Genomic DNA, 62269 nt, shown 5'->3' with positions numbered 1-62269 from the left:
TGGAAGTGCCACCCCAGCCCACTGCAAATTTCCCTCCTGGTAGGTGACTCAGGCCTTCCCCTCCAGTAGCATTCTCAACTTTTCCTGGACTCAGTTCCCCTCTACCCCCTACTAGGGGGTAGGCGGTGGCTGAGTGGTTAGCGTGCAACAACGCATTCACCACGCCATGGACAACGTCGGTTTGAATCCCCATGCAACCACCTGGGATTTTTCAGTCACAGCCGAGTGGCCTTAGACTACCCACATGCTGTCCGGAAGACCACCCATCAACCCAGACTCTAGATGAAACCGTCCAGTGAATCAAGAATGAGTTCCAGAGGGCAGCATGAGCCAAGCATAACTGGCATCACTATAAAAAATTGCCTGCGCCATGACGGGCTTGGGCTGACCACCAGGCCCCTGAAAAAAGTCTACCGGCACTACAGGCAGAGATAAAAAAAAAAAATAAAAAAAAAGACCCAGCACCCAGCATATAAACCCCTTGCTGCATACAGCCCAGCAGTCCTTTGGTCAAGCTTTATTTTCTCAACACACATTATAACTTCTTTACAACTGCAACATTTGCTATAACACTGTAAAACTGGTATAACATTTTTTATTGATTTTAATAACTAACTAACTAATGGGGAACATAAGCCCAGGGATGCGTCACTTCACTCACTCACCGTCCATACCCCCGGCAGTCCTCCTCAGCAAGCTAACACGCAGCTACCCTGTCCATCCCTCTTCCCTCCTGGCAGGATCGGCTGAACAGAAACAACCCTGTGAGCATGATCGACATCCAGAAGGCACGCCGCGTGCCCGTATAGCCGGAGTTGACGTTCACGGACTAAGTTGGTAACAGGCCTCAATTTAGTTTCAAGTTGTCGCTGGTTAGACATGAAGTCATTCCAACAATACCCCATGATCCTGCGAAGGCACTTGGTACCAAAGGCATCAACACGCCTCTCCAAGTCACTATTCAGTGTCTATGTCTCACAGCCATATAGTAAGACAGGGAGCACAAGCAACTTAAAGATTCAAATCTTTGTCTGCCTGCATAGATGGCTACGAGTTATGTTGGTCCCTATGCCTCTGGCACCAGAAACATGAACAGCTCTCTCCTTCTGAACTTTGCAGTCCAGAGGGCTGAGGTTTGCTGGTTCCTGGTTCTTGAGATGTGACCCTCGCTGGCAGTGGGGTAAAGGAGATCGATCACATTCTTGTGGGGCGCCTTCAAAGCATCAAAACTATTCCAAGGGTGTCAGTCCTATCAAAATGTCAAAAAGTCTATCTTTTCAAAGCATCCAAAAATCTGGATCTTATCAAGTTATAAAAAAGCTGAAACTGCCTGGATGTTATCAAATCATCAAAAACACTTGATGGCTTCAAAGCATCAAAATTGGATGAAATCCAATCAATGCATCCAAAACTTCATATATTTGCAAAATGTCAAAAACATCTTCAAATCTTAGCAAAACATCTAAACACATTATGTACAGGTACAGCAGATGAACCATGAGGCGGCACAATAAGAACACAAGATACATATCAATATCAATCTTTATTTCAAGTGACTTACTTGAACAATAAATAACCTAAGAACCATAAAATTGAAAGAAAAGTGTCATTCCTCCCTCTGAAAACAGGAGGTTGTAATTAATCGGCAGCATTCAAAACTAGAAATGAAGCTGCAGTATTTCATATCTTACTGAATTAATATTTCGTATCACTCCTTCACCTGGCACCTGCAGATAGGACATGGATATCTCATGGCTTCCATGATGCTGTTGCAGCCTACACAGACCTGTGCATGATTGCAAGGCCTGAATCAGATCGTTCTCTCTCAGGGTGCCAGACACACAGTGCAGGGACAATGATTCTGTTGTTGGGAAGGTTGATTTTCTGTCACCAGCAGCTTCATCTGAATCGTATCCTTCCCAAGTGTGGCCCGTCTCTAGAAACAAAAGGTGCTTGTCCATCGTGTGGCCCACAGCTGAGATAAACTGCATGTGATTATACTGCCCGTTTCTATGGTGGATGTTACCCTGGATAATGGAGTAGTTGGCCGGCATCTTATTATTGATAGATGGCACTTTATGTTGCTATTAATTCCTCGGGCTGAAGTGTTCCTGGTGCTACAAGGTACAAACCCTGTTCTGATTTGTCAAGGGTATGACAGAGGCTTTCATCGATATTGCCTCGTGACCCCGAACAGAGTATCACTTGTTATTTCGAGAATTTTGTTCCCAAGCCAGTCTCGAGCTTAACCCTCTCGTGCACCGTAAGTTTCCAATAAGTTTCTGTTCTGCTCATCATACATTTCTCAGGCTCGACCGGCCTTTTTTTGCCACCGCGATACTCTACATTCCCGGACGTATTTTACCCTCACAGATATATTGTACCCCAATAAATTTGGTATCAATGGCTTCATAAAGACTTGTACTAGAACATGCGCAAATAAAAATAGAGTAAAATATATATATAAACAATACCAACTTGTTTAAAGTCTCCCTATAGAGTATTGTAGACATTAAATCCGAAGCACCAACTCTTCCCCACTCGCTAGCTTGAAATTTTTTTAGCCGAATATATGTTTCGAGGCAGAATTTAGTAAGGATTCTTGTGGTATCCTCAAATTTCTCATACACCTATTAGTTCCCGAGTCACACCGAGAAAACTGTATTTTTTTCCTCCCGTCAGAGTAGGCTAACAAATAAAAATCGCTTAAAGCTCCTCATCTACGCTCCTTAGAAAGGTTGCCATATGTTACCATTAAGAAACTTATCCCAACAAATGACGCTCCCAAATTTGACGCACTTTCACTGAAAACTTAATTTTTAATCAATTTTTTTATCTTTTATGATGCGTTTCGCGTCATCGTGCGCCAGGACCTTTTACCCTTTGATGACGCGAAACGCGTCATCGTGCGCGAGAGGGTTAATGTGTCACACCGCTTCACTCGTTGATGTAGTAGCATTTGCATTAATGGTAGTTGTGATGGTGTACCATCGTCAAAGTCGTAAAACCTCATAGTATCATCATGGACTGCACTTTTGATGCTTTGATAACTTCTGAATTTTTTTATGCTTTGATGACTTTTTGCAATTTAATGCTTTGATAACATCTGGATTTATTGATGTATTGATGACTTCTCACTTTTGATGCACTGAAATGATATGGAACTGTTGACACCCTGATGGGATAAGGGTAAAAAGCTGTTTTTGATAAAATGAAAACGTGGAAAATTTGATGAATTGATAGTTTTTTGCTGATTTGATGAAATGATAGGACCAGTTTTTGACACTTTGATGCTCCCCCATCCTTGTTAATGTTCGTTGGAGGATCCTCCAGAACTGCAGAGTTTTCTGGAATGCTGAATTCTTTGCTACCGACCACAGACTTGTTGCAAAACCGAGGATACGCAGCTAGTCCAAAAAATTCTGAAGATGCAATCCCCCAGGGTTCCATCTTGAGAAACTAAGGGACCAGGTGTGATCTCAGGAGTAGTCTCAATTTGGTTTGAAGTGCTTGGTACTTTGGAGGATCCTGGAGAGTTGTGGGATACCTTTAACCCTTTCATTGCTAAATGCTTGCAGCGGGCATAAGGTGTATTTGCTGGTGGCGCTAAACGCTCGCTGTGAGCTCCAGCCGCACTCAAATCTCCCGTGTATGAGAGTTTTCCAACACTAACTCTCACAACACAGGATTGCCAATTGAGTGGGTTCTTCATTAAATTTGGTGGAAAATCATATCAGCCCAGCGCGGCTAATCTACAGACGAGTAACTGGTGGATGTTCTTGCCCAATATAGCGTCATTTTTGCATAGCTTCACCTATCACCTGACTGATTCTTTGACCAAATAGTTGTAAATATTGCAGTTGGCAATACTCCCTTGCCAGAGTCTGAAAAAGAGATGTCCGTAGTTACCTCAATATGGCTGATCATCCCGCACGCACCGACATAAGTGTTAACATTCAACACTCCCTGAACGTGCATTTATGTTCGCAAGAGAGGCATACATAACCGACTCCTATAGATCTGGACCTCCTCTTTCCAGTGGTGTTTTTGGTTTTTAGCTGTGATGAATAGTTTTCGAGATACAGAGGTTAAAAGAAGCCCCCCATTGGGCTCCCTGACTGCACCTGAGGGGATAGTCGCGTCCAGACTGTGCACAAGGAAAGGGTTAAACGTGAAGCTCTCAAAGCTGCCAAGGAGTGTATTAGAGAGCGCCCCAGGTCTAGGAGTAGTGTTGCCTCAAGGGAGATCCTGGAAAATATAGAGTAGACTTAGTGCTGCCAGGCTGGTTGGGAACTCAGAGTGATACAGGACTGTCACGAAGGACTAGAACCCTTCTGAGGAGGGATAAGGAGAGGTATGTCGGAGATCTCGCTGAGGATGTCGAGGGTTGTTTAAATGCAAACAAACTTAGACCTGCCTTTCGAGCTCTGAAGAAGCTTTGCTCCAAATTCACATCTCAGTAAATGCTATCCAAATGGGCAGATAGTATCAGATGTGGATGGGTTCCAGTCTCATTGGGCCAGGTACTTTGGGCAGTTGTACACAGCATAGCGGACAGTTCCCTCTGGCTGGGTCACAGATGGCGGCTGCTGATCCACCAAGAGACAAAACCACCCTCTCTTATGGAAGTGAGAGAGGCTGTGAGGAAGTTGAAGGGTGGATAGGCAGCTGGGATCTGTAATATCAGTGCAGAGATGTTGAAAGCTGGGGGTGAAGTCATGATATGTGAGTTGTATGCGGTGCTGTCTGACGTGTGGCAGTCCAGTGCCATTCCTCTTGACTGGAAAAAGGGGTTGGTTGTGCCTACCTGGAAAGGAAAAGGGGGGAAGGTGCTCGCTCATCTGCTGCTGATGCAAATTCGATCCCATTTTGCTAAGTTTTCAGAGACCTGAGCAATCTGGGTTCACACCCGGCAAGTCAACAATTGACTGGATCCTGGAACTTTGCATTCTCGTGGAACAGCGAAGTGAGTTTTGACAGGGGATGCTTGCAGCCTATGTCGATCTCAAGAAGGCTTTTGACTGGGATAATCCACAGATCCGTGGGATTCCTGCAAGGATTACTGACCTGATGACTGGCCTTTACTCTGGGACTGAGTGCTGTGAAGTGTAGGGGAGGCATTTCCAGCTTTGTCCCTGTTAATCCAGGAGTGAGGTAGGGGTGCATCCTTGCTCCTTCACTTTTCAACATTTGCAGGGACTGGGTATCAGGCAAAGTTGCTGATCAAAGTGGTTGCAGAGCATCTGTTGGGAATATCAAGGTCACTGATCTTGTTTTTGCTGGTGATGCTGTACTCCTTGTAGAAATGCTGGAGGTCCTGGTGATGGCTCTCAAAGTGCTGCATGAGGAGAAGCCTCTGGGACTGAAGGTTTCCTGTGCCAAAACCAAGGTCCAGTCATTTGGAGGCTTTCTAGATGACACAGTTCAGTCTGTCCATGCATGTGGTGAAGATGTTGAAGTCACCAAAAGCTTCACTTACCTTGGTAGTGTAGTGCATAACAAAGGTGGGTCTCACTAGGAAGTCACTCGATGGATTGGGCTGGCCCTTGGTGTTATGGAATCGCTCAGTAGGAGTATATGGCGTCGTTAATATCTATGCAGACGGACAAAGATTGTGTCTTTTAAGTTGCTTATGCTCCCTGTCTTTCTGTATGGACACTGAATAGTGACTTGGAGAGGCATGTTGATGCCTTTGGTACCAAGTGCCTTTGCAGGATCATGCGGCATCGCTGGGATGACTTTGTGTCAGACCAGCGACTACTTTGTGAAACTGAATCAAGGCCTGTTACCAGCTTAGTCTGTGAAAGTCAAGTCTGGCTACATGGGCACATGGCGCACCTCCTGGACGTCAATCCTGCTCACAGGGTTGTCTCTGTACAAAACAACCCTGAGTGGAGGAGACCAAGGGGATGCCCACATTACTCATGGCGGGGGGGGCAAGTCAGCCAATCTGGCCGGGAGGGACTTGGGATAGACGTGTCAGTTGCATGGGAGCTTGCTCTGAAAGACTGCCGAAAGCATGGACAGCGAGTGAGTGAAGCGATGCGCCACCGGGCGTATGCTCCCCCACGAGTTAGTTAAGGATCAAAGTTATTGCACCACCTGAAATTTATCTTATAGATAGGCTTGCACTTCTCTTTTTTTTTATTTTTTTTATTTATTTATTTATTTATTTATTTTTTACAGCAAAGGAGACAGTTCAAGGGCACACAAAAAGCAAACATTAATGAAAAAAAAAAGCCCGCTACTCACTGCTCCTAAAAAGAATCCAAAGAGGTGGCCGAAAGATAGGTCAGTTTTGGGAGGAGAGGTGTCCTGATACCCTCCTCTTGAAAGAGTTAAGTCGTAGGCAGGAGGAAATACAGATGAAGGAAGATTGTTCCAGAGTTTACCAGCGTGAGGGATGAAAGAGTGAAGATGCTGGTTAACTCTTGCATAAGGGGTTTGGACAGTATAGGGATGAGCATGAGTAGAAAGTCGAGTGCAGCAGGGCCGCGTGAGAAGGGAGGCATGCAGTTAGCAAGTTCAGAAGAGCAGTCAGCGTGGAAATATCGATAGACGATAGAAAGAGAGGAGGAGAGCTGATGAGACGAAGAGCCTTAGCCTCCACTCTGTCCAGAAGAGCTGTGAGAGTGGAGCCCCCCCACACATGAAATGCATACTCCATACGAAGGCGGACAAGGCCCCTGTATATGGACAGCAACTGTGCAGGGGAGAAAAACTGGCGGAGACGTACAAAGCCCAGCCTCGAGGAAGCTGATTTAGTAAGAGATGAGATATGAAGTTTCCAGTTGAGATTTTGAGTTAAGGATAGACCGAAGATGTTTAGTGTTGAGGAAGGTGATAGCTGGGTGTTGTCAAAGAATAGGGTATAGTTGTTGTGAAGATTGTGTCGAGTGGATAGGTGGGGAAATTGTGTTTTTGAGGCGTTGAAGGACACCAGGTTCCTTTTGCCCCAATCGGAAATAACAGTAAGGTCTGAGGCTAAGCGTTCTGCAGCCTCCAGCCTTGAGTCGTTAAGTTCCTGTAGGGTGGGTCTTCTATTAAAAGAAGTTGAGTAATGCAGAGTGGAATCATCGGCGTAGGAATGGATAGGACAGTTCGTTTTGGAAGAAGATCATCAATGAACAACAGAAAAGAGTGGGAGATAGGACAGAACCCTGTGGGACACCACTGTTAATAGATTTAGGAGAAGAACAGTGACCGTAAATATAAGGATACAAATAGAACCGTAGGATAGTTAAAGCATGTATCAAAAATGAATATGTATATTATGAATACATACATAAATGAATATTGTTGAACCTAACTAACTATCTATCAGGGAGATTGGGGAACATTTGAATGCTTATCTGTGTTGAAGACCCTTGAAGTGATGACTGGTGCAGGATGGAGGAAGGCACTGGGGCGAGTGAGGCGCCGGCGGGGAGGTGTAGGTTGCCAGGGCCGGTAACTGTAGCACCGTTGTTGACAAGGCCGGGGTTGTGTTGTTTAAGAGCTGAGGCGTGATTGAAGAGGCCGTGGAGGTGGTTATGAGCTGAGCGTGATTGAAAAGGCCGAGGATGTGGTTATGGGCTGAGTGTGATTGCAGAGGCCAAGGATGTGGTTATGGGCTGAGGCGTGTTGTGGTGCTGCTCCTCTCCTTGTTTCGCCTTGCCAAATCGTGCTTTTCTCCGCCTTGCCTTGCTGTGCTCTGCTGTGCCTTGCCTCGCCTTTGCCGTGCTTGTGGTGGTGTTCACAGGGGTGTGATGAACGGTCTGGCCAACCTCTCACACGTGTGTCCTCACGGCTCGTCGGTCCCGCTCTCTGTCTCTCTCTCTGCCTGTATCTCAGGGTTTCTGTCTCTTCCCTGGCTGCCCTCCTTGCTTCCTGCTGCTCGTCTCCTCACTGCCTGCCTTGCTTGCCTCGCCTTGCCTTCTCATCTCTCTCCTCGCTAACCTCCTCCCCCTTCTTCACGTGACTCCCTCTCTGCATTACAACTAGATAATCTATCGCTAGCTAACTAATAATCATTCTAGGGCTCGAGACTGGAGAAGAGGGATTTCAGAACCATCTTTCATCCATTCACGCCAATAATCTCTACTTATCACACACACTCGTTCACCCGTCCACACATCCGCTCACTTGCTCGTCTGTTGCAATATATAGTCATTCACTCACTTGCATTCCATACTCATTCACTCATTACACATTTGGACCGTTACAATATGAGGAAATGATAGTGATGAAGATGATAAAAGAAAACAATGGTGATGATTGTGATGATATGAGAAGAATACACATTTGGACCATTACAATTAGATAAAAGTAACCTATGGGAAAAGGCAGAAAAGTAGCCAGCCCACTGCAATCCTCTTTACGCTGTCATGGGCAGCACCATATAAGTCTCCCTGAACAGACTTTGCATGCATATTGTAACAGAAGTAGCTGGTGTGATGAATAACACTCACAGGTAGTCAACTAACGTATATTTTTTATTAAGACATGGCAATCTGTTGTCATTGTAACAAATATGTAGATGAATGATGATGCACTTTGACATAGAGTGGGGAGTCTCTGCTCTTATGCATCTTTAGACAACTAGCCATCAGCTTGTCCTGCCAGAGTGTGCCCCTCCCCCAACTCTACTGCTTCCTTCCACGCTGGCAACAATTGGAGACTCAGTTTGGGAAAGGGGCCCCCACATGCACTGATAACCTCTAGTAATTCTGTTGTCTTCATTTACTTCATTGTGTGTGTCCTGCTCAATGTGCCCCTCCCTCAATTCATCTGCGTTCCTCTACATTGGCAGCAGCTTGAGACTGGCAGTGTGAGAGAGGCACATGCACTGATGTCCTGTCCCTCGTGTAATTATGATGTCTTGAGGGTAGTTAGACGGGATTCTTCTTTCATTGTAGATGAAGCTTGTTGTCATCTGTCTCTTCTTTGTGCCTGCAAGAAAAGCTTCATGTCAATTCAAGGCTCTTTTGTGTGTGTGTGTGGTGTGCAAGCCAAAGATTGTTTTGCTGTAGTATATATTGTGATAACCTCTTAATGAATTATTGGTCCATGTCCTCATAACAAATGTAAACTGCCCCAATAAATTATGATTTATGCCAAGAAAAATTTACTACTGCCCTCCCAGCAAAACTCTAATTTTAATTTAATTTTCTCTTTACAGAAAACACCTTATATAAAACTTGATAGTTAAAACTTTAAATATTATTTTAACATTCCTTATTTTGTAGCAAATCAGTTTCTAGCACTACCCAAAGAATACAGCACATTTCTTTCCTTTTCCTGAGAAGTCTAGTGAGTGGTATAGCAGTAGTAGTGGTAGTTAAAACTGTGGCAGTTCTGATAGAAAGGTGTAAAGGAGCGGTGCAGTTTACTGGACAATCTGTACAAGGAGACGGTGTGGACGTGCTGGTGGTGAGGCGGATTCTGCTCCAACCCACGGAGCTTGTCAGGGGGTAACCTGCGTGCACGTGCATGGAGCAGCGGTGGTGGTGATATGATGCATCACCCCATGCTTCAGTGTGGCTGACTGGAACTGGGGCGTGATGATGTCCAGGAAGTCAGTTAATAACCTGGCATACTCGTTACTGGATATGATTACTGAGCCGAGGTGGGGCATGGACCCCTCGGCGTGGTGCAAATTAGACTCGAACGTCTTGGAATTGACGAGATGTCGTCCTTTCACGTCGACAAGTAGAGATTGTGCCTGGAGGAAGTTGGTTCCAAGCAGACGTCGGTGATGGTAAAGTTCCATGTGAAGCGGCGGGCATTGAAGTTGAGGGGTACCGTGTGGGTGGCAAATGTTCTAATGTCGCTGCCGTTTGCGGCCGTCAGGGGAGGATTTTTCTTCCCAGAGCGAGTGTCGAGGCGGGAGGGGGGCAAAACACTGACTTCTGCTCCTGTATCAACCAGGAAATGCTTCCCCGAATGACGATCAGAAAGGTAAAGCAAGCAGTGTTTGTGGCCAGCGGCTGTAGCCACTACCGACGGCCAGCCAATGCGTTTCCCGAGTGTGTGCAAGGCAGGTGACATTGGCGGACCACTGAGCCCCACCTTCGATGATAGAAGCACCACTTATCCTTGTTGGTGGCCTTCATGGATGATGTCGTTGTTGTTTCATCGGTGTAGGCGCTGGTTGGGCGTGTAGCTTTGCGGGCCCTAGGTGCCACGGTGTTGATGACTGCCTCACCCTGTTGTTTGGCGTGCCAGTACGTCTGCTCATGCTGCCAGCTGTCATGGGTCGGTGAAGTCATCATCCGCGAAGAGGAGGCTGATGTCATCGGGCATCTGTTCGAGAAAACTTGTTCGAAGAGGAGACAGGGCTTGTGTCCATCCATTAAAGCAAGCATCTCGTTCATGAGTACAGATGGTTTGCGGTCGCCAAGTCCATCCATGTGCAAGAGCTTTTCTGCCCTGGCGTGTCTACTGAGACCAAAGGTGTTGTGAAGAGACTCTTGATCCCCTTGTACTTGTTGTCAATGGATGGCTGATGGAGGTAATTGATGATGTGCCCAGCTGCTTCCTGGTCCAGTGCGTCGACCATGAAGTAGTACTTGGTGGTGTCGACAGTGATCTGGAGTATGTGGAATTGTGCTTCGGCTTGTTAAAACTACATGTGGGGCTGTGCAGTCCAAAAGGTGGGCAGCTTGAGTGAAACTACGTTCTGTTGCTCCTTGCTGTCGTTTTCAGGCATGTTGAAATCCAAAAAGGGCCATTTCTGCATTCTCCAGGGTCACCACTGTAGCGGTTCTGATAGAAAGGCGTACAGGAGCGGTGCAGTTTACTGGACAATCTGTACAAGGAGACGGTGTGGACGTGCTGGATGTGAGGCGGATTCTCCTCCAGCCCATGGAGGTGCTCAGCAGGTCTCCTTGCGTGGGCTGACTCGTGTGCTCGAGCTCCGTGGCGGTGTACCGAGACCTCGGTGGTGAGAGAGCTCGAGCTTGGTGAGTGACGGTTTGGAACCTCTGTGATGTGAGTCGCCACAAAACTATCGTTAAGTTGTGCTGAAGAGCAAGGATGAATGTTGTGTCAAGGGGTTTGCACAGTCATACGAGTGTGACCTAATGGCTGCCTGAGGATGTCATTAGTACCATTATATTGTGGAATGCATCAGATGAAGTAGATCATGTTAGTTTAGACAAAGAAATAGCAGAGCACATCTGCCAACAAGAATACTGATCCATTTAATCTAAACTCATTCAGACTTCGTGGCACCTCTTTGTAAGACAAGTCACATAGGGACAGAGGAGAATATGGAGGGGCATGTATAGTGAATTAACAAGGGAGGAGCCTGCTGCAGTCCTGGGGGTACCAAGTCAAGTTTAGAATATAGTGAATATATTTTTGGCAACTACTGTTTGCAGAGGCAAAAAAAAAATTTCACAATAAGGAAGGCAATAAGAAAGCCCCTTTAGTGCTGCTCCCACTGAGAAGATAGTAGGAATAGCCAAAAACAAGGGTCAGATTCAGTTGAATCATGATTAATCAATCAATGGGGATATATTCTGAGGGGCGGGTCACCTTGCCCACCCTGCGCTGCTAAACCCCATGGGGGCGGGCTCCAGGCAAGATTTTGTTTATTATTTTTTCACATTTGGCCTTTGGCGTTGGTAGGCTTTCTTGTTGGGGCCTGGTGGTCGGCACCAGCCTGTTGTGGTGCAGGCAAGTGTTTGTGGTGGCACCATCTTGCTTGGCTCATGCTGCCCCCTTAGCTCATCTCTGATCCTATTTTCAAGAGAATCAAGAGTCCGAGTTGATAGATGAGTAGTCTTAGGCTACTACAAACATGAACAGACTGTACAGTTTCATCTGGCAAGCTTCCAGACACCTGCACCTTGGTCTTAATCCTGCAGCATTGCTGTAAGTCCAGTAGTGCAGCTCCAGTCTCTGGTACCAAGAACCCGCAATTCTCAACCTCCCTAATCTTGCAAAGTTCACAAGAAGAGAGCTGACAGTGTTCCTGCCACCAGAACCATGAGACAAACACAGAAGTCACTGCCAACCCTGTCAGTGGCATGCAAAGTTTCATGTAAAACATTTTCTTTTCACTTTCACATATCTCAGTAGGAGCATACACTGCAACAAGAGACGTGAGTGTGTACTTCAGCCTCACTCGCACTATACAACATCAACCAGAATAACTTCAACCACAAATGGCTGCAGTCAGCTGGAGATGGCTATAGCTACCAAAAGATCGGTCTCCACCTCCCCTAAATAATCGAGCCACTTACCACCACCCACTATCCCAATCTACAAGCGACCAGGATAGCAGGGTAGGCCTGGACCTCACCTATCATGGGGAATTGTTCATCCTAGCATAAAGGGTATCCCACAAAGCTTTCATGCGGTACAATGCACCGGGTGGGTGATGTCCTGCGTCCAAAAGGCACGGACGTCAAGCCACCCGGCTTTAACGCACTGAATGCCGTGTAATGGCTCATCCACGAGCATCACATGAACCCATCACCTGTAGGGGCAGGCACGGCTGGTGGCGCCGTACAGTTACCAGGTGTCACACCAAGCAGGATCTATTATATGTTTTCAGTTATGATCTGCCAAGCTGGCAACAGCATGGTACTAATTAGTGTTTCTGTCCATACATTTATATGATGTGCCCCATGGCTGTATCGCAGTCTGGCTGCACCATGGAGTGATAACAGACTGAGTCTATGCTGACGATTAGCGTACTCCAGTCATGTGGAAAGGGTTTGCCAAATGCGTTTGAATGGATAGCACTCATAGCATCTCTCTCTGGCCTATCGCAGTCCTGCTGCACCATGGAGGGGTTGGTATTAAGAACTGGACAATTTTTTGCAACAGCCTCAGGCTGCATCCCCAAACCCTTAGGCCCAAGTTGGACCGAGGATACCTGTCAAGCTTTAACCCCTTTCCACCCAGCGGGTGTGCTGGCAGCCAGTTATATCTTCTAATTTCACTGGGTCACATTATCTTCTCACCATTCCAGTTTGAGCCCAGAAAGTTATCAGGACTTGCTAGGGTTCGCACCAGACACATCAGGCAGCCCTGCATCAACCTGCCATTTACCATACTGCCTTGAATCTCATCACTTTGATAGGTTTTGTAGCAGAGGCCAGTACGTTTATGTGACAAGTATGTTCTGAGAGAAGTGACCGGCTTTATTGGAGACCTTTGCACCAAGATAACATGTTATAGGAGTGCCTAGCCCTTTTCCCAGGCAACAGGACCAATTGCACTGGTGGAGCTTGGTCCTAATCCGGAGTCTCCTGGGTAGTTGTCATGCCTTTCTAGCAGGAGATTCACTGACCTGAACAAGCAAGTATTATGTCGAGGAGGTCAAGACAGGCTGGCTTTCTAGCAGATTTCTGCACCAAGACAAAAGTTTTTACAGGACCATTTTACATAGCAAGGGGAGTAGACCCCTTCTGAGCTGTTTGAGGTGCTCGCCCGCGGCTTTATCACTGCGCAACTATGGCATCAGCTATAACCTTGATGGTCGCGAGCACTGTGGGCTGTACCACCCGGGGCATCCAGGCAACCTGCCAGAGCGTCATCCGTGACCTGGACAAGCCGTACTCGCGGGCACCATTGCTCGTGCCGGACCAATAATAGTAGGGCACCCCCCCCTACTGATCTTGCCACTGCCAGGCCGTCTCATCGCAGAGAGTCCTACCATAGCCACCTTCAGTTTTTTATATCATTCGATAGGTAGGGTAGTTGGCGATCCACCGAGAGGCTCAGGACGTTTCAGGAGCCCACACGTAGAGCCCTCCCTTCCAACTTTGAGATCCACAGGTCTCATAGGCTTTGCAACTGCACCTGTCACTGACAGCAGACTCATCCAATGCGGATGCATTGAGGAAGCTTGTGGCACAGTTAGGCTCCTCGGCAAATTTATTTTTATTTATTTATTTATTTTTTGTGGTGCTGCCCATAGCACCGGTAGGTTCTTTTGAGGGGTCTCTTCGACAACCCCCAGCCCATTAGCAACACAGGTGGATTTTATTTATAGTGGCTGCCGTGATGTGGGATTTGCTTGATAAGGGTCAAGGCTTGCGCTGCGACCCTGACCTTTACCTTTTGATATGTTTTTGGTGAAGTGAGGGCTTTCTTGTGGGTGAAGGAATGCAAACCCTTCCCCCGAACCAGCCTAAATCAAGGTTTTGTCTGAATGCTATCCCTTGGGCAGGGACGCAAGACCCCTGAGAGGATAAATCCTCCAGTGTCAAGACACTATTAAAAACCTTCATGCCATAGGAAGGAGGAAATACAGAAAAAGGAAGCTGTTCCAGAATATATCAGTGAAAACTAAGAATATTGGTGCCGGTAAACCCTTGCATAAGGGATTTGGACAGCATAGGGATGAGTCAGTAGAGAGTAGTGTGCAGTGGGGTTGAATGAGATGTGGAGGCACACAGTTGGCAAGTTCAGAACATTTACCATGAATATAGTAATAGAAAGAGAAGCAACACTGTGGCTGAATTCAAGAGTTAAGATGACTGTCAGGAAGGGGAGGGGAGCTGAGGAGACGAAAAATGTTTGACTACTGTCCTAAGAGCTGTGTGTGTGGAACCCTCCACACATTAAGATGCATACACCATACTGGGGCAGACAAGGCTCTTGTATATGGTCAGCATTTTTGAGGGGGAAAAGAACTGGTGGAGGCTACACCTTGAAGGTGACTTAGCAAGAGATGAGATATGAAGCTTCCTGTAGAGATTTTAAGATAGGGATAGGTCAAGAATGTTGTGTAGGAGGAGACATCCGAGTGAAAATTGAATGGGACAGGCAAGTGCAGGGCAGACCAGCAAGAATGATTGGGATGAGGTATATCAGAGATGGGTGAAAATTTTGGAAAAGCATTTTCAGACTATAAAAGTTAGGGAAAATGAAAGGAAAGAAAAGATCAACCTCATTTGAGCCCCTTTGAATTACAAAGCTGCAAGTGCTGTAGTAGGAAAACTACTTTAGGCCTCCTCAAGACAGAGCAGTTGTCATAATTTGGTTCACCACAGTTTCACCCTTATGATTCTAAAGGACTTTAATCCAGAGGATAAAAGCACCAAGACCTTCAGCACTGAAGAAATGATAATTGCCATGTAGATGAAGGAGAATAAAGATACATGAGGAAGAGGCAAATCCACACCACAAAAAGTCAAAATATAAACAAAGCCAGACCTTTTTACCTACACAAATAAATGGAATCTATTTCAGATAACCCCAAGAAAAATGGATTGCACTAGTGAGGCACGTGACATAGTTAGTGTAGAAGTAAGGAAAGGTTATGTTAGAGGCTTGTGCTAAGGTGCACCTGGTCTCTGCTCATCTTAGTCTTATTGGCCATTGGGCTTGTGGTGGGTAAGGTCCCATCACCCCAATGGGCACGTCACATGGAGTTCGGGTCTTTTCCACATGAAAACCCGTGTTTTCACATGGAAAAGACCCTAACTCCATGCTGTGCCCATTGGGACCCAGCAACACAAGGCAAGTGTGACATCTGGGTTACCACACTTTACTTTCCCGAAGTTACTTTTCTCTGGGTACCCAATTATCAGTCAGCCCAAAAGGGAGAATTAACAGCTGGGTAAGCTGGGCAGAGACTGACGCAGGCTGGGTTCGAACCCAGACCTGCAGATTCATAGTCTTTTTATAGGGATGCTAACCACTACTCTAGAGGTGCTATCGAATGAGAAACAAACTTAGTGGTGAACATTCCCCCATAAGTATTGAGAGCTAACCAAATAACTGCTGCTTATTAGACCTGATACATTTGCAAAAAGGAACAAATTAATTCTATAGCAGAGGAAACTACTGAAACGAGTGATGCTGGGGACTGTGGTTTGGTGGCAGTGGTGCTTGGGTGCCCTTACTGTGCCTCGTGCCTCAACTGTTACTTGGTAAAAAATGAATGAAATGACAAAGTTACTTCTTGTGAGAAGAAAGAAAAGAAGCTGACAAGAGTGAAAAATGGCTGTTACAAGGCTGTCTGTCCATCCAGAGCCAGGACCAGGTGGAGGGTCCATGAAGCTGCAGAGTGGACCAGACCAGGACATTGGAGAGTGAAGAAAACAGTGGTGCCTGTCCCCTTCACTACCATCACACCTGTGGGGGAGAGAGATGGGTAATGGTGGTGGTGAAGACTTTGGCAATTTTGTTTTTACAGTAAAGCAGCAATTCAGGGTAAAAAAAAAAAAAAAGCTAATCATGCTCTTTACATTACTGTCTGGAATTGTGCTAAGTCTATTCTTTGACTTCCTCAAAACTTTCTTTAATAGGAAATGCCAGAACCTTGCTTTCTCCAATTCTTCCAGGGACCTCTGGCATCTAGCTGAAACTATCCAACAATTTAATTTCAGCTTTCCCATCTCGCCTTAGTCCTGGTGGCTGCCAGCTATCACATCTGTCTCTTAACCTGGTAGCTGCGGGGATCATGTTTCTTAAAGGCCCCTCTAAGCGAATTAATGAGAAAAAATCATCACTCACGCAAACCATTACATAATAAATATCAATGCATTTGTGATCAGTTTATGCATCATCTATTTTTTTAGGTTTATATCATAACAAAAATTTGGCCCATCGCTGGTACATGGTAAAGCCACAAATTTGGCCCGTTGCTGCTACCGGGTTTAAGCTAAACTCTTCACTAACTCTATAAAATATCCACTCGGAATGATATGGAGCATTATCATCCTACTCATACCCCCTCTGATTCTACTATGCCTGTTATTAAAATTCTTTAGAACGAGGCTTTCCATGTCCTCTGTTCTGCATGCTCAGAATCTGACCCCGATGGACTGCCTTTTATTATCCTAAAAACTGGGCTCCAGTGTTGACACCCTGCCTGGTCAAAATGACTATCAATATCTATCCTTTCTGTTCGATGTAGCCAATGCCTACATACAACCTGTCCCTAGGAAGGGTGACTACTTTAATCCTTCAAACTACTGTCCTGTAGCTTAACTTTTGCTTATCTAAAGCTTTTGAAAATACGTAACAGGAAAGTTAACCATCTATCTATTCTGACTTCTGATCAGTAGTATGGATTCTGCGAGGGGTGTTCTGCTGATCAACTTGCTTTCCTGACTCCTGATCATCATCTTAACCATTTCAATGAAACTCACTGTTGCCTTAAGACATCTCAAAAGCTTTCAGAGTCTGGCACATTTTTGCTTTCTAAACTTGCTTTATTTGGAGTCTCTCTCCCTACTTTTATCTCCAGTTTCCTTTCAGGCTAATCTATCTCTGCTTTGGAAGACAGTCACTGTTGTACCACTAAATCAATAACTAGTGGTGTTCAAAGTTCTGTTCTATCTCCCACATTCTATTATTCATCAGTGATATTTGCAAAACAAACTGTCCTGTCCACTCCTACACTGATGACTACTGTGCATTGCTCAACACCTTTTAACAGAAGATCCTCCCAAAAGGAATTACAAGATTCAAGGCTGGACGTTACAGAACGCTTAACCTTTGACCTTGCTATAATTTCTGACAGGAACAGGAAGAACTTGTTTAAAAATCCACCTGTCAACTCGACACAATCTTCCAAACACATATCCCCTATTCTTCAATAACACTCGTCTGTCCCCTTATACATTTAACATTCTTGGTCCATCTTTAGCTCAAGCCTAACTAAAAAGTTGATATCTCATCTCTTGCTAAATCAGTTTCCTTGAGGCTAGGCGTTCTGTATAGACGACAATTTTTTCCATCCTAAATACTATTCATATACAATTGTCTTGTCTGCGTTTGTATGAAGTATACATTTAATGTATGTGAGGGTGTTCCATATACCCGGAAAGGTATATGGAAAAGTCATAATTGAGAGGGTGCAGAGACTTACAGAAGAGAAAATCAGTAAAGAAAAATGAGGCTTCAGGAAAGGAAGGGAATGTGTGGATCAGATATTTTCCTTCAGGATGGTAGTATAAAAAATTAGCAAAAGGAAAAAAAACTATACGCTGCCTTCATGGATCTAGAAAAAGCTTATGACAAAGTCGATTGCTGGCCTTGTGGGATGTTTTAAAGATATATGGTGTGGGAGGAAAACTGCTTAATGCAATAAAGTCTTTTTATGAGGATGCATCCGCATGTGTCAAAATTAGTGGAGAAACAAGTGAACATTTTGAGATAAAAGTGTTGAGGCAGGGGTGTGTCATGTCACCATGATTGTCCAATATTTATATGGATGGTGTTCTGAGAGAAATGAAGGGCAAAGTTGGATAAGTTGGAGTAAAAATGTACGCTGAGAGAAGGAAGTAGGTGCTGAATTCAATCTTATTTGCTGATGACACAGTGCTCATTGCAGAATATGAAGCGACTTACAAAACTTGGTCAGTGTTTTTGATAGTGTATGTAAAAGGGGAAAGCTGAAAGTAAATATCAACAAAAGTAAAGTGATGTTTTTTGAGTGGAGAAGTGAAGTGGATTTTGTATGCCCATATAGAGTGGAAATTTAATGTGAAAAAGAATGCAAAATAATTTTGAGTGGTGAAGAAATGGAGGTGGTTAATGAGTTTAAGTACTTTGGATCAGTTACGTGTAAGCATGGGCATTGCAAGGAAGAAGGGTGGTAGGGTCTTTGAGACGTATCATGAATGGCAGAAGTGTGAGCATGGAGGTAAAGAGGGATTTGAGAAATGCAGTAATAGTACCAACCCTCACATATGCAATTGAAACATGGGCCTGAAATGAAAGTCAGAGGTTTAGAGTGCAGGCAGTGGAAATTAGTTATTTGAGGAGTGCATGTGGTGTGAGTAGAATGGATGGAATGAGTAATGAAAGTGTGTATGAGTATGAGCGTTTTGGAATGTGTCACGTGGGTGAAGGAAAGAAGTGTGGAGTGGTGGAAGAAGTGAAGTGACAGACTTTAAAGTGGTTTGTCCACATGGAGCGAATAGAGGAGAGTAAGATGACCAGGAGGGTGTATGTGAGTGAGATAGAGGGAGGGAGTGTTAGAGGATGACCTCCAGTGAAATGGAGAGATAGGGTGCAGGAGTATGTCAGGGAGAGGGGTGAAAGATCCTTGAGAAACCTTGAGCAGGCAAGGAGGGAGTGTCTGGTTAGAAAGATGGAAACTCTTCCGCCGTGGCCATCCCCTGGTGGGAGCTCCTAGGAACATGCGTCAAAGATGAATGAATGAATGAATGAGGGTGTGGGTGTGGGTTCCACATACACAGCCCTTTTGAACAGTATTATCTAGGCTTTTTTTCTCAACAAATTTTTAAACACTAAACACTTTATTATGTTTCTTGGAATATAAATGTGTATATTATATACAATTATCAAAGAAATATGTTCAACAAACAGCCGCATGTGCAAAAAGGTAGAAGAAAAAATTAAAATAAATAAATAAACTTAGAAAGCAAGCAGCAATAGCGAAAAATGGCTGAATAACTTGCCATACAAACTAGCAATTACAATCAACAAAAAGAGAAGAAAGAAAAAAACATCTATTGTAGATTAGTTAAAGCATTGAAAAGATACATTGGAAAATTATAATATTAGTGATGATAATGGTGATAACAACAACAATAATAATCATAATAATCATAGTAGGAGTAGGTAGGAAGACACCTACCGAACGGGCGTGAGCTACTCCCGGTGAGGATATATGGAAAGCGTTGAGAGTGCTGAAGCCCTTCAAAGACCCTTCCGATATCCTCACTAACCGTTTCCCTATTGTCTCATCAACACCAGAGAGCAGTTCAGCATGCTCTCTAAAGACAGTTCCTCTCTCTTTCTACACCACACTACATTCACACAACACACACACCTTTTCCCAAAATTTAATTCAAAATGGCGATGAACAACAGAGCCTCGGAGTCCCCGCCTGGGGGTGGGACCATAAATTCCCCCAGGGAGGACTCCCCTTCTGGCTGCCAACTTGAGAGGTGTCCTGATAACTCCTCGAACCTCCTCCTTATCAATTTCTGCAACATTCGCGGTCTTCGTTCTAATTTTCATTCTGTGGAACACCATCTCTCCTCCTCTAAACCTCACCTTCTCTTCCTCACCGAAACACAGGTTTCTGAGGCTACTGACAGCAACTTCTACTCTGTTCCCTCCTGCTATCTCTATCCTAAATTTCAATCCAAAGCTGGACTTGCTCTCGTGCCCACGACGTTGACTTCTGAATTTTCCACCATCTGGCTAAGACTACATTGTCATTCTATTACTAAATACATCTGTGCTGTTTATCTTTCACCTAACTCTACTAACTATGTAAAATTCTTTGACTATTTGAACTCTAAAGTGGAGCACATCTTGACTCACTCTCCCTTTGCTGAAATCTCCATCTTGGGAGATTTCAATGTTCACCACCAGCTTTGGCTTTCCTCCTCTTTCACTGACCAGCCTGGTGAACAAGCCAACAACTTGCTCTCCTCAACGACCTAGAACAGTTGTTTCAGCACCCTACTCGTATTCCCGACTGTCTTGGAGACAGGCCCAACATTCTAGACCTCTTCCTTACCTTCTGCTTACTCTGTCAAACTGTTCTCTCCGTTGGGATCCTCTGATCATAACCTTATTTCTGTATCCTGTCCTTTACATCCTCTGGACCCACTGAAGAAGCGATGCTTCTGGCATTTTGCTTCAGCTCGGTGGGACGACCTGAGGATGTACTTTTCCGATTTCCTGTGGAATGATTACTGCTTCCAGGAGAGAGACCCCTCTGTGTGTGCCCAGCGCATCACAGAGGTGATTGTTTCTGGAATGGAAGCATACATCCCACGTTCTTTCTCTACTCCTCATGCTAAAAAGCCTTGGTTTAATCATGCTTGTTCTCGTGCTATTAAAGATAGAGAGGCAGCTCACAAAAGGTTCCAGAGCTTTCGAACTCCCGCTAACTTTGACCTTTACATTTCAGTCCGGAATCGTGCCAAATCTATTCTCCGACTTACCAAAACTTCTTTTATCAATAGAAAATGTCAACACCTTGCTGCTTCTAATTCTTCCCATGACTTCTGGCATCTAGCCAAATATATCTCCTCCAATTTCACTTCTTCCTCTTTCCCTCCTCTCCTTAACCCTGATGGCAACATTGCCGTCTCATCTGTCTCTAAGGATGAACTCTTCACTCAAACTTTCTGTAAGAACTCCACTCTGGACGATTCTGGGCATATTCCTCCTACTCATCCCCCCTCTGACTCCTTTATGCCTGTTATAAAGATTCTTCAAAATGATGTTTTCTATGCCCTCTCTGGCCTCAATCCTCAGAAGGCTTATGGACCTGATGGAGTGCCTCCTATTGTCCTTAAAAACTGTGCTTCCGTGCTAACACCCTGCCTGGTCAAACTCTTTCGTCTCTGCCTATCAACATCTACCTTTCCTTCCTGCTGGAAGTATGCCTTTGTACAGCCTGTGCCTAAGAAGGGTGACCGTTCCAATCCCTCAAACTACCGCCCAATAGCTTTACTTTCCTGTCTATCTAAAGCTTTTGAATCAATCCTTAACCGGAAGATTCAAAAGCACCTTTCCACTTCTAACCTTCTATCTGATCGCCAGTATGGATTTCGCAAGGGGCGTTCTACTGGCGATCTTCTTGCTCTCTTAACTGACTCTTGGTCATCCTCTCTTAGCCGTTTCGGTGAAACTTTCTCTGTTGCGCTAGACATATTGAAAGCCTTCGATAGAGTCTGGCACCAGTCTTTGCTTTCTAAACTGCCCTCTTTCGGATTCTATCCCTCTCTCTGTTCCTTTATCCAGTTTCCTTTCCGGCCGTTCTATCTTTGTGGTGGTAGATGGTCACTGTTCTTCCCCTAAACCTATCAACAGTGGCGTTCCAGAGGGCTCTGTCCTATCACCCACTCTCTTCCTGTTATTCATCAATGATCTTCTTTCCATAACAAACTGTTCTGTTCACTCATACACCGACGACTCCACTCTGCATTATTCAACTTCTTTCACTAGAAGGCCATCCCAACAGGAAGTACACGACTCCAGACTGGAGGCTGCAGAACACTTAACCTTAGACCTTGCTATCATTTCCGATTGGGACAGAAGGAACCTTATGTCCTTCAATGCCTCAAAAACTCAATTTCTCCACCTATCAACTCGACATAATCTTCCAAACACCTATCCCTTATTCTTCGACAACACTCAGCTGTCACCATCTTCAACACTAAACATCCTCGGTCTATCCTTAACTCAAAATCTCAACTGGAAAATTCACATCTCATCTCTCGCTAAATCAGCTTCCTCAAGGTTGGGCGTTCTGTATCTTCTCCGCCAGTTCTTCTCCCCCGCGCAGTTGCTATCCATATACAGGGGCCTTGTCCACCCTCGTATGGAGTATGCATCTCACGTGTGGGGGGGCTCCACTCACACAGCTCTTCTGGACAGAGTGGAGCCTAAGGCTCTTCGTCTCATCAGCTCTCCTCCTCCTACTGATAGTCTTCTACCTCTTAAATTCCGCCGCGTTGTTGCCTCTCTCTCTTCTATCGATATATCCATGCTGACTGCTCTTCTGAACTTGCTAACTGCATGCCTCCCCCCTTCCCGCAGCCCCGCTGCACACGACTTTCTACTCATGCTCATCCCTATACTGTCCAAACCCCTTATGCAAGAGTTAACCAGCATCTTCACTCTTTCATCCCTCACGCTGGTAAACTCTGGAACAATCTTCCTTCATCTGTATTTCCTCCTGCCTACGACTTGAACTTTTTCAAGAGGAGGGTATCAGGACGCCTCTCCTCCCAAAATTGACCTTTCGGCCACCTCTTTTGATTCTTTTTTGGAGCAGCGAGTACAGGCTTTTTTTTTATTATTGTTTCCTTTTTTTGTGTGTGCCCTTGAGTGGTCTCCTTTGTTGTAAAAAAAAAAAAAGTAATAAAAATGAGAAAAATGATAATAATAGCAGTAATAATAATAATAATAATAATAATAATAATAATAATAATAATAATAATAATAATAATAATAGTAACACTAAAAATAACAATGATATTGATAATGATAGTTAAATACATTGGAAAAATATAATGTCAATAATTATGATAATGCTGAGAACAATAATAATGGTAATAATAATAAATAATATAAATGGTAAAATTTATAATAATAATAATAATAATAATAATAATAATAATAATAATAATAATAATAATAATAATAATAATAATAATAGTAATAAAAATAATACAATCATGACAACAATAATAATACTGTACTAGTAATAATAATATAATAATAATAATAATAATAATAATATAATAATAATAACTAACAATAATAATAACTAACAATAATAATAATAATAATAATAATAATAATAATAATAATAATAATAATAATAATGATAAGAATAATAAGAATAAGAATAATAGGTAATAAAAACATTAGTAATAATGTAATGTAATTTGTATAAATGTGAAGAGTTGCATATAACATATAAGCTAGTACAAGGATAACAAATGCTTCTTTAGTTTCTCTTTGAACAATCTTATGTTTGCTGAGAGTTTGATTTGTCTCAGGACATTATTCCATGTTTTGGGACCAAATACATTAGGGAGTATTTGAACATGGTTAATTTATGGCTAGGAATACGCAATGAGCTTTGGTAACAAGTTGGATAACTATGTAGAGGCTGGGTATTGTAGTTATTTGATTTTATTTGTTTGTACATATAGGATGCAATATTTAATTTTGATAGATCAGTAAGGTTCAGAATATTTAGTGCTTTATATAAAGGGGGAGTGTGCTCGGAATAATCACTATTGGTCATTATTCTGATCGCTTTCTTGTGCTGTACGTTTAAATTATATAGACGACATTGATAAGTATTGAACCAAATGGGGTTACAGTAGTTTAGATGTGGGTAAAAATGGGCATATTATAAACATTTAAGGACATCATTTGGAGTGAATTGTTTTGCTTTAAGAAGGAGTGGAATAGTTTTTGATAGTTTTAAACATAGATTGGATATATGGTGTTTAAAGTTTAAGTTATCAAACAATATACCAAGTAATTTTATTGTCTACCTGAATATGATCGTTAAAAGAACTAAATTTGGTAATGGCCGGTAAATGGTAAATAGTGTTCGTAAACAGCATGTAACAAGCCTTGGCAGTGTTTACCGTAAGTCGGTTAGCTAAGCACCAGTTTGAAAATTTCAAAAGTTCAGCGTTTGCTCTATTGATTATGTCTGTTGGTTGATCTCCAATCATATAGAAAGTTGAATCATCCGCAAATAGTGAAGTGTTTAGGGAGTCGGATATGTTACAAATGTTGTTAATATATAGAAGGAACAGTGTGGGACCTATTGTACTACCTTGCAGTACTCCTATGTTTATTGGCTTGGTAGAGGAAGATTTATTGTTAAAAACTGTGAACTGTGTTCTATTTACTTAAGTAAGAGCTGAACCAATCATAGATACATCCTCGAATTCCATAGTAGTACATTTGACCCAGGAGAATATCAGGTTGAACTGTGTCAAAAGCTTTAATGAAGTCGATATAAATGGATAAGATATTTATTTTAATTGAGTGCTCTATAAAGGTCAGATGTATATGTATTAATTGGATCAAAAGTGCTCAAACCTGGTCTAAAGCCAAATTGCTTATCATTTCAGAATTTAATTTGGTTTAGAATCTGGATCTGGATTAATGATCCGCAGGGCACCCGTACAGGTGCATAACATGCATATTTGTTTACTGTTGGGGGGACGGGGGAGCCGAGTGTGCAGGGGAGGGAAGTGAATCAAGTGTAATTAAATGTGTTTTCATTATAGTTTCAAAAAGTTTTGAAAATATTGTTAGAATAGAAATCGGACGGTAATTGGATAAGTCTGTTTTGCTACCTATTTTATGAATTGGGATTATTTTACCAAGTTTGAATCTGTCGGGAAAGATGCCTGTCCTTATTGATTGGTTAAATAAGATTGTAAGAGGTTTTGCAAGTATTTCTTTTCTTTTCTTTACTATATTTGCTGATATCTTATCAATGTGACCTTGTTTTATTTTGAAAAGATGTTATTGCTTTTACCATATCGAAGTTCGTTATTAGTGGCATAACCATAGAGCCTGGGTAGTTTCCGCAGGGATAAGAGTTGTGAGAGGTTTGTGTGTGGGGCAGTTTGCTGGCAAGCTCAGGGGCAATCTCTGGAAAGTAGTCATTAAAATTGTCAGAAATCTCTTGTGGGGAATTCTTTACTTGGATGTTGTAAATTATAGTTGGTTGTGGCATAGGTTTTAGTAGCTAAAAACGTCATGCCAGTCATCACACCAATAGCGTGCTGACCTTCTCATGACCTGACCTGAGTGGGTGGTTGACAACACACACACACACACACACACAAAAAAAAAAAAAAAAATATATATATATATATCCGAGTCTGACTCTTGGTTTCGAAGAAACATAATTCAGCTGAAGGTTCTGGTTCGAATGAATGTAAACGATAGTTTCTTCAGAGCAATACTGTCTATAAAATCTTAATTCTTATCATGGCTGCATACCCTTGCGTTGTGTGCATCAGTGGAGTCAGGCCACGCCAGTAGGCATTACAGTGTGATGCCTGTCTTCAGTGGCAGCACCAAACTTGTTGTGACAGTGGCATAAGTCAAGGGGACTACCACCGCATGAACCGCGGGGAGCTTGCTGACCTGCAGTGGTATTGCAATGATTGCCCCGCTCCACAAAGTAGAGGTACAATCATGTTCCGATATGTTATAATTTCTGTAAAAAAAATAGGACTGGGAAAAATCCGGACATGAAACTGGATCTGGAACACTGCAATGCGTCATCTTTATTATTATGCCTTTTATGGGCCTAATGGTGCGACTGAAGGGAAAAACGAGACAGACACACATCTTTGCAACATACGACGTGTAACTGAGGCGTCCATCTATAATATCAAAATCATTTACCCTCATCTTCCATTCCAGATCTCTATGAGACTGTGATCACTGTGATCGCTCTAGCTGATGCTCCTGATTAACGTCGCATCGTCTATGACGCCATTGAACCCCCTGCTGCAGAGAGCACTCGTGTGAACATCAGTGGTAACCTACGTAGGACAGTCTCCTGCTGTGACTGTATGGAGATTGACAGTGATATGCCTGTGCCAGATATCAGCAACAGACCATCCATTCCAAGTCCCACTGAAGAGGATATAATTGCTGATGACCCATTGTATAATGTCTCTGGTGTAGGTGATGACCTTCGTATCACGTATGAACTCATTGATGGTGCAACCAGGGGGATGAACACCCTTATGGTGGACTCTTTAGGGTTTACATACAGCAAAAAGGCATCTGGGAAAAATAAAAAAAATTCTGGAAAGTACACTTGGCGTTGTAGCGTAAGAAGCAAGGTCCTGACCTGCCCAGCCACTACTAAACAGGATGGTTCAATGTTCACTCGCAGCACACGGTCTCACGTGCACCAACCCCAGTCTGGCGCTCTTGTGAAGGCCAAAGTTACCGCTTGTGTCAAGACTATGGCCACAGAGAAAGATAACCCTTTTAGATCAGCCACAACTCTTGTGGATCGTGCCATAGCCGAGATAGAAGACAGCAATACTGGTGTTAATCCCTACTACTTAGCCCGCATCACAAATCGCCTACGCCAAAAAGACAGACCTGATGAGCCTACATTGGATTTTGATCTGGCGGAGGATTATATCCTGAAAGAATTTCTTCATAAGGATATTCACTTGGAAGACACACGCCACATGGTTTTCAGCGCCGCAACACAGCTGTCGCTATTAAAAAAAATGCAGACATGGTACTACATGGACGCCACATTTCGTGTAGTAAGAAAACCTTTCAAACAGCTAAGGAGACAGTTCAAGGGCGTAAAGAAAATATATAAAAAAAAAGCCCACTACTTCTGCTCCTGAATAGAGGTCAAAGGAGTGTCCAAAAAGAAAGGTCAATTTCAAGAGGGGAGGTGCCCTGATACCCTCCTCTTGAAAGAGTTCAAGTCGTAGGCAGGAGGAAATACAGATGAAGGAAGATTGTTCCAGAGTTTACCAGCGTGAGGGATGAAAGAGTGAAGATGCTCATTAACTCTTGCATAAGGAGTTTGGACAGTATAGGGATGAGCATGAGTAGAAAGTCGTGTGCAGCGGGGCTGCGGGAAGGGGGAGGCATGCAGTTAGCAAGTTCAGAAAAGCAGTCAGCATGAAAATATCGATAGAAGATAGAGAGGTAACATGGCGGCGGAATTTGAGAGGTAGAAGACTATCAGTATGAGGAAGAGAGCTGATGAGACGAAGAGCCTTTGACTCCACTCTGTAAATGCTTTTGTAAAAGATGAAGGAAACAAAACAAGTTCCTTTGGCTTTTGCAATAATGTCTAGGAAAAGGAAAAAGGATTACAAAAAGTGCTGAAAGCTATCGTAAGACTTAATGGGGAGTGTACCGTAGAGAAGTTTGTGATGGACTTCGAATCGGTGGTATGGTCAGCTATTAGATCCATTTTCCCTACAGCAAAAATACAGGGTTGTGCCTTCCACTGGAAGCAAGCTGTATGGAGGAAAGTACAGTCGTTAGGGTTGGCAGTGCCCTATCTCAGTCATCGTCCGATACAAAACTTCATTCGTCAAGTTATGTCTCTACCTTTTCTCCTGGAGGAACACATCACAACAACATTTTCGCACCTGGAGTCTCATGCGCCTGTTGGACCCTGTCTTGTATTAATGAATTATATGAGATACTTGGATTAGTGGACAATGGACACCGGGGGATTGGACTGTGTTTGGTCAAAGTATACGAACAAACAACGACTTAGAGGGATATCACCAAAGACTAAATGGCAGTGCAGGCAAGTCCCACATTCCATTTTACGTTCTAGTCCCACTATTGCACATAGCAGCAGTGAATGTTCATGTTCAGGTGCGTCTAGTGAAGGACGGCAAACTTGCCCGGTACCAAAGACGGACTTATCAATTTCAACAAGGTTGCATATTTACCAGAGATACGAGCAACATGCTCACCATGCAACAGTTGCTTAAAGCCTGCTCCCGCCTCACTGGACCAACTGTTTTATTTGCTGAATTTTAAATGAAAATTTTAAATTTTCTAATAGAATGAGCATTTTAAATGAAAATTTTAACGTTTTTGATAGAACGAACATTTTAACCCTTTAATACAAATGTTTACGTTTTCATAGAATGAGCATTTTAAATGAAACTTTTAAAGTTTTTAATAGAATGAGCATTTTAAATGAAAACTTTAAATCACAAAGAATGTGTAATTATTTCAACTTCTGTAGAATGACTATTTTTAATGCGGATTTCAAAGGATGTTTTAGCAAGATATAAAATTTTTAAGTTAAAATTATGTGTAATTGTTTAACCAATTATTGTGTATTACAATGGTACTGTTATCATATCATAGGGTGGGAGGCCAGAGTGACTTGGGTGGGGGGCCCGAGTGACTGGGGGCCGGAGTGACTTGTTATCAGGCCTAACTGTTATTCAGGCATTCATTATTTCATGTTTCCTCTGTCGGCTCTGTAGCTTAACTATAATGGGTCTGTTTGTATTCTGGGTTTTCTCTGACCCTAGCCTGTGTGCAACATTTATGTCTGTGTAATGTTAATATGAAGATTATCCTTAATGGTTCTAACTGCCACTTCTGCACTGTTTCCATTGTTGTTTTCAAGTGGCAATGCCGGTCCACCAACAATATTGATTCACTTCATCAATTTGGTTTTCTAGGAGTGTTACTCTATTTTCTACTTATGCTATGTGGTTTTGCAGTCGAGATATTGTTGGGGCGAATCGACTTGGGGCGCATCGGCAATGGGGCGCTTTGACTGGAAATCGTGAGCTCTGGTGAATCTTAAAGAGTTTACATTACATTCGTATCTATCTATCTATATTTTCATGCTGGCTGCTCTTCTGAACTTGCTAAGTGCATGTCTCCACCCCTCTCACAGCCCTGCTGCACACTTTCTACTCCTACTCATCCCTTGCTATCCATATCTGTTGTTCAACCAGTATGTTCATTCTTTCATCATTTTCGATGGTAATCTCTGGAACAGCCCTCCCATTTCCTACTGCCTATGATTTAAAACTGCTTTAAGAAGGAATATCAAGATACCTCTGATTCTGATTCGGCGTGATATGCACAGGGCACCAGGGTTGACGGGGGGAGGGGGTTAAGTGTGCAGGGTGGTCAGTGAATCAGGTGTAGGTGTTAATATTAAAGTTTAGGTGAAAGGTGTGTGGGTGCTGCTTTAGCGTGCGGTCTATCACCATATTTACAATTCAGCATGCAGTCTACCTCAGCTACAAAAATCTTACACTGCAGAATTACGAAAAAAAATGAATGCCAAATTTTTTTATTATCCAGAAGACTTTTCTCGTAAAAATTCAGCTGCTGTTCCCTCCGTCAAAATGACACGTCTGTAGAAATCTTAACAGCATTGCAGTTATTTAGCAGAATGAGTTATATTGATATTATCGGCTTCAGTGTAAGGAGGACAGTGATGTGGGTGTTCGTTGTTCTTTTATATAGACCAGTCAGGAGCTGGACTGGAAGAGGGGGCTGGTCGTCCCTATCTGGAAAGGGGACCGACAGGACTGCAACAACTACCGTCAGTGGCGGCGCCAGGAAATTTTCATTGGGGGGACTGAGGGGGGGCTGGGGTAAAATGTGGAGGGGCTTCACAAAATGTCAAAAAAGTGAAGAAATAAAATATATAGACATGTGTAAGTACGTAGTTAACATGGCAGAAAAGAATGATTCTGTATGAAGTTAATACAATCTGAGGAAGAATAGTAGAAGTTAGATTTACATAGATTTACATAGAAAATCAGACCACACAGACCCCATGGTCCAGACTTGGTGGTCTGTCCTTAAACCTAAGTGATTTTACATTAATCAGAAGACTCCAAAACGTTGCATTTCTACTCTAGTTGATATTAAGTTGAAGGAAGTGACGGTCGAGCTTATTTTTGAAGGAGTCAATCGTGTTACACTGGACCACTGATGATGGGAGCTTATTCCATTCTCGCACTACAACGTTGGTGAAGAAAAATTTGGTGCAGTCTGAATTTACTTGTCTACATCTGAGTTTTACGCCATTGTTCCTCGTGCGCAAAGTGTCATCGATCATAAACAATGTTGATCTGTCTACATTCGTGAAACCATTAAGTATTTTAAAACATTCGATCAGTTTTCCTCGGAGGCGACGTTTCTCAAGAGAGAACATGTTAAGGGTAGAAAGCCTTTCTTCGTAGGATTTGTTGCGCAAGGAAGGGATAATTTTCGTTGCCCGACGCTGAACACCTTCTAATTTAGCAATATCCTTTGCATGGTGGGGAGACCAAAACTGTACCGCATATTCCAAGTGGGTCTGACTAAACTGTTGTAGAGAGTATTACATCTTTATTCTTAAATAAAAGTTTCTTTTAATGAAGCCCAACATTCTGTTCGCTTTATTTGCTGCATCGATGCATTGCTGTGAGAATTTGAGGTGTGACGCGATGTTTAACCCCAAGTCCTTTACTAATTTAACGCTTTTGATTTTAACGCCGCGCATTTCGTAATCAAACTTTTATTCCTCGTTCCAACTTGAAGGAACTGGAACTTTTATAATTTAAATGGCATCTACAATCTATCAGAACAAGATTAAATTTTGTGCAAATCCTCTTGGAGGCTTTTACTGTCTTCTTCAGTGAGAAACGAGTTACCAATCTTTGTGTCGTCTGCAAATTTACTAATGCGGTTATTGAGTCCAACATCCACGTCGTTGATGTAAATAATGAAGAGCACTGGGCCAAGAACCGAGCCCTGAGGGACGCCACTAGTGACAGGCGCCCACTCTGAGTTAAATCCGTCAATCACTACTCTTTGTTGTCTGTTGCTCAACCAATTCGCGATCCATTGGTTTACCTGACCGTCAATACCTATTTGCTTTAATTTGTAAAGTAATTTATGATGCGGACTTTATCAAACGCTTTCTGAAATCAAGATAGACTACGTCCAGTGATTTGGTTACGTCATAAACAGTGAAGAGGTCGTTATAAAAGGTTAATAGATTTGATAGGCAGGATCTTTTGTTGAGTCCCAGTGGCTTTCAAGGTAACTCACAATTTTGTCTCTAATTATGCCCTCAAGTAGCTTACCTACAACCGAAGTTAGACTAATGGGCCTGTAATTACCTGGTACTTTTTGTCTCCTTTCTTAAAATCGGTGTCACGTTAGCCTTTTTCCAATCTGAAGGGACAATGCCTTGTCGCAAGGACATATTGAATACGGTTGTGAGGTTTCTTTCAGCAGAGTTGGATATACTTTATCAGGTCCAGGACTTTTATTTGTTTTAAGTGATTTGAGGGCTTTAAGGACTTCATCGGGTTTTATTTCAAAGTTAGACAATGCATGCTCGGGATTTACATTAGTACTGGTGTTGGTGGTGTTGGTTGGAGGACTGTTATTATTAAACACCGAGGAAAAGTAATTATTTAATAGGTTTGCAACGTGTTGGCTGTCAGTCACTAGTGCACCGTCGCTGTTTGTTAAAGGTCCAATTCCACTTCTGATCGCCTTTCTGTTGTTTATGTAACTGAAGAAGGATTTCGGATTATTTTTACAGTTGGCTGCAATATTTTCTTCATATCTACGCTTTGCCTGATGCACTAATCTTTTTACTCGTCGCCTTGCATCATTGTAAAGTCTAATGTTTTCGGGCGTGCTTTGGTCTTTCTTTAACCTGTAAGACAATTTTCTCCTTGACTGAGTGTTTAATTTCGCTATTAAACCAAGGTGGACTTTTATTAGTGTTAATTCGCTTCTCGCACAAGGGGACAAATGTGTCCTGCTGAGTGAGTAAGTGATTTTTAAAGTTTAGCCAGGCGTCCTCTGCATTGCCGTCATCTGATAGTTGCATATCTATTAGTTTTCGTCGGATTTCTACGAAGTTGGCTCTTTTGAAATTGGGCACCTTAACTTTATTTTCAGTCACCGATGTTTGAGCTCTAATGTCAACGCGCACTAGTTTATGATCGCAGGAACCGAGGTGTTCTCCTACCGTGACATTACTGACTAGGTTATCTTGGGTCGCTATAACAAGGTCAAGTATGTTATTTTGTCGAGTTGGGTCAGAAACCATTTGGCTTAGATAATTTTCCTCTAGAAATTCGATCATTCTATGGGACTCACCTTCTGTACCCGACAGTGTCGCCCAGTCGATATGGGGGAGGTTAAAGTCTCCTAGTATCAGTGAGTCGCTGTTATTAAGTGACTGCCTTAAGACGCTGTACATTTCAAGATCGCCATCAAGTGATTGCCCCGGAGGCCTGTAAGTGACAGATATATTTAAATTGACTTTTGCAATGTTTACTCGCACGCACAAATGTTCAACGTTACTGTTTCTTGGTGTTTTGTCAGTAGGTTGCAAGTAGCTTTTGACGGTTTACACGATCATTGTTGAAGAATCTGTAGCCATCTATGTTGTATTCGGAACTTAAATCAATATTAGTGGTGTCGATAAATGTTTCGGTTATAGCAATTACGTCAAAGTTTTCTGTCAGAGCAAGACATCGCAGTTCATCAAATTTGTTTCTTAGGCTACGCGCATTGAAACTAAGGACTCTTAGGTTATCTTGAAGCTTGGTAATAGAGGTACTGGAGGGTTCAATGTTACGAGTCTGTTGCGGTGTGAGGTGTCTATTTACACGGGCGGGATGGAAGGACGTGGCTGAGAGTCGTTTTTTGTTGTTCGGGCGTTACGTACGGCGTTGTTGAGGAGCCTTCCAAAACTGGCTGCCCCCATGGGGTCCCTTTGGAAAAGTCTACTCTGGCCGTAGAAATCGTTCCAGGCGTTAAAGAATTCGACGTCAAGCTCTCCGCAGAGAGTCTGCAGGCGGTTGTTGAGGCTGAAGGCAAACAGCCCAAGAACTTTAAATCAAGATGTTACTTTAAAACTATGCACCTGTTCTGGTGATTGGCAGCAAATGTGTTTATAATAGCATCAATGTTCAGCTGTTTGGCCCTCCTAGAATTAATTTATATTACAGCAAGGTTGCTGGTGCGGTTGTTGCCACTGCTGTTCCTCAAGTATGTCTTGAGGAGCTTCAGACATGAGAAGCTCTTCTCACAGGCGGCTGAGGTGACAGGGAGTGTCCCTGCAATGCAGACAATTTTATGCAGATCCATGAAGGGGTCCTTGTATGGCTCCAGCATGGCTGCGAGCTCCAGTAGTGTGGACACTTCCTGGCCCTTGTCTCTCTTCCTAGCTATGAGTCTTTTCAATTGGTGGACCTCCACTGCAAGATCATCCTCTGCCACTCCATAATTGGCTGCCATTCCTGACAGTGCTTCTTTGTCCAGAAATGAAGTATGTTTCGGGTTCAAGGCAGTAGGCCCCATCAGAACATTGCAGGCATTAGATGAGAATCGCCTGGTCAGCCCATTGAGCATTCTATCTATGGTGGCATAGAAGGTCTTTCTCCTGGCATTTGGTGGTGTAGCTCCATCTCTCTGACCTGTACTAGATGTTATGATGAATTCATCCAGGTGTCTGGGAGCAGATCGTTGTTTACCTGGAAGCAGAGTCTCCGTGCGTATCCCAACTGCCTTGCACAAATCCTCAGCAGCCTCCTCTAACTCCTTCCAGGCAGCTTCAGTCCTCATTTCTGAGAGTCCAGAGATGACAGACTGCACCAAGTCCTCTGCAGAGGCCAGCTGGAGGTCAGGTGACTGGAGGTGGTCTGACAGTTGTTGGGTCATCAGCAACAGTTTTTCCATGGCCATCAGACTTGCCACAAACTGCTGATCTAGCAGGATACAGAGGCCCTTTGCCTCAGTGTCTCTGTGCGCATTGTCTGACTCCACGAGACGTTTCAAGGTTGTCACTATGGCAGGTAGGGTTCTTTTCACTGCCAGACAAGTTTTATGTTGGCATGCCCATCTTGTGTCCGACAGTTGCTTCAACTCTATGTGCTGCCTTGTGGGATCCAATTTTTTTGCACCTTTAGAAATTCTTCATGTACTACTGACGTAGAGAAGAACTTGTACTAGCTCTGTATAGCCACAAAGAACTCTGCTGCAGCCTGGATATTGTGTACACAATCAACCAGCACGAGGTTGACCCTGTGAGCATAATAGTGGACAATACACAGCCTGTGGTACCTCTCTCCTGAACCTCTCCTGTACACCACTGATGTGCCCTGACATGACTGCAGCTCTTTCGTAGCACTGGCCAATGCAGGTGTTGTGATCAATAGATTAGTAAATCAGGTGAGTTTTGTAAGCCCGTAATTCTGGCAGCAATATTGGGGGGGCTTGGCTCATTATTGGCCAAGCCCCCCCTTGGTGCCGCCACTGACTACCGTGGTGTTACACTTCTGTGTGTGCCAGGCAAGGTGCTTGCCCATCTATTGTTGATGCGAATTCGCAGCCAGCTGCGGAAGCAGCAGAGACTGAACAGTCCGGGTTCACGCCTGGTAAATAAACAACTGACCATATCCTACCGCTTCGCGTACTGGTGGAGCGCCAACGTGTTAGAACAGGGGATGCCTGCAGTCTATGTCGATCTCAAGAAGGCTTTTGACTCAAGTGCATCGCGAGGCACTCTGGTATCTTCTGCGATTCCGTGGGATTCCTGCGCGGACTATTGGTTTGCTGATAGGCCTGTATTCTGGGACAGAGTGCTGTGAAGTGTGTTTGTGTGGGGGGTGGGAGAGAGGCTTGTCAAGCTTCTTTCCTGTGAATGCGGGAGTGAAGCAGGGCTGTGTCCTTGCCCCATCACTTTTCAACACAGAGTTGTGGACCAGAGTCATTGCGGAGCATCCATTGGCAATACCATTGTCACTGACCTTGTTTTTGCCGATGAAGCAGTAATCCCAGAGTCGCTGTATGTTGCCTTCAACTCTGGTTTTAATATATTACTATCAAGTGTAGCTTCATAGTTGTTATGGTTGTTAGGGTGACACAACACAAGGTTAACTTATGAGGTTTATTCACATTATGTTGGTATATAATGGTAGCGAGCTTACTGAAGTTAAGTAACAATATTATTTACAATTCATTATTCATATTATTTACAATTCATTATTCTGCTGGTAATGGTAGCGAGCTGACTGAAGTTAATTAACTAATATTTACAATTCATCATTCAGTTGGTAATGGTAGCGAGCTTACTGAAGTATCAATCCTAATTAATAATTATCAGTCATCACTCCTATTCACCTTAAAGGGCTCACTCATCTCTTCAGACTATTACAACTACATGAAAATATTCAAGAGGCGGAAGGGGAAGGAAAGAGGAGGCAGCAACCAGGCGGGACGGCAGGAATGAGGCAGGACCAGGCCACTGGGCAAGGCCTCTATGAGGAAGCATATCCAACTCTGATCTAGACTTATCTGATATTCCATAGGCTAGTGATATATGAGATAGAGGGCGAGAGAGAATATCTGGATAGTGGTAAGTGAAGAGGCGAGAGTGAAGAGTCAGAGTGAAGTGTAGAGTAGTGAAAACTATAGGAGAAAACTGTACTACAGAAAGTGTTAGAATATCTCCTAAAAGTAAGTCTCGTTTATATCTCCCTGACACGCAACACTGACACGGTCAAACTGTGTGTAGTGTTGTAGGTGTTTTGGTGAGCCGAGGAGGTTGTTTCTTTTTTTAGGACGACATGTTGACTGAACTTAACACTTGACTGATGTTGACTGAACTTTTGAAGACACTCCAAAACTCAAGAACAACAAAGAAAGGCAGAACTCAAGAAGCAAGAACAAGAAGAAAAAGCACAGCAACAACAGAAGGCAAACAACAAGAAGAAAAAGAGAACAAGCAGACAAACACTCAGAAACTCAAAACAAGACAAGAACAACAAGAACAACAAGAACAAGAACTCAGACTCAAAAAACACAGCCAAGAACAAGATTACAACTACAAGAAGGAAGCACTACAAGATGAAAGTGCATCAGAAGGAAAACTTGAAGAAGCATGACAGAAGAAAAGTGGAACAACGACATGACAACTGGGAGAAAGAACAGACAAGAAACAACAAGAGACGACACAGAGATCATGGGAAAGTGAAGAACTGAGACAGCAAGTTTGTGGAGAAGTGAAAGAAGGAAGGTGAAGGTGAACTGACAGTTTCGTGACGTGCAGTGAACGATGAAGGGGTGCTGAAGGGAAAAGACTGCCAGACTGCTTGAGGGACACCGTGCCAAGATGAGTTTGTCCTGCTTTTGAACCCTGCAAGTTCCGCCAGCCGCAGTTCAAGCAGTGTTCGCAGTCTGTTCGCCCAGTGGGTTCCGCCTGATGGCAAGGTCTCCTTGGGTCTGCGCCTGTCTCAGGGTGTTCTTGGGAGGGAGTTTGAGGGATGGGCAGAGTTTGATGACTAGGGCCTCCCAAGGGCCAGCTGAACAGGGTGAAGAGGCTGATTTGCGGCCTGGTGAGGGTTTTAGCTCAGCGCAGACAGGGGCAGCTGGAGGCGACAAGAAAGCAGGCTGGCCGACAGAGGCAGGGCACGGCTCTTCACAGGCTGGGCTCAGCTTGGGAGCACAGGGACAGCAGCGAGTCTCGGCGGTTCAGACGAGGCGCAGAGGGCGCGATAGGTTCACAAGGAGCATCAGCTGGGAAGGGAGGGCTGCCAGCACTGCAGAGCATGCTCAGTGATGGATGCTGCATGATTCAATGATCTGTGCCTCAGAAGCCTCATCAGCAAACACATGCAACCAACATGCTGACAATGAACCTGCATGCTCTGAACATGGATGCGAGAACAGCCTGCACACGTGTCAGGTCGAGAACCAAGCTGGTTTTCAGGATCTTGTTCAAGGGGCGACTCGAGGGGCGGCTTTGGGGTTCGAGACAGACTGCGCCAAGGCACACACAGACAGGTTCAAGGACGGTGCTGCTAAGAGAGAAAGGAAAGCAGAAGGAAGAGAACAGAAATGAAGGTGGCGAAGAGAAAGAGGAGGGAGCCAAGAAAAGAAGGACCTGGGGAAAGAAAGAATGGAAACCTGTGGCAAAAAAGGAGACTGGAAGAATGGCCAAGGAAAACACCGAAGAAGAAAAAGAAGAATGGGCAACGAGGGGCGGGGAAGGACCACTCTGCCCCGGCAGCAATCAGTCTGCAGGAGAAGGACACGAACCCGGTGAATGACTGGCAGGGTGGCGACCACGCCATGGGGAAGACTTGGGAAAAGACCAGGGAGGTGAGATGGGAGGAATGTGGCAGGAGGATGGTAGATCAAGAACCTGGGTGGAAAGAAGGGAGGAGTGAAAGCCCTACCAAGCTGAACACTGGAGAACCTCTGAAAGCCTACCAACAAAACACACTTGACATTTGCAGACTCTCTGGATGACTCGACGATGGTGCAGTGGGACACTGCTGTGGGTCATGATCCTCTTGACCACCGTCTTGACGTCCCTGAACGCTGAAGACGACGGGTCCGTCACGACAAGAAACACCTAGACATAAGACACTGAGGACACCTGGGTAACTGAACTGACTGCGTCGCCTGGGAAGGGGTGGGAGAATGGTGGCACGGTGGTCTGAGGTGCTGTGCAAAGAAAGGGGCCCGTAGAGCGTCACCGTGCCCGTGCAACGGCCACCCTGTAGCGCCCATGGAACAGGTGGCAGTGGATATAGCAGGACCCTGGCCCGACATGACGAGGAGCGGCAGGCTAACCTGTGGCATGGAGGACATAAATGGCACCAAGCCGGGAAGCCCCTAGCCTCTGAAGTGGAACCAACCAGCCACCACCATCGCAGGACCAGGAAGTTCTTCCTTTCGCCAAGCGTTTGCCCTTCCGGGTCCGGCCAGGGAAGGAAGGAATTTTTTGAGTCAACAGTGCTGCTGCTGTTCCTTGGGTATCTCAAGAAAGAGACCACCCTGCACCCCTCTGCCCACCAAATGGATCTCTGCAGGAAGTGGGGTGGTGGGGAGGGGGTTGGCCAAGCAGTGCACAATAGTCAATCCATCTGAGATTCTTGCGACTCGCTGCCTGTCCTGCGCTGGGTCTGCCTGCCTCCCACGACAGGGGTATTCACCGCACCGTAGTGCTGGTACCGTGTTTTGGACGTGAGCTGTGGTTTCCGGTGGACCTACTGACAGGAAGGCCCCTGGGGAAAAGCCTTCTGAAGGACGCCTCCAGTTTTGCCGGGCTGGATGGAAGGAAGCCTGGAAGAGGTGGGTGCCCGTCAACTAGAGGACCGAAGGAAGCGTGAAGACCATGAGAAGCGCGGTGTGGGGGCATGGCAAAAGCCACGTGAGGTTCACTTACAGAGACAAAGTGGGAAGACAACCAGAAGAAGAGAAGTCACAGAAGTTACAACAGCAGAGGGGAGGAAGGGAAGACGAGACTTCCGACTCTCTCGACGTGCGTGACTTACCGGATCGGAAGGAAAAAGAAAGAAAAGTCCAGTCGCGACGTCCGTCAACCGCCTATGGAGTACCACGGTCGGGAACTACCACACTAACAACCAGACACAGCCCACCAAACGAAACGACCAGAGACACCAGAGGACGTCGACGGTCGACGACGACTGCCTCGAGGCCGAGCTCAGAGATAACCTCCCGGCTTCGGCAGGCAGATGTTCCAGGGAAACCCAGAAGAAGCGGATGACGACAGGCGCACCAAGAAGACGACGAGCGCGAGGAGGCAACGAACAGACAGAGAGACACAACAGGCGCACAGCGAGCGCACGATTATTATGTATTTTTTGATTAATTCTCTTATGTTTGTACATAGTTAAGTGTGTATTCGAGACGTGTGATCGGGGGGATCACAGGATAGTGGGAAGCTGCCCCCGGCGACCCTAGCCCGGAGAGGCTAGAAGGAAAACGGAGAAGGGGAGGGGGGGAGGGAGGGCCGTCCGCGCCCGCGGCCAGGCGCAGGCACCAGGGCAGGAAGTGTTGCCAACTAACATGCATTTTTTTTTACATGTCTGATGTGATCTGAAATATACCGTAATATATTAGACTGTTCTGGATATATATATAGGAGAGAGAGGGCGAGAGAGAGTCAGTCCCAGTCATTAAGCTAGTGGGTAAGTGAAGAGTCAGAGAGTGGTGTACTACTAACTAAAGAAAAGATATTAACAGAAAAAACTGTGCAAGTTACATCATATCTCCCTCCATGGTCTCCTGACGGCGACACGGAACCCAAGTAACACGTCCGGCATAACAATATGGTACACTGGCCATAGCCTAAACACCTAACCGTTGCTAAATAACAATTAAGTTATCCTAATTAGGGTTCAATGATACATGGTTCTTACTGGAAATATTTCCTACCACCGATATGTGTTCACAGGGTTGATCATGGGAGCACGGTAGTCATGGGGGTTCAGGACACCAAGGAGGTGGTCATGAGTCCCCACAAGCATTGGATTAAACAAATGACACTAACAAGAATAATTATCTTTTTCTATTACTGAATTAATCATGGGATGAGACATTCGTGCTCCTAGGACACCAGAGGGTGGGCATGGAAGCCCAACAAGGGGGAACTTACATACTAACACAACAAGGGGGTAACCGCCCAGTCAGTAGGGAACCTGTCGGGAGGAGAGGCGAGGCTTGACTGCATTAACCGTTATAGGTATAATAACATGCAAACATTTTAACACACTAAATAATCACTGTCCGTTGGAATTAACTTAACGTACCTGTCAGGAGGAGAGGCGATGGCTTGACTGAATATGCAGCTCTCAGCGCCTTCCCTAACTCGACTCCTCCCCCCCCTTCGGCGTAGCTGCCGGCTAATTAGCACCGAACGGTGGTTGTAGTTACAGATACTTGGCCTGTTCCGCTAACTCAGGAGTTCAGAGACAGCTGTTCCTCTCTCCCACGTGACTTAGGTGAAAAATTCCTCTTCGTTGTTCCCCGTAAAAGAAAACCTAACTTAACCACCCTCGGCATCTTCACTATGAGTCAGACCCACGCGATGCTGACCCGTCACTGATTCGTCTGTTTGTCTGAATGTCTGCCCTGCCGCACCATCACCTAATTCACAAGCAACACATTGGTTATTACAGGTTATCGATTTTCTCAGTTTTCCCCGCATTACAGCAGGAGATTTTGGTGATGGCTCTCGAGGCACTACACGGAGGCGAAGCCTTTGGGACTTCAGGTCTCCTGGGCCAAGACCAAGGCACAGGTGTTTGGAGGCTTGCTAGATGAAACTGTACAGTCTGTTCATGCGTGTAACGAGGACATCAAGATCTCAGAAAGCTTCATGTATTTTGGAAGCGTAGTTCATAATAATGGCGTCTCGCCAGGAAGTCTTACGGCGGATTGGCTTGGCCCACGGTGTTATGGGTTCGCTCAGCACGAGTAGCTATATGGCGTTGTCGATACCTGTGCAGAAGGACGAAGATCCGGATCCAAGTCCCTTGTGCTCCCTGTCTTTGTGGTTGTGAGACGAACACTATATGGGGACTTAGTGAGGCGGATTAATGCCTTTGGTAATGAATGTCTATGCAGAATCATAGGATATCGTTGGAATGACTGTGTCAAACCGGCGACTACTCCATGAGACTGATTCGACATATATTACCTGTATGTCCGTCAACGCCAACTCCGGCTATACGGGCACGTGGCACGTTGCCCTGAAGCTGATCCTACTCATCGGGTTGTCTCTGCAAGAGAGAACTCAGAGGAGGAGACCAAGGGGACGCTCACGGAGTTCGTGGCTTGAGCAAGTCGATAGATCCTGCCAGGAGGTACTCAGGGTGGGAAGGGGGGCTGCATGGAGATTCGCCCGGCGTGACCCCCGGGCTTGGCGTCGTAAGGTGGGCGAGGCGACGCGCCCCCCGGTGTATGCCCCCGTTGATTGATTGATTGTGTCAGGAGCCCTCAAGTGACAAGACAACATAACTTGGTCTCTGCAGACAGGTGATATCTAACAATATAGACAACGGTGACTGTGGTCATGTCATTACTCGGGTCAGGAACACTCTGGTTCCAATACATAATCAGATGGTCTCAGGAGACGGGTCAGACATTATGTAGTTTAGACTACACATACTGCGGCAGAGCGCACGCTAAAGTAGCACCGGTGAGTGCATACGTTTTATGAATGAGTATTGTGCTGCAATCAAATACTTGTCGAAGCCTGTTAAATAGTCACGTACAGTGCGTTTAAGTTATGAGTGCTGGTTTGTTCCAGCGTTGGTATAGTATGTTTGGTATTACTGGCTGTGTGTGTTGCAAGTACCTACGTTGACAGTGTATGGTGTAGGTGTGCCAATGCGACTACAATTTTGTACATAAAGGTAAGTATTATGTGCTTGTATACATGTGAAGAGGAGATCCACTGCGTAACGATGACGTTTGTGTTTTTGGCGTGAGGGTGCTGAGTGTTGGCACAATGAGTGTTGGTGTGTCGACCGTGAAGTGCAGTTGGGCCGTTTCGTGTAACTACTGGAAGTAAACAAGTTCGTTTACCAGTTAAAAACAAATGACTCACTGTCAATGAAACTAAAAAAAAAACTAAATAAAACGTGGATAAACGCAATGCTGAAGTTCTAAAATAAGAAAATAAATAAAAAATAAAATAAAATAGAAAATAAAATAAATAAAACCGTGTTATAAGTATGTTAATTTACTTAGATTTACTCCTAATGACACTGGTCTCTATTTTGAAATCAACAACCTGTCTGCGGGAGCAACGCCATTGCGGGCGTTTGTTTAAGCCTTGAGCTGCCTCCTTTTCTGTAAAAAAAAAAAAAATAATAATAAATAACTGTGGCAGTAGTAGTTGTATGAGTATGCGTGATATTTAGAATCAGGATAACACTGCATGTCAAAATTATGGACTCTACTATTAACAACTTTTAACTGGCCACAAATCCGTCCTAACGGAGTACTATTAACCACGTTTAACTGGCCACAAATCCGTCCTAACGGAGTCAACAAGCGTTTCATTGCAGTATTCGGCGGAGCCAGACTTGAACAGCCACCTAACTAGCGGGTTCTACTAATGACCTGTTCCCCGAGCCAACACGAGCATCAATTAAGATAAGGAATAGGGAAGTGGCATACGCCTCAACACAGCCACAGCGTCACTATCTCGTAACCATAATAAAAAAAAATGCGTTCCCCTTGTATTGATGTCAGGGTAACCATCACCAAGAAGTTAACAAGTGTCTACACTCATGGGAGGAAAGCCCAACAACCACTTAACTACCCGACGCTATAATGGTTACCTGTGCGATCGTTATCATATCACTAATGAAAATATTGCAGTCACTGAGTCAAGTTAGGAGACGAGACAAGCGCATTAATAAGCCAATTTTAAGTGAAACTTCCAGGGGTATGGAGGGGGTCATACCCACACTCCCCCCTTAAATAGGCCCCTGTGGCTTGAGGGATTAGCCAAAATAGACCAATACCTGTAAAAACTACTGCTGCTAAGGCTTCCTGTCCCTCAGTTAATAATGCTAACCTCAATATGTCACTAACAACTTGCCTCCGACTCCTCCAGCCAGTGACAGCGGGTGACAGCTGGGATGCTCGGTGCAGGCTCACACCTACCTTCCTCCACGCCTCGGCTGATAATGGCTGCCAGCCGAGTACCCTTCAGCCTTGCGTTGTGCATTATCGAGGCTTCGAGCAAGCTGGGCAGTTTCACTAAGTGTTAACGTCTCTTTCTCTAGCAGTCTCTGACGAATGACAGGAGAGGCTAGACCAGTGATGAAGGTATCACGAATGGGTTCATGCAAATAGGTATCAGCTGTTACTTGGTTGAACTCGCATTCTTTGGCCAGAAGCTCAGGGATAACAAGCAGGTGTTGATGGACTCACTAGGTAGCTGTTTCCGTGATGCCTGGCGAAGATGATATTCTTTGGCTTCACGTACACAGCCTCCATAACTTTGATGGCTTCTTCATGAGTAGTGCAGTCGATGATGTGGGAGTAAGCTTCAGGTGAGATGTAGTTGATGAGCATCTTGAGTTTGTCTGGTACTGGAGAAATTGACTTAACGGAATTGGTGAAAGTACGGAGCCAGGGAGTTCATTAGGCAGGTATAGTGTCTTGCGAGCCTTCGAAGCGTTCTGTCTGAAGTAGGCTCTCCATCTCGAGCCGAGTCAACGGCCTGGACAGTGAAGCCCTACGAGTGAACCAGTCATACACATGAATCGAGTAACAACCTTGACCACTACTAAGCGTTTCAGACCCCGTGAGGCATCGTTTTCTGCAAATATCTTCTAAACAAACTGTTGTATTTTGGCACAGTTTTTTTGACACCCTGCCCTAATTTTTGGCAGTATAGTGCATTGCCAAAGTTGGATAAATAAGGTGTTTACTCTCCCCTGATGGCGTAGCCTGGCACGTCCATCGAGTATGTTAATTTACTTAGATTTACTCCAAATGACACTGGTCTCTATTTTGAAATCCAACAACCTGTCTGCGGGAGCAGCAAGCCTTGAGCTGCCTCCTATTCTGTAAAAAAGAAAAAAAAAATGCTATGATTGTAGCAGTAGTAGTTGTAAGAGTATGCGTGATCTTTAGAATCAGGATAACAGCGCATGTCAAAATTATGGACTCTATTATTAACAACTTTTGGGTAGGCGGTGGCCGAACTGGTAGCGTACTGGGCCCACATTCACCGCGTGACGGACGACGCGGGTTCGAATCCCCACGCTACCACTCGGATTTTCAGTCACCGCCGAGTGGCTTAAAACTACCCACATGCTGTCCTGAAGACCACCCATCAACCCGGACTCTGGAGGAAGCCGTCCAAGCGAATCAAGAACGAGTTCCGGGGGGCAGCATGAGCCAATGCAAGATGGCGCCACTATAAATACTCGCTTGTGCCAGAACGGGCTGGGCCGACCATCAGGCCCCACCTGGAAGAAGCCTTGGGCCGACCATCAGGCCCCACCGGGAAGATGCCTACCGGCGCAATAGGCAACAACGTAAAAAAAAAAAAAAAACACAAAAAAAAAACTGACGTTGCATGACGTCTACACCCACCCACCACCTCCACTCCTGCCTTACCCTTCCTCCCTCCCTCCATATCTTCCTCCCACCACCCCTCCCTCCCCCTCTCTTCCCCCCCCATCTCTCTCTCTCTCTCTCTCTCTCTCTCTCTCTCTCTCTCTCTCTCTCTCTCTCTCTCTCTCTCTCTCTCTCTCTCTCTCTCTCTCTCACCTGCTACATATGTAATTCAGCCATGCACATGTTACTTTTCTATAGTGGCAGATAATTCGAAAGTATATGCTGAGTATGGAAGGATGGTTTATGCTAACGATCGTGATCGCTGTCCCAGCATGGCTCACCCTTTCTTAAGTCCTATAATTATGATCTTTATGGTGGAATTATACGTCAACGAAGACTTTTCCACAGGTTACGTTGGATGTCTGGTGGGATGGGACAGCTGAGGCACGGTCACTTACAGGAGGTTCGGTAGGGGTCGGAAAGGGGTAAGAGTGGGACTCCTTAAAACGGCTAGCCATGCTGAACAGCGATCACGATCGTCAGCATAAACCATCCTTCCATACTCAGCATATACTTTCGAATTATCTGCCACTATAGAAAAGTAACATGTGCATGGCTGAATTACAAATGTACGTATAATGCATGTTGGGGAGAGAGAGAGAGAGAGAGAGAGAGAGAGAGAGAGAGAGAGAGAGAGAGAGAGAGAGAGAGAGAGAGAGAGAGAGAGAGAGAGAGAGAGAGAGAGAGAGAGAGAGAGAGAGAGAGAGAAGGCAGGAGCGGAGGTGGTGGGTGGGTGTAGACGTCACAGCAACGTCACGCTTCCCCTGTTCTTACATCTAGATGGCCGTGCCAGGCTACGCCATCAGGGGAAGGAGTAAACGCCTAATTATCAACCTTTGGCAATGCACTATATTGCCAAAAATTAGGGCATTTTTTTTTTTTACGTGCCAGCCTATAGCGCCGGTAGGCTCTCTTGAGGGGACTGGATGGTAGTCGGCCCCAGTCCGTCATGGCGCAGGCATGTGTTAATAATGGCGCCATCTTTTCTTGGCTCATGCTGCCCCCCGGAGCTCGTTCTTGATTAACTTGGACGGTTTCCTCTAAAGTCCGGGTTGATGGGTGGTCTTCAGGACAACATGTGGGTAGTCTTAAGCCACTCGGCAGCGACTGAAAAATCCCAGGTGGTAGCGGCGGATTCGAACCCGCGTCGTCCATCACGCGGTGAATGCGGGGCCCGCACGCTAACCACTCAGCCACCGCCTACCCATGGTGTCAAAAGAGCTGCGCCAAAATACCATACAGATACAAGTTTTTTTTTTTTTTTTATACAGCTAAGGAGACAGTTCAAGGGCGTAAAGAAAAAAAAAAAAAGCCCGCTACCTACTGCTCCTGAATAGAGGTCAAAGGAGTGTCCAAAAAGAGAGGTAAATTTCGGGAGGAGAGGTGTGCAGATACCCTCCTCTTGAAAGACTTCAAGTCGTAGGCAGGAGGAAATACAGATGAAGGAAGATTGTTCCAGAGCTTACCAGAGTGAGGGATGAAAGAGTGAAGATGCTAGTTGACTCTTGCATAAAGGGTTTGGACAGTATAGGGATGAGCATGAATATAAAGTCGTGTGCAGCGGGACCGCGGGAGGGGGGGAGACATGCAGTTAGCAAGTTCAGAAGAGCAGTCAGCATGAAAATATCGATAGAAGATAGAAAGAGAGGCAACATGGCGGCGGAATTTGAGAGGTAGAAGACTGTCAGTATGAGGAGGAGAGCTGATGAGACGAAGAGCCTTTGACTCCACTCTGTCAAGGAGAGCTGTGTGAGTGGACCCTCCCCACACATGAGATGCATACTCCATCCGAGGGCGGGCACGGCCCCTGTAAATGGATAGCAACTGTGCGGGGGAGAAGAACTGGCGGAGAGGGTACAGAACGCCCAGCCTTGAGGAAGCTGATTTAGTAAAAGATGAGATATGAAGCTTCCAGTTGAGATTTTGAGTTAAGGATAGACCGAGGATGTTTAGTGTTGTAGAAGGTGATAGCTGAGTGTTGTCAAAGAATAGGGGATAGTTGTTTGGAAGATTGTGTCGAGTGGATAGGTGGAGAAACAGTGTTTTTGAGGCGTTGAAGGACACCAGGTTCCTCTTGCCCCAGTCGGAAATAATAGTAAGGTCTGAGGCTAAGCGTTCTGTTGCCTCCAGCCTTGAATCGTTAAGTTCCTGTAGGGTGGGTCTTCTATTAAAAGAAGTTGAGTAATGCAGAGTGGAGTCATCGGCGTAAGAATGGATAGGACAGTTCGTTTTGGAAAGATCATCAATGAGCAACAGGAAGAGAGTGGGAGATAGGACAGAACCCTGTGGGACACCCCGTTTATAGGTTTAGGGGAAGAACAGTGACCGCCTACCACAGCAGAAATAGAACGGTCAGAAAGGAAACTGGAGATAAAGATACAGAGAGAAGGATAGAAACCGTTGGAGGGTAGTTTGGAAAGCAAAGATCTGTGCCAGACCCTATCAAAAGCTTTTGATATGTCCAGCGCAATAGCAAAGGTTTCACCAAAACGGCTAAGAGAGGATGACCAAGAGTCAGTTAGGAAGGCAAGGAGATCACCAGTAGAACGCCCCTTGCGAAACCCATACTGGCGATCAGATAGAAGGTCAGAGGTGGAAAGGTGCTTTTGAATCTTCCGGTTAAGGATTGATTCAAAAGCTTTAGATAGACAAGAAAGTAAAGCTATAGGACAGTAGTTTGAGGGATTGGAACGGTCACCCTTCTTAGGCACAGGCTGTATGAAGGCATACTTCCAGCAGGAAGGAAAGGTAGATGTTGACAGGCAAAGGCGAAAGAGTTTGACTAAGCAGGGTGACAGCACGGAGGCACAGTTATTAATGACAATAGGAGGCACTCCATCAGGTCCATAAGCCTTCTGAGGATTGAGGCCAGAGAGGACATAGAAAACATCTTTTTGAAGAATCTTTATAACAGGCATAAAAGAGTCAGAGGGGGGATGAGTAGGAGGAATATGCCCAGAATCGTCCAGAGTGGAGTTTTTAGAAAAAGTTTGAGAGAAGAGTCCAGCCCTATAAGAGATAGATGAGACGGCAGTGTTGCCGTCAGGACTGAGGAGTGGAGGGAAAGATGAAGAAGTGAAGTTGGAGGAGATGTTTTTGGCTAGATGCCAGAAGTCACGGGAAGAGCTAGAGAAAGCAAGGTTTTGGCATTTTCTATTAATAAAAGAGTTTTTGGTTAGTCGGAGAATAGATTTGGCACGATTCCGGGCAGAAATGTAAAGTTCATAGCATTAGTTCGAAGGCTCTGGAACCTTTTGTGAGCTGCCTCTCTATCTTTAATAGCACGAGAACAAGCGTGATTAAACCAAGGCTTTTTAGCGTGAGGAGTAGAGAAAGTACGTGGAATGTATGCCTCCATTCCAGAGACAATCACCTCTGTGATGTGCTGAGCACACACAGAGGGGTCTCTATCCTGGAAGCAATAATCATTCCACGGGAAATCGGAAAAGTACATCCTCAGGTCGTCCCACCGAGCTGAAGCAAAATGCCAGAAGCATCGCCTCTTCGGTGGGTCCAGAGGGTGTACAGGAGCGATAGGACAGGATACAGAAATAAGATTGTGATCGGAGGACCCCAACGGAGAGAACAGTTTGACAGAATAAGCAGAAGGGTTTGAGGTAAAGAAGAGGTCTAGAATGTTGGGCCTGTCTCCAAGACGGTCGGGAATACGTGTACGGTGCTGGAACAACTGCTCTAGATCGTTATGGATAGCAAAGCTGTAGGCTTGTTCACCAGGCTGGTCAGTGAAAGAAGATGAAAGCCAAAGCTGGTGGTGAACATTGAAATCTCCTAGGATGGAGATTTCAGCGAAGGGAGAGTGGGTCAAGTCAAGTTTGTTTAGAAGATATTTGCGTGTTCCTTCCCTCTCTCCCGTCACTTCCCTACCTCCCTCCCCTCACTTCTCTCCCTCCCTCCGTCCCCTCGCTTCCCTCCCCTCACTTCCCTACCTCCCTCCCCTCACTTCCCTCCCTTCCTACCTCCCCTCGCTTCCCTCCATCCCTCCCCTCCCTTCCTTCCCTCCATCCTTCCCCTCACTTCCCTCCATCCCTCCTCTCACTTCCCTCCCTCTCATCACTTCCTATCACTTCCCTCCCTTCCTTCAGTTCCCTTCTTTCTCTCACTTTCCTCCCTCCCTCCCTCCCTTCACTTCCCTCCCTCCCCTCACTTCCCTTCCTTCCTTTCCCTTTGCATTCCTTTTATCTTATTTTTTTAAACTTTTCCACATCTCTGCTTTTTTCCTTCTTTCCCATAATTCCTTCCTTTCTTCCTTTCCTCCTTTTCATTCCTCTTTTTCCCTCCTCTCTCCTCTCCCTCCTCTCACTTTCCTCCCACTCCTCCCCTCCCTTCCTTTCTTTCCTTTTCCATTTTTTTTACCTTTTCAACTCCTCTGCTTTTTTCTTTTTTTCCTTCTTCCTTTTTGCCTTTTTTTCTTCCTCCCCTTCCTTTCATATTCTTTCTTTACTTTCTCTCATTTTTCTCTCCTCCATTTTTATCCTTGTTTCTCATCCCTCCTAACTTCCTTTCCTCACTCATTTTCCTTCTGCCTCTCCTCTAACTTGTTCCCTTTCTTATTTCCCTATCTCCCTTCCTTCTCCCGATCCCCTTCCTCCTTTCCTTGCCTCTCCCTCACCTTTCGCAGTTTTCTTACTGGGAGGGGGAAGGCAAGAAGTAAAAAAAAAAAAAAATAAATAAATAAATAAATAAAAATGAGAAGAAAGGCAGGAGGGAAGAGACATGGTCATAGATGGGCACGATAACAGAAAATCTTATTCCCGATAACCGATAACTGATAATGGAAAACCTTATCGATGATAACCGATATTCGTTAACTGGAGACACAAATACAGGCGATAACCGATACCCGATATAAATCCACAATTCCGATACTAGCTAGCGATAAGTCCGATAGGCGAAAACGATACTATATTGATATTTCAAATAAAAAACATAGATGAATTCATATTTTCATTATTTGTATTTTAGAAAACTTACAAAACCTGAAAACCACACGTTGACACGTACCTATGAACTGTAATACTTGAAACGCCTGAACCCGTGTTGTGATATTTGCCGTCCCCACCGTCAAAAGCTGGCGTTTTTGTTTACAAACACTGGTCTCCCGTGAACTGCGCCTGCTCAGAAAGCGTAGACCTCTACAGTCTCACAATGCTTTTTAACCGTAGTTAAAAATTGCTGGAAGGCTGAATCAGACATACAGTACCAGTACCACCATCCCCGATGTTTCTAGAACGACACTCTGTACGAATTGTATTTATATGTACAGAGTGTCGTTCTAGAAACAGCGAGTATGGTGGTCCTGTTTGTCTGATTCAGCCTTCCAGCAACTCTTGATGTGTTAAAAAGCTTTGTGAGACTGTACAGGGTTACGCTTACTGGTCTGAACATGCGCAGTTCACGAGAGACCAATGTTTGTAAACAAAAGCGCCAGCTTTTGACGATGGGACACCAAATAACACAACACCGGGTGCCTTCAATACCATGGTATGCTCACAAACGAATATGGAATATCAAATTTGAAGCAGTGAATAGTCATTTTTGGGGCAAAGCTAAATGATTTTTCTCTTTGATATATTGATTTTTGAGTCTAACATAAAAAAAATAAGCTAGTGTTTTAATGTTGATGATCTAAGTATGAAATATCTTCACCGAAGATGTTTCATACCCCGAAGTTTTTTCAGACAACACCGGGCGCCCGGGCCACGCATGCGCAGTAGGGAGGAGACAACGTTTTTTTTTTTTCTGAGAGGCGGAAAAAAGTAGCGATTATCGCTAGTTTGGTTACAAAAGTAACGAAGATACCGATATATATATATATATATATATATATATATATATATATATATATATATATATATATATATATATATATATATATATATAGATATATATATATATATATATATATATATATATATATATATATATATATATATATATATATATATATATATATATATATATATATATATATTTAAATAAGTAGCGGATGGCCGACAACCCGATTTTGTTATCAGCGATAAAGTATCGCGATAACTTATCTCGATAACGCCAACTTATGGACATGGTCATTCATTCTTAAACATTTCGTCGCCCAAGCACACATATTTGACAAGGCTTTCGTAAGGGAGTGTTGGACATTTCCAAGTGTAGTTTTATGACCCCTCTGATGGATTGACCATTATACTTTTTTTTTTTTTTTTTTTTTACGTCTCCGCCTATTGCGCCGGTAGGCTTGTTTGAGGGGCCTGGATGGTTTTCGGCCCCAGCCCGTCATGGCGCAGGCAAGTGTTTATAGTGGCGCCATATTCTCTTGTAACAAGAACATAAAAGTATGCTCATTAAAACCTGATTAATCTCATTTCCGGCCTTCGGTTATAATTGATGTGAGAGGCGGAAGCGTCTGAGAATAACAAACAATGAATTTTCCGCTTTCGTCGTCGCCTGCCATCAGCACAGCCCTGTCAACACAACCTTCGTCATCAGCTCACTTTGGCCGTAGCACAACTTTCGTGTCTGGAGGTATTATTGGATTTATTATCTTTTAGTTTTCCTCACATTGTTGGGTTCGACTCCCACACCGGCGTAGCGAGAAGCCGTCTGGTCCGGAAGTAACTGCTCAGGGGAGAGCACCGACTCGACCAGCACCACGGGGGCCGGAGAGACGCAGGGGCAGTGCTTCTCTTCGGCCCAGGGAGCCACCACCACGACGACCACCGGCGACCCTCAACACACCATGGGCGTCCTCACCAGAAGAGCCCAGCAGTACGGGGAATTAAATGATTTGCCTCCATAATGGGATGTGATGTAATGTAGAGATCTTCATACTTGTCCTGTCTTCAATGTTATCTTTGTAATGGACCGCGGTTCCTCCCAGGGCCCTGGTTCCTCCCACCGTCGGCGTCACTTTCGAGTTAATAGTGTTTGTAATGACCCGCGGACTCCTCCCGCCGTCGGTGTCGCTTTCATCCTTTACATTAATCGTCATTGTAATGGCCCGCGGACTCCTCCCGCCGTCGGTGTCACCTTCAAGTTAATCGTCATTGTAATGACCCGCAGACTCCTCCCGCCGTCGGTGTCACCTTCAAGTTAATTGTCATTGTAATGGCCCGCGGAATCCTCCCGCCGTCGGTGTCACCTTCAAGTTAATTGTCATTGTAATGGCCCGCGGACTCCTCCCACCGTCGGTGTCACCTTCAAGTTAATCGTCATTGTAATGGCCCGCGGACTCCTCCCACCGTCGGTGTCACCTTCAAGTTAATCGTCATTGTAATGGCCCGCGGAATCCTCCCACCGTCGGTGTCACCTTCAAGTTGATCGTCATTGTAATGGCCCGCGGAATCCTCCCGCCGTCGGTGTCACCTTCAAATTAATCGTCATTGTAATGGCCCGCGGACTCCTCCCACCGTCGGTGTCACCTTCAAGTTAATCGTCATTGTAATGGCCCGCGGACTCCTCCCACCGTCCTTGTCACTTTCATCCTTCAAGTTAATCGTCATTGTAATGGCCCGTGGACTCCTCCCACCGTCGGTGTCACCTTCAAGTTAATCATCATTGTAATGGCCCGCGGACTCCTCCCGGTGTCGGTGTCACCTTCAAGTTAATCGTCATTGTAATGGCCCGCAGACTCCTCCCGCGGTCGGGGTCACCTTCAAGTTAATCGTAATTGTAATGGCCCGCGGAATCCTCCCGCCGTCGGTGTCACCTTCAAGTTAATTATCATTGTAATGGCCCGCGGACTCCTCCCGCCGTCGGTGTCACCTTCAAGTTAATCGTCATTGTAATGGCCAGCGGGATCCTCCCACCGTCGGTGTCACCTTCAAGTTAATCGTCATTGTAATGGCCCGCGGAATCCTCCCACCGTCGGCGTCACCTTCAAGTTAATCGTCATTGTAATGGTCCGCGGAGTCCTCCCGCCGTCGGTGTCACCTTCAAGTTAATCGTCATTGTAATGGCCCGCGGACTCCTCCCACCGTCGGTGTCACCTTCAAGTTAATTGTCATTGTAATGGCCCGCGGAATCCTCCTGCCGTCGGTGTCACCTTCAAGTTAATCGTCATTGTAATGGCCCGCGGACTCCTCCCACCGTCGGTGTCACCTTCAAGTTAATTGTCATTGTAATGGCCCGCGGAATCCTCCCGCCGTCGGAGTCACCTTCAAGTTAATCGTCATTGTAATGGCCCGCGGACTCCTCCCACCGTCGGTGTCACCTTCAAGTTAATCATCTTTGTAATGGCCCGCGGACTCCTCCCGGTGTCTGTGTCACCTTCAAGTTAATCGTCATTGTAATGGCCCGCAGACTCTTCCCGTCGTCGGTGTCACCTTCAAGTTAATCGTCATTGTAATGGCCCGCGGAATCCTCCTGCCGTCGGTGTCACCTTCAAGTTAATTGTCATTGTAATGGCCCGCGGACTCCTCCCGCCCTCGGTGTCACCTTCAAGTTAATCGTCATTGTAATGGCCCGCGGGATCCTCCCACCGTCGGTGTCACCTTCAAGTTAATCGTCATTGTAATGGCCCGCGGAATCCTCCCACCGTCGGTGTCACCTTCAAGTTAATCGTCATTGTAATGGCCCGCGGAATCCTCCCGCCGTCGGTGTCACCTTCAAGTTAATCGTCATTGTAATGGCCCGCGGACTCCTCCCACCGTCGGTGTCACCTTCAAGTTAATCATCATTGTAATGGCCCGCGGACTCCTCCCACCGTCATTGTCACTTTCATCCTTCAAGTTAATCGTCATTGTAATGGCCCGTGGACTCCTCCCACCGTCGGTGTCACCTTCAAGTTAATCATCATTGTAATGGCCCGCGGACTCCTCCCGCCGTCGGTGTCACCTTCAAGTTAATCGTCATTGTAATGGCCCGCGGACTCCTCCCGCCGTCGGTGTCACCTTCAAGTTAATCATCATTGTAATGGCCCGCGGACTCCTCCCGCCGTCGGTGTCACCTTCAAGTTAATCGTCATTGTAATGGCCCGCGGACTCCTCCCGCCGTCGGTGTCACCTTCAAGTTAATCATCATTGTAATGGCCCGCGGACTCCTCCCACCGTCGGTGTCACCTTCAAGTTAATCGTCATTGTAATGGACCGCAGACTCCTCCCGCCGTCGGTGTCACCTTCAAGTTAATCGTCATTGTAATGGCCCGCGGAATCCTCCCGCCGTCGGTGTCACCTTCAAGTTAATTGTCATTGTAATGGCCCGCGGACTCCTCCCGCCGTCGGTGTCACCTTCAAGTTAATAGTCATTGTAATGGCCAGCGGGATCCTCCCACCGTCGGTGTCACCTTCAAGTTAATCGTCATTGTAATGGCCCGCGGAATCCTCCCACCGTCGGCGTCACCTTCAAGTTAATCGTCATTGTAATGGCCCGCGGAGTCCTCCCGCCGTCGGTGTCACCTTCAAGTTAATAGTCATTGTAATGGCACGCGGAATCCTCCCACCGTCTTGTCACCTTCAAGTTAATCGTCATTGTAATGGCCCGCGGACTCCTCCCACCGTCGGTGTCACCTTCAAGTTAGTCGTCATTGTAATGGCCCGCGGACTCCTCCCACCGTCGGTGTCACCTTCAAGTTAATCGTCATTTAATGGCCCGCGGACTCCTCCCACCGTCATTGTCACTTTCATCCTTCAAGTTAATCGTCATTGTAATGGCCCGTGGACTCCTCCCACCGTCGGTGTCACCTTCAAGTTAATCATCATTGTAATGGCCCGCGGACTCCTCCCGGTGTCTGTGTCACCTTCAAGTTAATCATCATTGTAATGGCCCGCAGACTCCTCCCGCTGTCGGTGTCACCTTCAAGTTAATCGTCATTGTAATGGCCCGCGGAATCCTCCCGCCGTCGGTGTCACCTTCAAGTTAATTGTCATTGTAATGGCCCGCGGACTCCTCCCGCAGTCGGTGTCACCTTCAAGTTAATCGTCATTGTAATGGCCAGCGGGATCCTCCCACCGTCGGTGTCACCTTCAAGTTAATCATCATTGTAATGGCCCGCGGAATCCCCCCACCGTCGGTGTCACCTTCAAGTTAATCGTCATTGTAATGGCCCGCGGAATCCTCCCGCTGTCGGTGTCACCTTCAAGTTAATCGTCATTGTGATGGCCCGCGGACTCCTCCCACCGTCGGTGTCACCTTCAAGTTAATCATCATTGTAATGGCCCGCGGACTCCTCCCACCGTCATTGTCACTTTCATCCTTCAAGTTAATCGTCATTGTAATGGCCCGTGGACTCCACCCACCGTCGGTGTCACCTTCAAGTTAATCATCATTGTAATGGCCCGAGGACTCCTTCCGCCGTCGGTGTCACCTTCAAGTTAATCGTCATTGTAATGGCCCGCGGAGTCCTCCCGCCGTCGGTGTCACCTTCAAGTTAATCATCATTGTAATGGCCCGCGGACTCCTCCCACCGTCGGTGTCACCTTCAAGTTAATCGTCATTGTAATGGCCCGCGGACTCCTCCCGCCGTCGGTGTCACCTTCAAGTTAATCGTCATTGTAATGGCCCGCGGACTCCTCCCACCGTCGGTGTCACCTTCAAGTTAATCATCATTGTAATGGCCCGCGGACTCCTCCCACCGTCGGTGTCACTTTCAAGTTAATCATCATTGTAATGGCCCGCGGACTCCTCCCGCCGACGGTGTCACTTTTATCTTTCAAGTTAATCGTCATTGTAATGACCCACGGACTCCTCCCGCCGTCGGTGTCACCTTCAAGTTAATCGTCATTGTAATGGCCCGCGGACTCCTCCCACCGTCGGTGTCACCTTCAAGTTAATCGTCATTGTAATGGCCAGCGGACTCCTCCCGCCGTCGGTGTCACCTTCAAGTTAATCGTCATTGTAATGACCCACGGACTCCTCCCGCCGTCGGTGTCACCTTCAAGTTAATCGTCATTGTAATGGCCCGTGGACTCCTGCCACCGTCGGTGTCACCTTCAAGTTAATCGTCATTGTAATGGCCCGCGGACTCCTCCCGCCGTCGGTGTCACCTTCAAGTTAATCGTCATTGTAATGGCCCGCGGACTCCTCCCACCGTCATTGTCACTTTCATCCTTCAAGTTAATCGTCATTGTAATGGCCCGCGGACTCCTCCCACCGTCGGTGTCACCTTCAACTTAATCGTCATTGTAGTTAATCGTCATTGTAATGGCCAGCGGACTCCTCCCTCCGTCGGTGTCACCTTCAAGTTAATCATCATTGTAATGGCCCGCGGACTCCTCCCACCTTCGGTGTCACCTTCAAGTTAATCGTCATTGTAATGACCTGCGGACTCCTCCCGCCGTCGGTGTCACTTTCATCCTTCAAGTTAATCGTCATTGTAATGGCCCGCGGACTCCTCCCGCCGTCGGTGTCACTTTCATCCTTCAAGTTAATCATCATTGTAATGGCCCGTGGACTCCTCCCACCGTCATTGTCACTTTCATCCTTCAAGTTAATCGTCATTGTAATGGCCCGCGGACTCCTACCGCCGTCGGTGTCACCTTCAAGTTAATCGTCATTGTAATGGCCCGCGGACTCCTACCGCCGTCGATGTCATCTTCAAGTTAATCGTCATTGTAGGCCCGCGGACTCCTCCCGCCGTCAGTGTCACCTTCAAGTTAATCGTCATTGTAATGGCTCGCTGACATCCTCCCGCCGTCGGTGTCACCTTCAAGTTAATCGTCAATGTAATGGCTCGTGGACTCCTCCCGCCGTCGGTGTCACCTTCAAGTTAATCATCATTGTAATGGCCCGCGGACTCCTCCCACCGTCGGTGTCACCTTCAAGTTAATCGTCATTGTAATGGCCAGCGGACTCCTCCCGCCGTCGGTGTCACCTTCAAGTTAATCGTCATTGTAATGACCCACGGACTCCTCCCGCCGTCGATGTCACCTTCAAGTTAATGGTCATTGTAATGGCCCGTGGACTCCTGCCACCGTCGGTGTCACCTTCAAGTTAATCGTCATTGTAATGGCCCGCGGACTCCTCCCGCCGTCGGTGTCACCTTCAAATTAATCGTCATTGTAATGGCCCGCGGACTCCTCCCACCGTCATTGTCACTTTCATCCTTCAAGTTAATCGTCATTGTAATGGCCCGCGGACTCCTCCCGCCGTCGGTGTCACCTTCAAGTTAATCGTCATTGTAATGGCCCGCGGAATCCTCCCACCGTCGGTGTCACCTTCAAGTTAATCGTCATTGTAATGGCCCGCGGACTCCTCCCGCCGTCGGTGTCACTTTCATCTTTCAAGTTAATCGTCATTGTAATGGCCCGCGGACTCCTCCCGCCGTCGGTGTCACCTTCAATTTAATCATCATTGTAATGGCCCGCGGACTCCTCCCACCTTCGGTGTCACCTTCAAGTTAATCGTCATTGTAATGACCTGCGGACTCCTCCCGCCGTCGGTGTCACTTTCATCCTTCAAGTTAATCGTCATTGTAATGGCCCGCGGACTCCTCCCGCCGTCGGTTTCACTTTCATCCTTCAAGTTAATCATCATTGTAATGGCCCGTGGACTCCTCCCACCGTCATTGTCACTTTCATCCTTCAAGTTAATCGTCATTGTAATGGCCCGCGGACTCCTACCGCCGTCGGTGTCACCTTCAAGTTAATCGTCATTGTAATGGCCCGCGGACTCCTACCGCCGTCGATGTCACCTTCAAGTTAATCGTCATTGTAGGCCCGCGGACTCCTCCCGCCGTCAGTGTCACCTTCAAGTTAATCGTCATTGTAATGGCTCGCTGACATCCTCCCGCCGTCGGTGTCACCTTCAAGTTAATCGTCAATGTAATGGCTCGTGGACTCCTCCCGCCGTCGGTGTCACTTTCATCCTTCAAGTTAATCGTCATTGTAATGGCCCGCGGACTCCTCCCGCCGTCGGTGTCACTTTCATCCTTCAAGTTAATCGTCATTGTAATGGCCCGCGGACTCCTCCCGCCGTTGGTGTCACTTTCGAATTAATCGTCTTTGTTAAATTTATTCTAAATTTGATAATAAATCTCAAAGTATTGTCTCGGAGTTCCCATTTTGGCAGGGGACCAGATATATCCCAAGAAAAAGCCTGTTGATTATGCTGAGGCACGTGTGGCTGTACAATCAAGAGAAGAGTTTGAACAGATAAGAGCAGTCAAATGATACACAAATACCTCTTTGAGAGCAGAATTTTGCCGAAGCAGTAATACTACGAGGTAACAGTAAATATTTTTCGTCAAAAGTAACGAAAATTTCTTAAGGATTATACAGAAATGTCAACATATGGTTCTCATATGGTTGTATCTTTGTATAGATAAAATACATATTATTCTCATTCTGTCATATTTTTGTATTGACGCAGGAACAAGTTTCTCACATTCACGCCGTCAGCCATAAGAACAGGTAGCATAAAGCCCAGCCAGGTGAACAAGATGTGTGTATGTGTGTGTGTGCGTGTGTGTGTGTGTGTATGTGTTACTGTGTTGCCATTATCAGCATTAGTGATTATCTTTAGGGGAAGTGAGGTCCTTCACTGAGCTAGACCTGCTATCTGGTGGCTGTCTTGGAATTAAAAAAAAAAAATGCATGCGGACTCTGTCAAATATTTTTCTTACAAGTATATTGTTAGTATTTAGAAATCACACATTTTTCTCATAGCTACGGTATAGAGACACTTGACCTAGTAATAGTATTTAAGAAACGGGGAAACGCAAGAAATTGAAAATTAAAACATATATTTTTTTCCCGCGAAGGTAGGAAGACACCTACCGAGCGGGCGTAAGCTACTCCCGGTGAGGATATATGGTGAGCGAGGAGGGTGCTGAAGCCCTCCAAAGACCCTTCCCATGTCCTCACTAACCGTTTCTCTTTTGTCTCATCAACACCATAGTTTCAGCATGCTCTCTAAAGACAGATCCTCTTTTTCTATACCACACTACATTCACACAACACACACACCTTTTCTCAAAATATAAAATTCAAAATGGCACATAAACGAACTGCCTCGGAGTCCCCGCCTGGCCATAAATTCCCCCAGGGAGGACTCCCCTTCTGGCTTCCGACTTGAGAGGTGTCCTGATAACTCCTCGAACCTCCTCCTTATGAATTTGTGCAACATTCGCGGTCTTAGTTATAATTTCCATTCTGTGGAACACCATCTCTCCTCCTCTAAATCTCACCTTCTCTTCCTCACCGAAACACAGGTTTCTGAGGCTACTGACAGCAATCTCTACCCTGTTCCCTCCTACTATCTCTATCCTAAATTTCAATCCAAAGCTGGATGCTGCGCCTACGTGCGCAACGACATCACTTGCTCTCGTGCCCACGACCTTGACTCTTCTGAATTTTCCACCATCTGGCAAAGACTTACCATTGTCATTCTATTACTAAATACATCTGTGCTGTTTATCTCTCACCTAACTACTAAATTTGTAAAATTATTTGACTACTTGAACTCTAAAGTGAAGCACATCTTGACCCACTCTCCCTTCGCTGAAATCTCCATCTTTGGAGATTTCAATGTTCACCACCAGCTTTGGCTTTCATCCTCTTTCACTGACCAGCCTGGTGAACAAGCCTACAACTTTGTTCTCCTCAACGACCTAGATCAGTTGGTTCAACACCCTACACGTATTCCCGACCTTCTTGAAGACCGGCCCAACATGCTAGACCTCTTCCTTACCTCTAACCCTTCTGCTTACTCTGTCAAATTGTTCTCTCCGTTGGGCTCCTCCGATCACAACCTTATTTCTGTATCCTGTCCTATTGCTCCTGTACATCCTCTGGACCCACCGAAGAGGCGATGTTTCTGGCATTTTGCTTTAGCTCGGTGGGATAACCTGAGGATGTACTTTTCCGATTTCCCGTGGAATGATTACTGTTTCCAGGAGAGAGACCCTTCTGTGTGTGCCCAGCGCATCACAGAGGTGATTGTCTTTGGAATGGAGGCATACATTCCACATTCTTTCTCTACTCCTCATACTAAAATGCCTTGGTTTAATCATACTTTTTCCCGTGGTATTAAAGATAGAGAGGTAGCTCACAAAAGGTACCAGAGCCTTCGCACTCCTGCTAACCATGATCTTTATATTTCTGCCCGGAACCGTGCCAAATCTATTCCTCAACTTACCTAAAAGCTCTTTCATAAATAGAAAATGTCAAAACCTTGCTTTTTCTAATTCTTCCCGTGACTTCTGGCCAAAAATATCTCCTCCAGTTTCATTTCTTCCTCTTTCCCTCCTCTCCTTAACCCTGACGGCAGCACCGCCATCTTATCTATCTCTAAGGCTGAACTCTTCGCTCAAACTTTCTGTAAGAACTCCACCCTGGACGATTCTGGGCATATTCCTTCTACTCATCCCCCCTCTGACTCCTTTATGCCCCATTAGTTAAACATCTGCCTGATATGACTATTAATCACATTCTCTCTCTCTCTCTCTCTCTCTCTCTCTCTCTCTCTCTCTCTCTCTCTCTCTCTCTCTCTCTCTCTCTCTCGATCAGAAGTGGAATTGGACCTCTAACCAACAGTGGCGGGAATTAGTGACTGACAGCCAACACGTTGCGAACTTGCTAAACAATTATTTTTCCTCGGTATTAAATACTAGCAGTCTTACCGCCACTACCACCAACACCAGCGACGACAACAGTACTAACGTAAATCTCGCTCATGCATTGCCTAACTTTGTAATAAGTACCGAGAAAGTCCTAAATGCTCACCAGTCCCTTAAAATAAATAAAAGTCCCGGACCTGACAAAGTGTATCCTATACTACTTAAAGAAACAAAGAGCAAAATACTCTCCTCTCTCACAACCGTATTCAATATGTCCTTGCGACAAGGCATCGTCCCTTTGGATTGGAAAAAGGCTAACGTAACACCGATTTTTAAGAAAGGAGATAAAAAAACACCAGGTAATTACAGACCCATTAGTCTAACTTCAGTTGTAGGTAAACTACTCGAGAGCATAATTAGACAAAATTGTGAGTTACCTTGAAAGTCACTCATTAATTAATGATTCACAGCATGGCTTCCGTAACAAGAGATCCTGCCTATCATACCTATTGACCTTTTATAACAACCACTTCTCAGTTTATGACGTAACCAAATCACTGGACATAGTTTATCTTGATTTCCAGAAAGCGTTTGATAAAGTTCCACACCATAAATTACTTTACAAATTAAAGCAACTAGGTATTGACGGTCAAGTACACAAATGGATCCCGAGTTGGTTGAGTAACAGACAGCAAAGAGTGGTGATCGACGGATTTAACTCAAGAATGGGCGCCTGTATAATGGCGTCCCTCAGGGTTCGGTTCTTGGCCCAGTGGTCCTCATTACTTTCATCAACGATGTGGACGTTGGAATAAAAAATCTCAATAGTAAATTTGCAGACGACACAAAGATTGGTAACTCGGTTCTCACTACCGAAGACAGACAAAGCCTCCAAGAAGATTTACATAAAATTTCAGCTTGGTCTGATAGATGGGAGATGCCCTATAATGTAGATAAATGCTAGGTCCTTCAAGTTGGAACAAGAAATAAAAGCGTTCAATGCGTCAAGGACCTGGGTGTCAAAAATCGCGTCTAACCTCAACTTCTCACAACAATGCATCGATGCAGCAATAAAGCGGGCAGAATGTTGGGCTTCATTAAAAGAAACTTTTTATTAAAAAATAAAGATGTAATACTTCCGCTTTACAATAGTTTAGTCAGACCCCACTTGGAATATAAGGTACGGTTTTGGTCTCCCTACCATGCGAAGGACATTGCTAAAATAGGTGTTCAACGTCAAGCAACAAAAATGATCCCTTCCTGGCGCAACTACGACGAGAGGCTCTCGATCCTTAACTCTTGAGAAACGTCGCCTCCGAGGAAAACTGATCGAATGTTTTAAAATACTTAATGGCTTTACGAATGTGAACAAATCAAAATTGTTTATGATCGATGACACTTTGCGAACGAGGAACAATATTCAGAACCCATGGTGGTTTTTCTAAAGATGGACTGCACCAAAAATGGAATCAGTCTCGATGAAAAAAACAGAATGGAATAAGCCTTCTCATCAATGGGTCTAGTGTAAACACGATTGACTCTTCAAAATAAGCCTGACCGTCACTTCCTTCATAACTTAATAGGAACACAGGAAATGCAACTGGTGGGATTTTCTATGTAAACTGATTTTTGTGTCTCTCTCTCTATATCTCTCTCTCTCTCTCTCTCTCTCTCTCTAAGCAAAACTTAAAAGTGGAAAAAGTAATCAAGATTGAAACCAAAAAACAAGTTTTGACCAACACTTCCTCCAGAATAATAAACCACCTCCACAGAAATTTTTATTTGGAGAATTCTCCGCATAAACACCATTTACCAACAAGACTCCGTCACCTGGTCTGACCATTTGCGGTACAGTTTGGTAGTAGAAGCCTCCTGATACTCCTTATGTGCATGTAGTGTTTTCTGTGCTGTCAGCTGTGCAATTTCTCCCTCGTGCTGCAATCAACTCCTTTCTCGAATCGCCCTAGCTATGTAAGCTGCAATCTGTGCTCATTAGAAATTGTGATAGCTGCTGGACAATTACTGATCATACTAACAGTTTGTACCTCTGGTCAGATTCACCCTTCTCTGCTCAGCATAACACGAAACATACACACAGTGGCATTAAACTCAGATGCAAACCTTCCTTAACATTCTTATAATTTTTTTCTTCAAAAACGATGTAGTGCTCTGTAAGCAAGTGCCCATAGGCTCATGACCAGTCACTTAATGACCATTCCTCAAAGTCAAAACCTCGCTTCCTCGTCGTCTTCCTCTCAATATCATGTAAATCTTTTTGCTCCGTTTTGACTTTCTAGATCTTTCTCCCCACTCTCTTAGTCTCTGTCTCGAGACTCCATCTCTATCTTGTTGGGGTCTCTTCTCTCTGAATCTATATTCCCCTCTCTCTCTCTCTCTCTCTCTCTCTCTCTCTCTCTCTCTCTCTCTCTCTCTCTCTCACACACACACACACACACACACAAACAAACACACACAAAGGAGACTTACACTTACATATACTTGACCTAATTAAAACACACACACACACACACACACACACACACACACACACACACACACACACACACACACACACACCGCTCTGGTAGCTCAGTGGTAAAGCTCTGCGCTGCTAGGCTTCACGGTCTGGTAGGGCGAGGTTCGATGCCCGCTCGCATTATTCGAACTGTATACTGGCTCGGTCTCATACCCACAACCAGCCAATCAACAATCAGATGTGTCAGCCAGACCGAGCCAGTCACGACGCAGGAAGGGCTTGGAGAATGACGTCATAAAGTTTTTATGTAACAAATATATGAAATTAATATATTGTTGCCTTATTATTAACAATAGTGTGTGAGTAGCAATAGTCCAAAAAGGAGTAGT

General features: G+C 45.2%; 1 long non-coding RNA gene across 2 annotated transcripts; it reads right to left on the bottom strand.

Moving 5' to 3' along the window:
* Nucleotides 1–8453: 8453 nt before the first annotated feature.
* LOC126997937 (uncharacterized) lies at nucleotides 8454–42396 on the bottom strand. 2 transcript variants are annotated; one of them, XR_007752518.1, is made up of 3 exons: nucleotides 42341–42396; nucleotides 15957–16080; nucleotides 8454–8931 (listed from the first exon to the last, which is right to left on the bottom strand). It is a non-coding gene; the product is annotated as an uncharacterized LOC126997937 (long non-coding RNA). The 2 variants fall into 2 exon arrangements; XR_007752519.1 differs by lacking the exon at nucleotides 42341–42396 and adding an exon at nucleotides 27344–27364.
* Nucleotides 42397–62269: the final 19873 nt, after the last annotated feature.

Source organism: Eriocheir sinensis, chromosome 13, assembly GCF_024679095.1.
Source record: "Eriocheir sinensis breed Jianghai 21 chromosome 13, ASM2467909v1, whole genome shotgun sequence".
Classification (NCBI taxonomy): Eukaryota; Metazoa; Arthropoda; class Malacostraca; order Decapoda; family Varunidae; genus Eriocheir; species Eriocheir sinensis.
The sequence above is the reverse complement of the archived record's forward strand: the minus strand, read 5'-3'. Positions and strand labels throughout refer to the sequence as shown.